A 55,289-nucleotide genomic window follows, 5' to 3' on the forward strand; every position below is an offset into this window, starting at 1 on the left:
GGTTATTTACTGCTTCAAGCAAATGTGTGTTTTCTGACTAAGAATATGCCTATCTTTATGTAAAGTATGAACATAGATGTATGTAACCATGTATATAACAAACATAAATGAATATAACCAAGTGGATTCAAGCACTTAAGGCAACTTTAGCATTTTGTGTAAGTTTATGGCAACTTTGGAAGTACCATTGATCCTCTTTGCACTCCTTTTGAAGAAGTGCTTTTGAGAAGCAATCTGTTCATTTTGCGTGTCTACTTGAGGGTCATTTGACACATGCCCTGCGAACACTTGGGCATCCACGTGGACAGCTCCGTGCAGCGGACATTTAAAATAAAATTRGAAGAAATCAAACTGCATTTGCCTGCAGGAATGAGCATGGTGAGTTCCAGCACTGTAATACACCAAAGAAAAAGTTGGGGCACCAAGGGAGGCATAGCCTGGTCAGTCAATTTAACGTGAGCATTGAGGGTAATTCCTSGGACTGAAAAAAAAACACACATACATAACCTTTTTCCTATAAAGTAATTTTCCTATAAAGTAATTTATATGTTTCGGTACAAATGATTGAGCATTTAATATGTACTCATAATGAAAAGAAAAAAACGGAATTTACGCACACCACGAACACGCCAGACACTCGCACACCCGCGAGTTTCGTGGGGTTTATGTCTTTAARTCAGCACATGTTCTTAAGGCGACTTGAAAAAACAACCTCCCCACAAGAACTAAACGGCAGACTGCCGAGCTCCTGACCCGTTCCCAAGCCTTCAATGCCGTTTCTAAGCTAAAACCCCGACACCAGCAGCCGTGGGTTCCGCCATCACGCCCCTCCCGCCGCCGCGCCGCGCGCACTGCGCCTGCGCCCCGCCATCGCGCCCCTCCCCCTGCCCCGCCGCACTACGAAGAGCGCATGCGCACCACGCGCGTCCGTCGCCCTGGCAACCGCCGCGGCGCTTGCGCAGTGCGGCCCGCCCCTCCCCACGAAGCTTCGTGAAGTTTCCGGAAGGCTCCSCTCGGCTCTTTCCGCCATCCCCCTYTCCTCCCCCCKCCACCTCCGCCGGCTTCCGCCGCTTCCGCCCGCCGCGCCGCCCGGGCCGGGGGAGCCGCCGTCACCGCCGCCATCGCCGCCATGTCCCTGCTCTGCTACAACCGCGGCTGCGGCCAGCGCTTCGACCCCGACACCAACACGGAGGGTGAGAGCGCGCGGGCGCCGCAGCCCTCCGCCACCCCGGTTTGGGGTAGCGGTGAGGGAGGGCCCGGGGGAAGCGTGCAGGGCCCGCGGGGGCGGGCGGCCGGGCAGCGGCCCCGGGCCTGAGGGCGCCGGGCAGCCGCGGAGCGAAGCGCGGGGGCGCCGGGCGCTGCTGCGGCCCGAGTGCGGCACTGCCGCATCCCGCCGGGCGCCCTGCCAGCCCCGCGAGGGCACCGCGCGCCGCCGACACCGCAGCRCAGGGGGTGACCCTAACAATAATAATAATAATCACAGATTTTACTTCTTGTAGGCTTGTTTTGGCCCAAGTGCTGTGTCAGAGCACTCTGAGGAAAAGCCCACCACAAAAAAACAGCTCTTTACCTTGTTCGGATGTAGTCTAAAGGTGTAAACTGGAGGCCTTGAAAAGAGAGTTTTGCAGGAGAGCACCTCAGAGTGCTCCTGTGGGTACGGYGTGTATCGCAGTTGCACTATCACCACCTGCTTGTATATTTATAATATGTACGCACAGCGGATAATTAAATGTGTCTTATGATGCACGTGTGTCTGCTTGTGAATTGCTGTAAGCTCYAGGAGTTCTTCCCCCATGAGTGCTGGAAACAAAGTACATGGTGAGAAATATCTTTGATGCACTGTCATTTTAGGTTGCAAAGTTCYACAGAGGCTGCCAAAGGGTCATCTAAGTTCTCAACAGGATTGCCCTTGACTGGTTTGTAAAGTATCTGTGTTGGCTGAATTTCTAGAATGGCCTCTTTGTGTCAACTTATTTTTAGTGATCCACGAGATTAGTTATAGACTAATGTGCTCTAGCATGTGCTCACTGTCAGATTAAGAACCACTGCATAAAACCTTTGTTTTGTTTTCCTGAGCTAAGTGTTCTCGAGAGAGGAATGATGCTTTGGGCAAGGCTCACAGAGCTAAGTAACAGCCAGAGCAGAYAAGGATTTGGAAAGCTTCCATTTGGTGACTTCTCTCACCTCCAGCTCCCCAACATGCACACAATTCCCAAAAGCCAAAGTAGATATATCTATTTAATAATAATAAAAACTTCATGATCTGTTCTTGCTAACACATGTATTCATCCTTAGTATATTATAAAAACAATAGTRGACCTTATCAGGTTGTCATGATCCTATTGCTTGCTAATTGAGTGGTGGTTTGATGAGGAAAACAGCTTCTTTATCTGAAGTTTGTGTAGGTGAATGGCTAAAATGCTAGTTGGAATGACTGTGTTCTAGATTAAGCTTAAGAAAATTAATTCTAGCTTCCCTGATTTTCTCCAAGGTCAATGGGATGTAAAGTTAAAGGTTTATTTCTGCTTCTGAACTCCATTCTGAGTAGACAAAAATATTTCATATGTTGCGAGGGTTAACGTYACTACATATGTTAGTCACCAAAATGCTTGTTTCTTTTATAAAAATTTCTGTATTGATGTAGTATTACAGTCTCAGTCCCTAAACTGTTTTGGAAGTGATGACTGATATAAAAGGCCATTAATGTCCTCTTCAGGATCAGATGGCTAAACTAAGGTCTGCATCAGTTTTCTGAATAAACCATTGTTTCAAGGATTAAAAAAAGAGCAAGTTGTTAACTGACATTGTGAAGGATTGAATGCTTCTGAAAGAGGGGCAGAAAAACAGCCAGAGGGAAGGCAGTTTAGCTTTGGCTAACCTTATGAATATTTTTAATCTGTTAAATGCTAGCCATATCAATGGTGGTGTAAAGTATTACATGCACATATTTTTGTATGTTTTAACATACAAAACAGTCATTTTACTAGTTGAAAAGCTGATGTGCACATGCAGACTAAGAGTACATCTAATACATGTGTTGCCTAGATTTTGTTTGCGCTGCATGATGTAGYATTCCTTGTATTTAGGCAGTTGTCCTGCTTCATCTTTTAGAGATTAACAGGAATACGTTGCAAATCCCTCATTTCATTTTAGGTGACCTGTACCATTTTGTACTCTTATATTTAACCAAAAGAGTAGCAAGGTACTTAGGTGAATAAACAAAGACGTTGCAGTAAGATAATGACTGGAGAGCAGTGTGTGCATGGCAAGACTGGGACTGGTTTAGGAACATTAAGGAAAAAAAAAGTGCTGTCATCTTCAGGAATGATGTGATCATGAGAGGAAATCATTTTCTTTGCGTGACCTTGTGGTTGTCCTSGTTAAGTATATTAATGGTAATGGAGAAGAGACTTGGATGTCTTAACASTTAATGTCAACCAAAGGATGGAAGCTGAACTCGGACAAATCAGAAGTAGAATGTGCTTTGAACAACAGTTCAAAGAGTGACTACCAGTCTGTGCCAAATTCCCTTTCTTTCCACTAGTTTGAGGTGGTGCATTTTTATGGAGGTAGAYTTCACTCAGATACAAGTAGTTGGGCTCTAAGAAGAAAAAATRGGTGGTTTATCTTAATGTCCCCGAATTAATTGACTTCAAAATGATTTCATGGATATGGTACTTACAGCGTATCTTTTATTTGAACCCACATACTGCTGAGGAGCAAGAAATAGTAATATAAGACTTCTGAATCAGTTTTATTGCATTGTTTTACTGCATGGACTTATGGTGACATACTTTCATACTTCTGGAAGAGAATAGCCTCTATTTTTAGTTTTGTTTGACTTATCAGGTAAGTCCTGGACTCTATACAAATAACTTTCATAGCATTTGTGAAGTTTACTAACGTTAGCCTTTCATCCTGAAGCCAATGGAATGGCTAAAAGTTAAGGATATACATACAAGTCCGGATGTGGGGCTGATGTCCTAAAATAGGAACCATTTGAGTTGCAGATGGGAACTGTCATCTTAGAGTAACGTATTTTTCAGAGCATATTAGTATGTTAGACTTAGGCCCAAAATACTTAGGCAAAGGAGAAGATATCAATCAAATTCTTCTTAAAAAATGCATATTTATAAAAAATAAAAATTGGAAGTGATTTGTGTTTGCCTATGGATAGGGCAATTTATCAAAAATTAACAACTTTATTAATAGAGGCATTATTTCCCTCTTGCTATGTAAAATATAAGGGTTTTTTAGGCCTTCTRTTTTCTAGGGACTACTTATAAAATGGGTTGCTTTTTGTGTCCACTTTAGCTCCTTTTACCTCAAAAATGTAGTACATGTAGTACATATTAAAGAGATATTATATAATTAGAAAAATTAGTACACTTGGCAAAATACATATATTCAATGTTTAAAAAAAATAGGAGCAGTTGCTACAAAAATGCTGTCACACTGACAGAATGTGTCCTGTGAGGTGGAAATACAGTGTTTATAAAGAACCTAGGTATAAGTAATACTTATTAACGCTTGCATGTGGAAGATTGGCCTTTGGGTTGAATCTCCGTGACCTAGGATACTACCAACAGCCACTAAAGAACAAGCTAATTGTCATGGATAAATTAGTGAGCTTGAGATAGATCTTCCAGAGTGCTTGGAAAYGTGGTGCTTCTTCACAGAAAGTCTAGATCCATCCATACAGCTGTGAAAACAGATGTATTTGATACTGTAAACCAATATTTTATTTCCATCAGACAGCCATAGKGCTGCTTTTTCTTACTTCTGCTGAGTTACCAGTTAAGGACTGATGGTCGATGGAGACGAGGGATAGTCCATACAAAATGTATTCGGTGCAAACAGAGGAGGAGTTTGCGTTAGGTGCCTGCTTTGATGTCTGTGTTGTGTAATACAGAAGAAATACTCTTGGCTCTTCAGGATTTAATATTTRCAGGYAGAAAGCCTCTTGTATGAAGTTTGCAGTTTCTTTCCTAAGTATGTGCATTTGGGACAGTGGGGCAACGCCTAGCATACGTGAATTGCATGTGTGACATTTTTTGCTATGTTTGTGTTCAGATRAATAGTTTTAAGGATTCCTGGTTTGTGTAAATATTAATAATGGTCATTTTCTTATAGATTCATGTACATACCATCCAGGTGTACCAGTCTTTCATGATGCTCTGAAAGTAAGTATGAAAATAACTTTTTAAGACTTACCTTTCTTTCTGTTTGTTTACAGCAGTCATCTTGTGATATTTTTTCTCTTTCCTTTGAAATATGTCTATTGCATAGAATATAATGTCCAGTCTGTTGTATTTCAGCAACACCATAAAACTAAAAAACAGTGCATATTCAAAACTGCAAAAGAAATTAAAGCCTATAGTCATATTGTGCGGATGCTGCACGTGTCACTGTGAGTTGTTTCCTGTTAATTGACTTCAGGTGTCTCAACAGTTTAATTAGGTCCTCTAGTAGATCTCTGGAGGCATTGAGAGCTATCACACTCTTCAATTGTTCACTTGCATGGAATTTAGACCATCCAGTTGAGGGTTTATGTGGCTAGAACACTAGTGTCTAAGTTGCATTTAGTTGCTATTAAAAAAAAAAAAATTTAAAAAGTACTTTTTAATCTTATGAATGTAAATGTTAATTTAGGAATGCTTATCCATGCGCCAGACCCTGCTGTATAGGATCCTTTGACTGCATCTTCTGTAGTGAAATAAATATAGCTGGAACTGGTCTCCTGTGGGTAGGCTGGCAGACACAGCATGGCTCATATTTGTAATATTGAGCACTTTTCTACCTCAGGAWCAAGTGGCTACATCCAGGCTACTTATTGGGAATTTCTGAGAGAACTGCCTGGCTCAGACTGAAATAGTACGAGACATCATATTAGTAACTGGACTGTATGCTAACAGAAGACTGCAGTGCATGGCACTGAGCTGAGAGGCACACATCTTTTTCTGGTGTTGAGGAACTGCTTCTCCTGACAATGCAACACATCCCTTCCCTGTGATGTGTAATGTCATTAAGTGCATAGAGGCTGGTAGTTACACAGAGGGAAGCAGTGCTCAGTGAGCTAGTGCTTGTGGTGCAGGGTGTGACTCCAGAAGTGGCCCATGTGTCATCAGGCACTCTTGGGTCACCTATGGGTGCGCTTGCACTRTAGCAAATCACTTGCTACAAACTGTAGTGGTATTCCTAACATTAAATATACGTAAAGCTTCTGCCTAATTAAAAAGATAAAAATCTGAATGTACTTGAGAAGATTGTGCTTGTTCCTTCTTGGTTTTATATGAGCACTGTTTCTAAATCAAGCACCRCTTCTCCTCTGCCTAATCCTATTTTTAATTTTATTTTTAGCCTCATTAAAAACTTACTGTAGTCTTGTATGGGCAGCCTTCCTCCTGATATGAATTGCAGATGATCTAAGTGGACAGGGGCGAACCTTCCATCTGCTTGGAAATAGTGAATATATAGTTGAAATAATAACAATAATGGAAATAACAAATATTTTAAGGAYGTTTTAGAACTACCTACCTAAAACACAACGTTTTACTGAAACTCCTGATGTGGAAGAATGTATTGATTAGTCAAACTGTCAATTTTAATTCATTGAGTTCTAAGATTTGCTATTTACAGTGGCAAGATACTGTTCTGTAAATGTTGCTTTCTTTTACTTTTTTATAGTAAGTCTGTTTTCTGTCATATTAAGTGGTAATTTATCTTGTCATGGAATTATTGTCTCAAGTTTTTTACYGGGCTTTCAGATTAAGCTGGCAGTTGTCATACATTTCTGCCGGTTTTTAAAAATACAGAAGGTTGACGGCAATGTCCAAAGGAGAGAAGAGTATTATACTCTTGAAATTCTGTCTCTTGTAAAGGAATATAATTAGTCTTTTATAAGCTCTTGCTAAAATAGATGTTCATGCTTGTTTTGTTCTTTTTCTGAAATGGTTATAGGGTTGGTCATGTTGTAAGAGAAGAACAACAGACTTTTCTGACTTCTTGAGCATTGTGGTATGTATGCAGGAAATTACTATAATGTAAATTGTAATAATGAAAATTATAATTTTACATGTTTAAAATTTTCTTACTTCCATTAAAACTATCTGAGTCTCAGATTGACTCTCTCTATTTCTTACAATGTTGAAGTAAAGTCTCAGTTTTCAAGCTTTGAATTTTGTAATTAGTTCTATCAATCTCTTTAGACTCTTGTTAACAATGAAGGAAGGTGAATTATGATTTTTTTTCCTAACTAGATAGCAAAAGAACTATTGCTTATATTTAAAAGACTTTGTTTCCCTTGCTTAATTTTAGAAATGATACACTTAAAAAGAAAAACTGAAAATCAAGTGTTTGTGCAAGTGAAGATATTTCTTGTCTTAGTTGTAGGATTTCCTTTGCAGCCAACATTGCCACGCAAAATATACTGCATAATTATATAAACCCATGCTTTCTGTAATAGGGCTGTACAAAGGGTCTCCATAACAGTGAGAAGCCTCCTGAGCCTGTTAAGCCAGAAGTCAAAACTACCTCTGAGCGAAAGGAGCTGTCTGAACTGAAGCCCAAATTTCAGGAACACATAATTCAGGCACCAAAACCACTGGAAACAATTAAAAGACCAAGGTATAGTATACTAAGCAGTTTTGCCAAATCACTTGTCAGGTAGTCAAATAAAATTCACCTGATTGTTAAATTTCATGCAGATGCGTTTGAGCACTGGGCAGGGCAGTGTTAATAGCAGGTAATGATGCTCAACTAGGCTTTCTGTTGCAGATACAGTTAGAAATTCCCAAATCAACTTTAATCCAACTTGTGTTTGTTGTCAGAGATAGTATCTTGAGCTTCAAACTGAGATGTAAGGATTTTGATTAGGACAATTCAGTACAAGATCCCTCAGCATTGACCWTAACAGGAAAAAAAAGTTGCAGTTACATCGTGGATTAGAAGATCAATAGCAGTTGTTTTTTGCTTTAAACATTCTTATAGGTAATTTTAGAATGTTTATATTGGGATTTCAAAATCTCTCTCATTGTTTTTTGTGGGGAAAGTTAAGATTGTTGAAAAGAGACTGTCTATGAAATTTCTAATCTGTTTTTCTGTAAGCAGTAAGGATTAGCATTTAGGAATCTAGTATGTTTGTTATAAGGGAGGATGAAAAGGAAGAGYTCTGTAGCATGATTGAAAGTTACTGCTTTGTCATCATTTGTAAATATTTTTAATTAATTTAACATGAAAGTATTGGCTGTTTTTAGCCCAGATGAGCCAATGACAAATTTGCAGCTGAAAGTGTCTGCTTCCTTGAAACAAGCTTTAGACAAACTGAAACTGTCAGCAGAAAATGAGGAGAAAAAAGGTAAAGTTATGAAAAAATGAAGTATGTTTATGATATATCTTGTCAGACAAATAAATGTAAAGTAATCACTTTAAAAATATGAACATATTAGAAATACTATGTAATGATAATCCATGCTGAGATGAGAGCATGGTGTAGGGGCTTATAGTGTCAGAAGTGTGTTCTCACGTTATTTAAACTGTTTATTTTGTAAGATTTTCGTGAGTGAATATGGGAACATCTTTGTCTAAATGTAGTATTGAAGGAGTTTCCCAAGAAATGAAATCTGCTAGTCCGTTACTACAGACACCATGCACCATGTTTTTCACTTTTCTCTCATCCCATGGTTCAGTTGGACTTGTGCTCCAGAACTACTCTACTCCTTCTACAACTTTCTAATTTCAACCTAAATGTGTTTGTGGCCATTTTATGTATTTTCATGTATGTTTCTCTTCTGCATTTTTAGCCATCCCTCTATTCATGTTTTTTTCCCATTTTAAAAATAGTGCATAAGTTTAGAACCTAAAATTATATATGTAGAATAATGTGGCATTGTATTGATTATGATGTTTACGTAGCTTTTGTTTTTCTGTATCTTTTGGTCAAACTTTTGTACAAGGTGGAAAATGGAAAGCTCAGTAGCTTTTTCCATTTTCTAGCGTTTAGTTCATTTAACTTAAAAACAGAATATTTAGTAGATTCTACGCTTTAGTTGTTTTCTTTCTATAATATATATCTGTTTACAGAAGAGGATGGTGATGAAATCAAGATTGGAACGCCATGTAAAAATGCAGGCTGTTCAAAAGTAAGTGGTTCATTTCTACTCAACAGCTTAGCAGGTATGTTTAAGTGCACATTTTTTTGCCCCTTTTAGTGCACTATGAAATGACTCGAAGCTGACATAAAGTCTATCAGGCTGAACAAGTATACATTTGATAACACCTTGATAAAAATAAACATGGGTTGCTTTCTATTGTAGTGAATCTTAAGACTTCTTCCCCACCCCCCAGCCCTGGTGCCCATTGTAAAGTTATGGTTAGTGACTTTGTCAAAGCAAAGATATGGAAGTGGTTCAGCTTAAAATGTTAAGTATTGGTGTGAGATGGCCTGCTGGTAACGCTTTGGATCACTCTTCACAATCTACACCTGCTTCAGGAATTTCTGTGGACCTTCTCAGTTCATGTTTCCTACTTGAATAATCCACAAAGAAACTTTTTAACCCTTGCACCATGAAAAATTACTTTGTTACTCTCCCCCCCCCCCCCCCCCCCAACTTACGGCCTTCTCTCATACAGAATAAGACAGTAGGATTCAAATATATGGTTCACTTGAATCTGACAGTGGGATTGAAATATATGGTTCACTTGAGTCTGACTTTTTTTTTCTTTTTACTAAAATTCTGCTGCAATAGGAGTTTACAGAAGTTTCTCATTTCATAGAATCATAGAATGTCAAAGGTTGGAAGGGACCTCAGAGGTCATCGAGTCCAACCCCCCTGCTCACGCAGGGTCACCTAGAGCACGTGGCACAGGTGTTAGAAACAGCTGATACCATTGTGTGGCAAAAATATTTACCATTTGATTTATTTCCTTTTGCGAGTCTGTGTGCTCTCTTTTAGGAATGCTACTTGTAATGTGCTTACAGTAGATTTCCTGTCTTCTGTGAATATTTAGTGCATTTTAGACCTTTAGGGAGACCCATCATCTATTGAACCAATGCAAAGTATAATTTGTGATGAAGGATTGCCAAGGGACTCTCTGTAAATGGAGGCTGAATGACTTTTGGAAAACTGGAATTGGTCATCAGATGAACAGCTCAAAAACTTTATAATACTTTATTCACTATTCGTACTGTATTTTCTTTGTTTTAGTCATTTTACCAAATTAGTGATATACTTGAAATGTTTTCTCTCTTTTACAGACATTTGAAGGACCACAGAGCACAGAAGATGTATGTATATACCATTCTGGTGTACCTATATTCCATGAAGGGTTAGTATTTTAAGGTTAACTTTTTAAAACAAAACAAAAAAATCCTCCATTATCTGTAACTGCTTTCTTTGCAGATGTTGCATTGTATTTGTTGGGAGAGAATATACCAAATGAACAATAATACTGCATAAAAGAAAAACCTTAAGTAATCTGAAGTCATCATAGTAAACAGTGTCCCAGACCTGCACCCTAGACCTTATCGCTCTCTACGGCTTCCTGAAAGGAGGTAGAGAGGTGGGTGTCCAGAATAAGTACCAATAGGACGAGAGGAAATGGCCTCAAGTTGTGCCAGGGGAGGTTCAGGCTGGATATTAGGAAAAATTTCTACACAGAAAGAATGGTGAAACATTGGAACAGGCTGCCTAGGGAAGTGGTGGAGTCACTGTCCTGGCAGTGTTCAGGAAACGTGTAGAAAAGGCACTTAGGGATATGATTTAGCAGCCGTGGTGTTGAGGCGCTTACACTTGGACTCTTGCCTTGAAGGTCTTTTCCAACCATTATGATTCTAAATATTGTTTGGTAATTGCTTTCTTTTCAAACTCTGAAGGATGAAGTACTGGAGCTGTTGTAAAAGAAAAACATCCGACTTCAATACATTTTTAGCTCAAGAAGGCTGTTCAAGAGGAACGCATGTGTGGACTAAAAAGGACACGGTAAGTGTTATTAGTGTTGCATTCTGTAGCTAGAATTCTGAGAAGTAGTTGTGGCTTTGAATAATTACCATAATAAAACTGTTGTGGTTCATGCTTCTGGAGTTTCTACTTTTACTTTTTTACTTTCTACCACCCACTGGATGCTGTGGTCTTGAACAGAAAGTTAATCCAACAAGAAAGATTTTGCTTTCATTCTATCGCAGTGTCCCTTTTTCTTACCATTGCCTCTGTCATGAACATCATTTTTACCAGCTCTAACTTTTGTCAAGAGCCAGAAGCTGAATGTTGATTTAAAAAAAAAAAATGTGGACTTTTGTACACTTATCTGAACACAAGATTTTGGACTATATTAGCTCTGTTTACTGATTTATTAAAGTGGACCTTTCCTGTTTAATGTTGTGAAAGTTCTCATAAATGCAGTTTTAATATTTTTCATAYCCTTTTGCTTACTTAGGGAAAGAAAGTAGTTCCATGCAGGCATGACTGGCACCAAACTGGAGGGGAAGTGACTATTTCAATATATGCTAAAAACTCTATTCCTGATCTTAGTTTTGTAGAAGCGAATAGCACAATGGTAAGTAACTACCTTAGGCTTTTTCCTTGTTTTGCTAATTTTGTTGTTAAAATACAGCAGTTTGACGTAATGAAAACCTATTTTTTGCCTTCTTTATAAAGTATAGTTGAAATAGTATAAAGTTATTTTTATAAACATTTTTTCTTGACATTTTTGTTCTATTTATGTATAGCACTTTTTTCTATTATGTATATGCATCTATAAATGGATGTACTTGCAATGCATTTATAAAAACTGCAAGATAATATATACAAAAAAAGCTTTTAAAACCTTAAATTTACATCATTACATATATAAATATAGTTTCATCATTGTATGTGAAGTAAGTGAATATCGTTCATTATGGAATGCAGTACGGTATTCAGAGGTACTAATGTTACTAATGTTTTAAAACTACGAGTTTTAAAATGACACTTGCAGAATGTGGTACAGCCTCAGGAAATATTTATGACTACTGTAGATTATGATGTATAAAATCTTGTATATTGTCAGAATTTATTACTATGAATCTTAACTCATCGTGTAAGAGGCAGTTTGATTGCTTTGCTCAATTAGGATCCAAGTCCTGTTGTGATATATTTTACTTAAACATACTTGAGTTTACTTAAACATACTTGAGCCTGATAAATTCTGCTTCCTCTCTTAAGGTAAATATTCACATCGTATTTGAAGGAGAAAAGGAATTTCATCGCAGTGTGAAATTATGGGGAGTAAGTATAAGCATCACTTTTCCATTAAAAAAAAAAAAAAAAACAACCCGAACACATTGGCTCCTCTCTTTCTAAACCCATTTTTCTCATTACCCTTCTTATTGAAAGGGGTTCAGTTGCACATCATTCAGTATTAAACTTAAATCTGAATTTAGAGCCCTGAGGGACTAGGCCTGACATGGTAGTTTATCTTATTTTGAGCAGGAGGTTGAACAACCTACTGAAGTCCTCAGTGACCAGACTTACCCTAAGATTCTATCCAAAATATGGTAGTGGCGTTGCAAAAAAAGTCTTTATCATCTAAATGCATTCTTATGTATGTGTTAAACTTGCGTGTATATTGTATGTACCCTGGCATATCTTCATAGTCTGGAAATGGGAGAGGCCTGAATGTTAGACAGTTTCAGATAGAAGAAGGAACTTGATTGAATAATTAAATATCTCTCCAATGGAATAATATATAAAATCCTCAGGTGTAGAATGGAAAGGTCCATACCAAGTCCTGTTCTAAACTTTTGAACTAAGTACATGAAGTTTAATATGTCAAGTACCCTCCTTAGCTTTGTCTTAAACATCTGACAGTTGTGTTCTTAAACTGAGGTGTGAAATGTGTTTGCTCTGTTTTAGGTAATTGATGTAAAGAGGAGTTATGTGAACATGACTGCTACAAAGATTGAGCTTACTATGAGAAAAGCAGAGCCCCTATTATGGGCAAGTCTTGAATTACCAGGATCAAACGCACAACAGCAAACAGAGGATTCAGATCAATAATGAATCCCAGAGACGAGTTATTTCCTATCATGAGGTGGTGACTTGCTACTGTAATCGAGTATTTAACTTTTATACACTTTTTTTTAATGCTAGATCTTGTCCTTCAGTCTTCAAAGAAAGTTGCTGCACGGTAAATGAGGTGTAAACTTGAAGAGCAATAGGTGTCTTTGCTCTTGCTCCCAGAAGTGTATTTATTCTAATTGGAGTGTTTCAATGGAAAGCTGGAGCTGTTGCCATTCTCTTATATCCTTGCCTGCTGTGCACCAACTTTCCAAACAGATGCACTCTGTAATTTTTCAAGTGTTTTGCTTAGACTCGATCTGCTGGGGTAGCACATGCTAAATTCAGTTCTATTCATTATGCAACTTCTAATATTAAGGGTATAAAATCTGAGTTTATGAAGCAATTAACATGAAATTCCGCATTTAGAATAAAAAGGCTACTTAAAGCTAAATACAAAAGAACATTTGTAGGATCTTCCACTTTTGTCTTCTGAAACTAATGTGTTGTTACCTCTTGGCTCTGCAGTGATGGAATAAAGGGTATTTTGCAAAGGGTATAAGTACTTGCTGACTTATTTGCTGTCTTTTGTATGTGAGAGCAGGAAATGAATGAAAAATAAAATATTTTTTTGCTCCAGTGCCTGTCCCTGGCATTAGTTCGTGAAAAGTTAAATGTAAACGGGAATGGACAGAGAACTGGCTGAATTATCCTATCAAAAATCAGAGTATTGTAATTGCCAGGCTGCTGTCTGTAATTATTTGGCAGAGTTAATAGAATGTGTATTAAGTCCTGCTCCACAACATTCAAAATTATGAATCTTTTTCAAAGTAGGTGGATGTTTGTAGTAGCAGAAGACAGTGCACATGGTGGATACCTGAGAAGGATTTTGTATTACTCTACATAGCTCCTGTTGCTAATTATCTTAATGAACTAAATTTACCTATGTGATGAGCCTAAAGAGAAATAATAAGCTTTAAAATATGTCTCAAATCATAATTATCCCCTTCAATTATCATAATTACACTTTTCAATTAAAGTGATTTAAAAATACATTTTTATTTTCATTTTCCAGTGGTAAATATTTAAGGTGCAACTTTGTCTAAGCAGCAGCTTATGTAGTAATACTAATTTCTCATTCTGCTTAAAACTGCTTTCTCATTTTGGGTTAGAAATGAAAGAAAAACAAATGCTTTCTTGTGGAAGTCATGCAAAATAGACCATTTATTGTGCCAAAACTTGTAAAGGAAAATTTGCATTCATGTGAGGTTGCATTCTGATGCTCAGTTTGCCTGCCTTGGCAGACCTTAGGGCAAAGCAATTAGTAACCTTTGCAGGAAGAACACTCTGAAGTAAAGAATTTCTAAAAATCTTACTTTTTTTGCAGTAGATGTAATTCAATTTGAATATCAAGTTCTGTCTTTAGCAGTACTTTAAAATCCTACTTTATGCTCAGAATAGTAGAAAATACATTACCAAAGAGCTTCTGTTCCCTTCCTTCCCCACCTGTCCCCAAAGAGTCTAATACCAATGTGTATGAAATCTGTTTTGGTGATGCTTCACCTTTGTTTCAAGATCCTGTTTCCTCATTGATTTTGAGGAGGGAGTATGATTGCTGGCTCCCTTGGAGAAAGAAATCCAGCTTTAAGCAAGCTCTAAGTTCTGCCTAAAAGCTTTCTGTTAACTTTTAATAATTCCTTTTGAAGTATACTTGAAAATGTCAGGTGTTACTCAGTGGTGAGGTGCAAGCTTGCAAAAATGTGTACCTGAAAATGGTCCTCCAGAGGTTGTACAGATAGATGTCTGTTGTGTTCTGAGCAAACAAGCCAAGTTCCTTTAATACTGACAGTAGTTACTGAAGTGCATGACAAATTCCAGATGTTGCAACTAAAAGCAGGGCACGTGTATTTTTGTAAGCAGAACTCAACTTGGAGAGTAAAATGAGCACTGTATAAATGCCAGGATAAAATTCTTCTCGAGCAAGTTTTAAATGTATATCTATTTATTCATATGTGTGTATACGGACATGCATTTGTTAATGCCTTATGTTAATGTTTTTGGTGCTTTAGTTCCATCTTTTTCAGTATCATAGGCTGCAAATTTATATAATGTAAAATCCATTTTAAGGAACAACAAGAGGGGAAAAAAAAAAAAGGATTTCTGTTTTTAAGCAAGTCACAATGCTTAATCAAAGCCATCAGTCATATGATTCCTGAGCCTACTGACTATTAAATTTAGCAAAGTGTAGGTGAATGGAACTCCTGTTATTCAGGCTTTACAGTCCAGTATCTATTATACCATTTTAAATTGCATTCTGCAAGGAGCTGAGACACCTTAGCAGTGCAGTAGGTCACAGAAAGCTCCTGCAAACTTTGCCTTCAGATTTGCTGCCTTTTTTTCCTGGTTTTGTTAATTCGGTGAGTTGACAGTTCCTGCTCTTCTGTTGCTAATGCACTCAGCAGAGACCTATAGTTATTTCCAGAGTTCCCTAATGTCTTTTCTAATCAGTGACAATCAAACACAGCTTGAACAGGGCAAGAAGATACAGGTCTTGCAAACAATAGCTTAATTTTGCAAGACCTGTGGTGTTTGGGGAATAAAAGATGAACTTTCAGATGCTGTAAGTTACTGTAGGCCTTCTGTTTCATAATTTTAGCAGCTTTATGTAACCATATGTATGCACCCACCACAAAGTTGCAAAAGGTGTTTCACTTGAACCTAAATGCTTTGAGGAGATCCTTGCTGCTACTCTGAAGCTGTCTTTAAAAGTGTGTTTGCATCCTGTAGTGTGGAGCAAGGAGATCTTGAAATGGTTAGTGGTTAAGTGGCACTTACAGTTCTCTTTTTACTAATTTTTCTTAGTAAACATGGAGAGAAGCTGAAACCACTTGTGGCGCACCAAGTCCATGTAATGCTATTTGAAAGCAATATTTGAAAATGTAGATAAATGATGTTTTGATCATACAGGTCTTCACCTGTCTAATAGAAGTTAAACTAACTAACTGTATAAAGTGTGAACCAGGATGTAGTGGAGTACTTGCAGTTAAATGACCCTTTATTTCATGTCTTCAGAAGTTGTACTGTATTTAACAAGTTGATTACCTTGCTACAGCCTAGTTATATTTTTATATTTTAAGGGACTCTAAAAGCTGTACTGTGTTTAGGAATGCGTTTACATGTTACACATGTAGACAGCTGCTTATATGTCTCAGAATTTACCATTCAGCTACATGTGTAAAACTGTTTTCTATCATAGTCCCTTCTTAAAAGGAGAAATAGTTCATGGATTTCCAAATTTGTGGTTTTTTCACCCTTATGTTTGTGCACATTCTCCTACCGAGTGTTTATTATTTTCCTCAACAGAAGATTTCTGGGAAGTTATGATTTGTTTCTGAGGTTAATGCATGCAGGCTGTTTTGTTGCTCTGATTCTTATATTTTACATGGCACTGATGTAATTTTACAAAGAAAAAAAATCTTTCATCTACTGATCTGCTAATCACTTGCATTATCAAGTCACCATTTCGGTAGTTTAAGAACTAGTTTTGCTAGGAATTTTGCCTTGGGGGGAAAAAAGTCTATTCTATGTAATGATGCAGTTTTTGCTTGCATTCTTCAAATATGGCATGAGTGTTGGTGAATTACTGTACCATCACTGGTCCTTCCTTATTGCCTCTATTTTATTTCCATTCAGGAAAGATCTTTAAGGTAATGAGTTATGTGTCTGGAACACTGTTTCTAAGGCGGCAATTCTGCCGTTATAAGAGTTTTGAATTACAGTGGGGGAGGGAAATGTCTTTTGCATGGTTGTCTGCTTCTGCACATTCATAAAACTTACATGCGGGAAGTTTCTCTGATCTCTTGTCCTTATGCTCTATTTTTTTTCCTAAATATATTCAATAAAATTGTTATTACATGCTCCTGGTTTCTCATGTTTATTTTTGGCTTTGAAGCAGGGAGATCTTTGCTATGAATTTGCAACACAGTTGTCGAGAAGGAAAAAAAAATCAAGATTCCAGCGGGCACTGCTCACAGGTCAGCCTGTATTTAAGGGACACTGCTGTATTTTGATACAGCGAAGGTTGTTTGCTTTCACCACCTTTTTGTTTCTTTATATTTGTTCTAAAACAACAGCCCGATCAGAAGAGGTATTAAGTTTTACCATGGCTACTGGGGTGGGAATTTGCTCATGAAAACTGTTCTGCCCAAGTTTCTTGAGGTTGGAATGGGATAAAGTAGGTGGTATAATTAATAGATGATATAATCAAATTCACAGTTATTTTGTCAAGTGATTGATAGTCCTTCACTAACACCTTCACTTTCACCGTATTTGTCAACAACATAAAAGGCCCGGGGGAGGTTGAGTAGTAAAAGTAAGGGGGACAGGTAGTGCTTCAGGTAGGCACAGTAAAATCCATACCCTGATGATACAATCAGCATGAAAAGACTGCAGATGACAATGAAAGGATTAATATATGTAAATATGTGTTAATGATGTCTGGTTGTGCTGCGTTATGCCAATTAGAGTGGTTTGAAAATGGAAGAAGAGGCAAAAGTAATTTGTTTCATCCATCCCCCAGGGGTCAGTCCTTGTCTCAGTCCTGTTCAATTTATTCATCAGTGACCTGGATGAAGGGCCAGAGTGCTCCCTCAGCAAGTTTGCTGATGATACCAAACTGGGAGGAAGAGCTGATACCCTAAAAGGCTGCGCTGCCATCCAGAGGGACCTGGGCAGACTAGACATCAGGGTGGTGAGAAACCTCATGAAGTTCAACGAAGGGCAAGTGCAGGGTCCTGCACTTGGGGAGGAATAACCCCAGGCACCAGTACAGATTAGGGGTTGACCTGCTGGAGAGCAGCCCCACAGAGAGGGACCTGGGCAGTGTGGTGCACGACGAGTTGACTGTAAGGCAGCAGTGTGCCCTGGTGGCCACAAAGGCAAATGGGATCCTGGGTCGCATTAAGAAAAGCATCTCCAGCAGGTCAAGAGAAGCGATCGTCCCCCTCTCCACAGCCCTGGTAAGGCCACATCTGGAGTACTGTGTCCAGTTCTGGGCTCCCCAGTACAAGAGGGATGTGGAGCTGCTGGAGAGAGTCCAGCGCAGGGCTACGAGGATGATCAGGGGCCTGGAGCATCTGCCCCGTGAGGAAAGGCTGAGAGAGCTGGGCCTGTTCAGCCTGGAGAAGAGAAGGCTGAGGGGGGACCTGATCAGTGTCCATAAATACCTCAAGGGAGGCAGTGAGGAGGAGGGGGCGGCCTCTTTTCAGTGGTGGCCACTGATAGGACTAGAAGAAATGGCCACAAACTGAAGCACCAGAAGTTCCACAGAAACTTAAGAAAACACTTCTTGACAGTGAGGGTGATAGAGCCATGGAACAGGCTGCCCAGGGAGGCTGTGAAATCTCCTTCTCTGGAGATCTTCAAAACCCACCTGGATGCAGCCCCGTGCCACATGTTCTAGGTGACCCTGCCTATGCAGAAGGTTAGACTGGATCTCTAGAGGTCCTTTCCAACCTTAAGGATTCTATGATTTGATTTTTCAATGTTATATATATATATATATATATATACACACACATCTTTGTTGATAATACACTGTTGTCTTTGATAGTTCTTTCAAACATTAAAAATATCGGTCCATCCTCCAAGTAGTCCTTAAGTGAAGTTTCTTCCTGGCAGGTGACACTCGGGGAAACTTTTGTGCCTTACTAAATGCAGCACCAAGCAGCAAGGCTCTTTTTATCTTGTTTGACGGTACCAGCAGTTTTCTAACGACCACRTGGCCATTGCCTCCTTCGTTTTACTTTTGTATCGACATATGGTATAACCAGATTTTTACACAGATAGTAGTGCCAAGCAGCTGCTATGTAGGATGAAGTATTTATTCTAGCAGCGTGATGCAGAGGCAAAGAAGCCTTACCCAGTAAGGAATTGAAAGCTGTGTCCAGGCTCAGCGTAAGGGTGTGGAGGTGGTACTGGAGACCCTAGGAACCAGAAGCAGCGCACCAGGGATCAGCTAAATAAATACAGGCTTAGGAGCTAGGCCAACAACAGAAGAAATATTCTGTATGTATCATGCAGTATGGTGCTTAAGACAACAAAGAATAAGTTAGGAAGTATTTGAAGAAACTGGACTTTGAAGAAGTGGCAGTTCTTGTGAGGAAGAAGAAGCCAATGGCATCACGCTTGTTCTTTGTGTTACTTTGTTTATCTAGTTGTGACTAATGGATTGGGCAGCTAACATAGCAGTTCTACTACCCATAAACTTTATTTCCAGGATTCTTTCTGCCCCAAGCAAGGCACTTGATGTCAGTGTTCTGCTCCTTCCTATGACCACGGGTGATATACCCCTGCACTTTTGACTACTGTGTTTCTGCAGAGCTAGGAATGAAGGTATTTTTTCTGTCTGAGCTATTGCCTGAAACTGATATGTGTTATAGAAAATGAAGGAGGTGCTAAAGCCCCCAGGCTTGGGTTGAAAGGGAATGGAGGCAGGGTTTGGGAGGAGGAACATACTCAAGAACGAAAAACCTGTGGGAGGTGTTCCAAAACACCAGCAGGGAAGAGTGATCTCAACAAGGGCTAAATCTTTCAAAGCCTTCCTTTGGTGTCCCCTGCTGGCGCTGCTGTTTATCGGTTACATAAGCCTGTGTTGTCACAACAGTTGCTGCATCCAACCCCCTGCGGCCTAACGTTTCACTCTAAAGCTGCCGCCATGTTTGGAGGTAACAGTCGTGGCAGGATCAGCAAGACATCAGCAGCAGCTGGAGCTGCCAGATCAGCAGCAAGTCCATGACACCCTCTYGTGAAATGCTGCGTTCAATATCGTCTCTCCTGTTGTTTCCCTTTATAGAAGGGCCGAGCACGTGTTTGTGCTTCTGCCTGAATCAGGCCCTGTTGTGGATCTGCTGCTCCCCTCTGGAGAAAGTGGGAGGATTCTGCAGGTTGTCCTGAAGAACCACGCGAATCTCCTTAGAACTGGGTGAAAGGGGTTTAAAGGACATGGATTGTGTAGGAGACACTCTGTTTTGCAGTCAGTGCTCCCTTGACTCTATGGATTAAAACTGGCAGAAGCAAGAAACAACCCATGTCATTGACAACTCCTAAAACCATTTTGTCCGTCTAAGTTCCACCTACTGACTCCAATTTATATATGTGACTGATGTCCCTTCTCAGCTCCACTCGGAGCTGAAGTTTCTTATTCCATAGGTTCACAGTTAAATCACAGGGTTCCTTTGGTTTGGCTGAAAAGAGAGCACTTTAGCAGAAGCAAGCAAAAGTAAAATGTAATTTCTGCATTTCATTTAATTAGCATTGTCTTTCCTGCTTTGCTGTACTGCAGTCCATAAGGTTTCCCCACATTCAACTTTTTTAATGGCTCTCCTAACTGTCTCTCTAAATTGAGAAGAGAAGGCTGAGAATGGATCTGATTAACATGTATAAGTTCATGAAGGGAGAATGTAGGGAAGAAGGGGCCAAGCTCTTCTCAGTGGTAGCCAGTGATARGACAAGGGGAAATGGGTACAAGTTGAAACACAGAAGTTCCGTCTCCAGATGAGGAAGAACTTCTTTACTGTTAGGGTGACAGAGCAGTGGAACAGGCTGCCCAGGGAGGTTGTGGAGTCTCCTTCTCTGGAGGTCTTCAAAACCCGCCTGGATGCCACCCTGTGCCCCGTGCTCGGGGTGTGCCTGCTTGAGCAGGAAGGTTGGACTAGATGATCTCTAGAGGTCCCTTTCAACCTTGAACATTCTGTGATTCTGTGACTGTATAACATTAAAATCTCAGGAGCAAAGATAGGGGAATTTAAGAGAGAGAAATTGCAGGATGTGCTGAGTATATATACCTACTGGGAAGAAAGAGCACAACCCCGGCTACTTTTAGTATCATGCTGCCTGGAGTACCCAGCTCTGCCTCCTTGTGGGTTTCTATCATCATGGGATCTTCCGGGAGGTAGAAAATCTCCTCAGTGACTTTCAGATCACATCCACATGTTCCAGAATCTAGTCCTGCTGTTGTTTTTGTTCTAGGAATAAATTGGGGTCACTATATAGCTCTTCTTGCAGACACAGTATATCACCTTCCATCCTCTCAGTGGCACCACTGCAGGATAAATTGTTCCTACTCCAAGCAATTTTGTTTTATTAAAGTATTTGCTTAAAAAAAAAAAAAAAAAAAAATCTACCAAGAGGGCTAAAAGGCACCGTTTTCCTCTTCCCTTATGAGTCCTCTATGAGTCCTCTGTTCTACTTGAAGGTGTCTCTTCTTAACCCCATTAACCCTTCACAAGGGGTACAGGCTTCACAAGGGCCTGTAGCAATGAGGTCCCTGATGTGACTGCATAGTGTGTAGGAGGCCCTAGGTACAAGCAGAGCATGGATGGGTACAGGAGCAGTGTTAGTTCCTGCAGGCAGAGAAGGAGTTAATGGTAACACTGAGGCACACAATAAATATTTTTTTCGTTATTAACAAAATCCTACTTTTAGCTAGATCAGCTGAAGTGACTTAAAAGTTTGACCTTGACAAGTCGCTTCAGCTGAATCAAAAAAAAAAAAAAATGGATAAGTCAAAATACTCTGCTTTAATGCCTGACCCATACAGCTTTTGAGAGAATTTGTGAAACTTCTTCAGTGGTAGTTATCAGAAATTACAAGTTTATGGTGTACTTGCACTTCAGTCCTTAGGACACCAGGACAAGTAAATTCTAATTTGATTGCTGCTTTTCAAGCAAATATTGATGCATAACTCAACCTTGTGCTGAGGTGCTAAATTACAGGGTGTTAAAGTTAAAGAGAGAAGCACTGGCATCTTTTCATCCTCATAGGTTTTTGGTTTCATTTTCAAAGGTACTAAATTAGCTTAAGCTTTTGTTAAGCCTAAGATCTGCAGGTCATTTTGGGGAGAATTTGCTTTTTATTTATGTGATGACAACATGCAGAAGTATTTAAAATTATTACAGTTTTTGGTGCAAAGGAATGAGTGTTGGGATTTATTTATCTTATCACTCAGTCACATGTAATGCAGATAACATAATAGAAGGGGGTATATTCCTAATGTTTATTATTTCCACTTTCTGACTATCACAAAATTGAACAGTTGTTTAAACTTCATTTTCCAAAGGCAAGACAACGTTATTTCAAGAGTAAGGGAATCTTAAATAATAAATAAATATATTGGCATTGTTCCCTGGACACTGGTTTTCTAAGAGACAATTAGCAAACTAAATGTCAAGTTTCATCACAGTTTAATTTGCCAGATTGATTTGTAGTTCTGGTCCAGCTTTCAATGTTGCCCTGTGTTTTCCTTCCAGCTACACGATTCACAAATTTCTTCATCCAGGTTGAGTGAATGAACCCAAGCATGGGTATTGTGTAAGCAGAGTTCATAAAGGAAAGAGTAGCAGATCTAGTGTTTTCTGTTTGTAAGGAGAGCCTGAAAAATCCCTGAGCTCTTTGAAATTACAGGCAGATAGAGATACACAAATAATCTTGGGGTGAAAGAGAGCTGTAAGCTGCTTTTTTTGCCCATCCATAGAAAAAGAGAGAGTTCTGACTAAAGTATGGGAGGGAATTTCAGTTCTGAACAAATAATCACCAAATGTTTGTGACTTTACGAAAATCAATCAGTATAAGCCATTTATAAGTGCCATGATTTGTTTTTTATAAGGGTTTTGGTACTACTCTTCCGCTGTAGGTTGTAGTAGAGAGGAAGGAAAATGTATTTACGCTATTTCCCAKCCTTTTCAGATGTAGCAGATCATGATGAATCATAGTTTATGGTTTCTAATTTCCACAGCTATGCAGCTGTTTGTGTTTCAGAGAGGCTCATTAGCGATGATGCCAATGAAAGCCTGTTCTCTCGGTAGCATTTTTGCTGCAAACCAAGTCCTAAAGGACTGAACTATAGTAATTTCTGTTTTCCTTGGCTGAACTAGAGGCTTGCTTTGAGATGGGAATGATTCAGCCCGTAGCCTAGAAAAAGTTACATCCACTGTTCTGTTTCTCTGATTTTGCCCTTTTTTGTACCACATGTTTTCTACTTCCCGTAAACAAACAAAGAAAAAATATTTTCACTATGGCCTACTGGAATTCATAGCTGTAAAAAAATGCAGTATATTTTACATAAGATATGAAATTGGTTATTAGTAGCTGCCACAAATTGGAATGAGATGTAATAAAATTTTATACTGGTTTATTAGTTGTAAAGCAGGTGGATGGGTTGTACACTTTAAAGTCAACTAAAGCAAGAATCCTTTTTTTATAAATTAGAGCTTTTAATGCATTCACAGCTCTAACACAAACATACTTCAGCTCTTATTACAAGGCAGAACTACTGCACAAACTCAAGCCTGAGGCAATCAAAAAAAAACATGTTTCAAATTACACCTCTTTTCCCACAGCTGCCACTAGTATCACCCCATGCAGTTACACTGTCCTTGAGCTCCCACAGCTGCAAGGCGACATCTCTGTGTGAAACATCTGCAAGGGAACAAGAGCTGCCCCTGCTGTGGGACGAGTGAAAGTTTCAGAAGGAGCATGAAGGTCAGCTCCGTTTTCTCCTGCTCCAGGATTTCTGAATGCAAATAAAGGACGGAGGTGCCCAGGGATGTTCGCTAGGGTGGACGCTCAGTGTTTCTCCATAAAATGCAGAGAAATCAGGTTTCTGCACAAAAACAGCTGTGTTCTCTGATGATCAGGCATGGCTAGTAGCCCTGTGGCTGCCTTCAGTGGGAGGACCTCTACATACATGTGTATATATATATATATATGATATATGCATATGTTTATGTATTTATATATATATATATTTGTGGGTGTGAGCTAAGAAAACAAAGCAAATTAGGATAATGATCCCTCATGAGCCCTACAAAAGGGCTCTAACATGAAGAAATGCCTTCAGTGTCTTACATTACAGAAGTCATCATTAGAAAAATGTATTTGCTGAGCACTAACATTTTTCTTGGAAATATTTGCTCTTGATCACTGCTACAGACAAGATTTATAGATACCTATGCAAATAACCAGTTTTGTAATTGTACATCTAAAAAAAAAACCAGGACTTCAAAATCAGCAGATCCTTCAGAAAAAAATTCATTGTGATTTGTTTTTTTTTCTCATCCCAATTTTTCTTTCATCTAATGCTTTTCTTAAAGCTACAGTTTTGCCAGTATCAGAGAAGCAATAATTTCCTTCTCGGGAGGTTTTTGATATGCAAAGCTCTCACTCAGTCTAGCAGAACATTCGCATGCATTCAGAAGGCTGGAAACTGAGAAATGGTGGCTGTTAGAGGAGAATGTGTTGCTGTAGTAGGACCACTGCAGTGAACTTCGGACTTTGCTGTTTGCCTGAGCGTTTTTTTTTTTTTTTTTGTCTGAGCCTTGACTTTGCTTTTTCTTGAGCTTTTCAAGAGCAGTATCCTATGCCACCTCTTTCAGTGTCCCTGCTGCTGCCTGCACAGTGAAGGCTGCAATGGAAATCTGCCTCTTTACTTCTTCCCAGGCTCCACGCTGGTCTGCTTTGCTTTCAATATCAAACAGGGCATCGTAGATTCCTGGGAAGGACTCGCCAGCATACTTGTTGTGGCTGCTTGGAGCAAAGATGACATGTCTGTGGGGAAAGGGAAAAATGAAGGTATAATCATGAACAGAGTGCAAGTTCATTGCAGGGAACTGGAAAGCTGTGTGCCAGGCAGAGCAGCTAGGGATCATATGAGGATCACTATCCACTAAATATGCAGGAATTCCAGGGGGACCTTACTTTAAAAAGACCTCATAAACTAACCCTGAGGACAAAATCTATAGGAAAGAGGATGGATTTAAAGCACACAGCCTTCTCCTTCAAGAGGCACTGCATTTGGCTATTTGAGTCCATGTTAAGCTTTTGCAGAGGAGAGCTCAAAGCATGAGCCAAACAAATGTGGTAGTCGGAGAACAGGGAGCAAATTCAGCAATGGCTGCAGTGGAACAGGAGCCTCAGAAAATAACTAAACAATTGGAATGATGTGAGGCAGCAATGCAAAGGCAACGTGAAAAGGGAAGAATTAAGGAATGATACTTGAGAAGAGAATGAATTCTGCAGACCTCCTAGATAAGAAGTGACTATACTGGCACTAAAATGGACAAAAAAGTGGTTTATTTATTTTATTTTTTAATGAAGTTATAAACACTTGAAGCCCTACTATTAAATTGTTTTCACGTATATAAAGTAATAAAACACATTTGTAGAAGATGGTCCCCAAATAAAAATAAATACTAAAATTAAATTAATAAATGCAAGTCAGAAAAAAACATCCTCTGACTAGCTCTAAACGAAACCCAACACCCAAGGAGATTCTTCTTCTGCTTTTATAAAACAAACATTTCTCTTCTCCACAAGGCTCAAAGACAGTTTATTCTAGGAAGGATGATTCTGAGCTCTACCTGCCTAAGGGGCTTCTGGTTTGGCGTGAAAGCTGTTAGTCAGTGAGTCAGCTCTATCTAGTCATTAGGAAAAGGGTGGCACTGCGAGTAAAATGAGGTGTCACATACCTGACACTGAAAACTACCTTCTGCCTGACATTACTGATAAATGCATGGGACTTCTAGGAAGTGCACCAGTGTGATGCACCAAACATTATCTTTCTCCATGACAACATGTTTGGAGGGAGAAAATGTAAAGGGAAAAAACAGCCAAGGACTTCAGCTAAGAGGAACATCAATAGAAGCAGCCAAAGCTGGGACGGATGAGACTTGAACGGATGAATTGGATAAGCACAGCTTTAACAGGCCTTTACTTTTATCTATCCTGTGCTCAAAGGTCAAGCTCCTGATTCTCATTTCTTGGCTTCTTCATCTAACCCTCACTACAAAACTATTCTTACTTTCTTCTCCCTTTTACTGTACTCTTATTTCTTTCCAAGTAGTTGACTTGCCAATGAATCCTTACTTGGTATATGTTTGAAAGAACCAATTATAACAGAAGTGGCACTATATTCGTSGCACTATTACTTGGCATTACAAGGATGATGCAGGTGAAGAGTCCACSTCAGAGGTTAAAAAGAACCTGCTCACTGGGTTATGCTTTAAACACAATCTATCAATATAAAAGGGCTCTTAAAGATCTTTCACACAGCCTTTGAGCTGAACAGTCAGTCAGGGTGGGATGGACTTACCAAAACATAGTGCCTCAGGCGGTTGGTTATGTAAGTTGTTGCCTCACCTGTAAAATTTCCTGCCCAGTAAGCCAAGAGGATCAATAAAAGCTCTTTCTATAAGCATCAGCTGATCATTCATGATTCGTACTGCAATCACACTGCAGAAATTGGAGACAGAGAAATTCACAGAGTGAAGAAATATGACTTTTAATTCAAACACTTTTGTTTGGACAGAAAAATGGCAAAGATGCTCTGCATTTTGCAACAAGAGAATATTCAAACTGAAATATTCAATACATTCTATACTAATGCACTAGGATTCTGTGTAAAGTTTTGCAAAACTACAGGACTTTGTGAGATGTGAAATGCTTTATGATAGCAACAGAAACCTATTTAGTTTTAAATGGCATCCGGAAGATAATAAGCAGACACGAAGAGTGGGATTTAGGTAAAGATAAAGATATCTGGATTCAGTATACCYTGGAAATCAGATGTCTAAGCTTCCTCTCTATTAAGTGGAGCTTTTGCAGCTGACTGGCCAGTATGGATGGGATTCAGTTGCCTAGACATAACTGCCTGGTACTGTAGTAGATGTCCTTAAGCACGTGGGTCACTGCACCCAAAGGGCATGGAAATCCCATAGGGCCCATAGGTTTACAGGCCCCTGTGGATGTCTTGGGCATTCTGGAGCATTATCCAGTTTCTTTAAGGATGAACTAAGTTACACACCAGGCTCCTAACTGGGCTGTCTAGACCCAATGGTATCACCTACAGCACCAAGTATAGCTTTTTAAATATAAACTTAAACTTAAATTTCAATATTAACATTAACTTTCCCTTCAAGAATGTCCTTGGACATGGAAAGGAAAAACTATGGATGGAACCATGGATTTGTATTTTTCCTTCAAACTTACTCATTTGTGTCAGTTTGTTCAAGTCTCCTATGAAACTCTGCAGCAGCTTTTGAGAAATTCACCACAGCAGAAAAAAGTGAATCTAGAAAAGAAAAGATATTTTACTGCATTTCAGAGTACTTTGCTGAGTCCCATATATCCCTCATATGTGTTTGGGGGGACATAAGTACTTTTGTTAATGTTGCTATAATTCTGTTAATTTTGTTGTCTTTCCCAGAATTCATTAGTTTCTCTGCTGCAGACTTCTGGAAAGCTGCGCTATTAGCAATAATGAACAAAGACCTTGTACAGCTCTGCCAACAGCAAACTAGAATACTCTGTAGAGCTTTCTCAGGTATACACCTGGCCTCTACTCGACAAGGAAGAGGCAGGCTGGAATTGCAAGTGGAAGACAATGCCGTTTCATTTCTTAATGAAGTGATGCACTGCAGCATTTAGTTAAAGAAGTCTGACTTAGACCTAAATTTCCAACTCTTTCTCTGGTTTGTTCAAGGATTTTCCTTTTGGAATATCAAACATTTTCTTCCCATATCACACCAAATGTATATGATATGCATACTGAATAGTATTAACAGACATAAAAGAAATAAAGAAATGATGGTCACATATACATATACAGAAAATGATGGTTTTCTGTATAAGGGTGTGTTTGAAACAGACCTGGGCTAAAGTATCAATATCTACAACCAAGTTTTGTAGAACAGGGAAAAGGTGGATAATATGTAGAGAGGAATTTCTGACCTTAATAAAAGCACAGGTCTGTTACAGAGAAGGTAGTTTTACAACTTCTACATTTTGCCCATAAGTTTCAGAAAACTTCAGATAAACTAGTATTCCCTCTTTTTGGTCCTATGGAAACATGGCACACATGAGGAGATAGGGTTATCTCCTACGTCTAGTTGCCTATGGGTAACCATGACCTACAAATGTTTAGAAATGCAATGAACATTTTCAAAAAATCTCTTAGGATCTCAGTCCCCAAGATCCCCATTGAAAGCTGTTCTACACTTTCATTTACTCTTCTGATTTCCAGCAAAGCTATTGATTCATTATCAGCTTATTTGTTCTTGTATTAGCATGTTTAATTTACAAAACTTCAGGCACAGATTTTACCCCTGCAACCTTTTTATAGACTGTGACATTAGAGATGAAGGTCGCCTGGTGAGAGTGAGATTTTTACACTTGTTTGCAACTGTGCATTTCCACAGAGCAATAGATAGAAGTTTGCTAGAGGACAGAGTTCTGCCCTTGTTGATATCGTGGACATGCTGTGGTAACAGATTATGTTTCAGAAACAGGAGAAGGGGATTTAAGAGAAAAAAAAGGGCATCTGAAAATATATAAGGGATTTTGTGCACATGTTTGCTAGCTCTTCAGTGCTGTCAGCTTTGGTTATTTTAGAAAATATTATTAACACAACATTTGTTTTTTCTTTTTTTTTTTTTTTTTTCCTTTAAACCTTAGTTCCAGATAACATATGAGTAAATGAACACATTTTTTTTGAAAAAAAGATTTCCAGCCTTCAGTGCTGCAGAGGAGCAACTGACATGTGAATCCAAATGCAAACAAAAGAAAAAGCTTTGTCTATTATGATTATTATTTTCAAAGACAGTTGTGTGACTTATTCAGACTTAATGTACAGTTTTCTGTTGATCAGTATTGGCCACAGGCAATCCCATGAAATTGCTGGGTGAACTTCAAAATACTATTGCAAAAGTACCCATACATTGTAATGCATTCTATGCAACAGAATAAAATGGAAAAAAAAAGAAAAAATTTTAATTAAGAATGAATTTAAAGATGAGATGATTAGATAGCAGAGACATAAGAATAATAAAATACTGGAGAAGGTGCCTTATAATAAATTGTTCAAAGTGCAATATCTATAAAGTTATTGAGGAGTGGGTTTAGCGTTACTTTTGGAACAAAAATCCACCTCCCTCCCACAAAAGATAATTCTAAACTCTAGCTTAAATAGGAACAAAGACAAATGTATTTGCTGGAAGGTAAAGATGGACAAATCTGTATTTTAAATGACAATAAAACCCAATGAAAATATCAGCAGAATAATTTAATTTGTATATATATTTTGTTTTATTTATATCTTTATGTAGTGTCTCTGTATGTTGTCAGGCTCAAAAATACTGCTGTGGGTACTACTCACCAAATGATACTTCATAAGTTTTCAGCTGTTGTTCATGTTTTTTGGCCAATTTATAAATTCTGTTACTATATCCTTTCAAGGCTTCTCCATAATCTCGACAGTCAAAAGGAATGATGTGGGAATCTGCAAGTTCATAAACCAGTTTTCCTCGTAGCTGGGCAATTGTCAGCTGTTTCCTGAAGGTGGGATCATAAAACTTTTCCACTAATTCAAAGGTCTCATACACCGTGTGATAAACAGGATAATTGCTGAATTTGTCTGTTCTCTGAAAAAGAACAAGTAATTTTATCACTGTATTTTTGTATTTATATATTGGCCACATAAAGACTATGATGTTTAGCACCGCTTCCAAATGAAAGAAAAAGTTGCATGCTACAGAGCACAATTTTCTGTCCTTAGCTTTAATGTGTTCATCTTATAAAAGGAAAAAAACCTTAATGTATGGACTGTCACACAAGGTAAAGCGAGCAGTTATTCCTTCTCTTCATCTGCACTGACCTGCCTTTCGCTCCACTGTATGCAGATCCTTTCCACCAAAAACAAAGAGAGTCTGGGGGTGTGGATAGCAGAGAGCTTTAATCATAGGCCCCTTGCATATAATGAAGTTTTCCTTTTTTCCTGAACAGAATCAAGGCAACTATCTTTGTATGGGTGCTACTAATGGAACAGTGAAATAAATTCTACGTCCCCATACAGACTCTATAAAACAGACTATAAAAAGACTATAGAATGTATGCATCACTACATGTTTATTCTCCAAGGTTTTAGGATTTGTTTTTGCTAAATTAAAAGATGGTACTGATATATGAAAGTCAAAGGTTCTTTGCTTTTTTTTTTTGATTTCAGCATTAAACTAATTATGAATAGCTGCTTTTAAAAGACAATTGCTTACCATTATAAATCTTCTTCGAGCAGTTTAGATCACTTACCCTATTCTTGGTGTAACGAACTCTGCCTGATGCAATTCCCAGTCGCTGAAAGTAGGCTTCAAAATCACTGCCTGATCCTAGTTTGTTTATTCTACTTGTAGGGAAGAATACACATCTTTGTAAGAATACTTATTTTATAATAGGGTAGTAATTTAATCAAAATTCAGATTCTGAAGGGCATAACTGGACACTAGTTAGATCAGAGACCAGAAAAGAGGCAATTCTAATTTTTCTAATCAACATACTAAATTAGCAAGATAGATCTTTGTCTCTACCAGGTAGCAACCCTGTTATGACACTGATCACATTAGGGAAAAAAAAACACATGATGTGGGGCTCTGCAATCACTAGAGCTGCAGAATTGCTTCAGCTAAATCTCTGCAATCTTAAAATATTAATAATCTATTTCCAAACTAATAAGCTTTGGAAAGCAATGTATGTAAAGACAGTTGTGTTTATATCCTTAACGTATTTCCAAAGTACATTCAAAGCCTGGTAAATAATTCCTGTTGCAGTGTACACGACTACCATTCAATACTTACAAGTCAATATTGCCATCTACTGGGTAGATGCGGCAAGACAGATGAAAAGAAAACAGGAAAGAAAGGGTGAATATTCTAAATTCTTTCCCTGCCCTTCACTTCTACAACACCTTTCCAAACCTTTTATTTTTCTATGAATAAAGGGCCTTTAAAGAGTATGAGGTTTCATTTTGCAGTGGACATAGATGTCACCAGTATAAGTTTAAAGATATAATGATGTAAGATTTTATTTTATTTTAAGCGACACTCACCCTGCACTAAAAGGCTTTGTACTACTTTTGTTAACATTATCTCTTCAAGAATTCTGGAGAACAGCATGAGATGACACAATGTAAATAGAAGGGAAAAAYAGATTAACAGCTTACCTGGGAAAACTATTATTTTCAGTTGCAGGGTCTTTCTCAAGCCAGCTTTTGTAAAGAGACTTACTTTCATAACCCTCATCAGGGCTTGAAATCTATAGAGGAAAAGATTATAATCTCTAATACCCCTAATGCCATTCAGCTTAAAAGGATAGTCTTACAGCTATCTATCTGCATTGTTCTTAATCTGAAAGCTTGCTGCATGGAAGTCAGTAGTTGTGCACGATTTATTTACCTTCGTTATCTGCTCTTATGGATATAGCTGTGAAAACCCTCTCATTGGCACTAAGAAACATCCACAGACAGGACAGTAGCTGGAACCCATCAGTTTCTGGGGGAAATCAGAAGAATCCTGGAGATTTCTAAGATTTTTTTTCACATTTTAGAACTATGTATGTAATTATGCATATGCTTAAATAGTGCTATGGAGCTGCTTCAGCAACCAGGCTTTTCCAGGTGTGTTCTTGGAGAGGAAAGAAGCTCTAACGGGAGGTTTACCCTGTGCTACACTAATATTTTCTCAACAGGCTGGGCCTGAAATGTGACAGCTTTCCTCTATAGGAAGGCTATAGGAAGAACTGTGCTAGAAGGAARGGTCAAAAACAGTCATTAACTATTCTACAGCAGCGCCAAGGTGAGTCAAAGAAGACTGAAGTGCTATTGTGCAAGACAYCATGTGCACAAATGCAGTGCCCATCTTATCCTTAAAAATATGGGAAGCTGCATAACCATTTTGAAAAATATAAATATAACCAACATCCTGATGGGAAAACTATGAAAGAGTACAAAATTAGCTGACCATAGCTGCTAGGAAATCTGTGGCAGTGCCACAAACCAATCAAATATTCTGATCTCCAGGTACACTTATCAATCTTAAATAGTTATAGTTGAAGCCAGGGATGGTCTTTTAAATATATAATTGGTTGTGATGGATAGAGGATTGACATTTTTATTTTCAAATAAGAAAAACTTTTCTTACAAATACAAACCATAAATGCATGACCAAAGCAAACGGTTCTGCTGTACTATGAAATCTTAAATTCTGTGTTGAAAAATACACAGACTTTCATCTGAAAATCCTAGGGGTTCTGGCCTCTGAGATTGTGGCAGCAGCTAGCAGAAAAATAACAACTTTGGGAAGTAATTACTTGGCTGTTGTCATTTCCAGGGCATTTTGGTCAAGTTCTAGGGCTAAATTGAAAATGGCACTTTCATAAAAGCAAGCTGAACTCTGACATATGGGAACAGGAGTACTCCATGCTCTGGCAGAGATGTTATTATGATAGCTTGGGTTATGTAAAAAAATGTTGGTCAGCTTTTTCATACAACACTGAGAGCCTAGTAAAACATAGTATTTGCACTGATATAGATCTGAATCTAGATCTAAGAWGTAAGCTCACTACCAGCTCAAGAGGCTGTGCAGAGTTTTGTAAATATAAAAACAAGTTAAAAAGTGACAAACAGAAAATGGGAATCGGAGTTGGACTAGTGTAATAGCTGGCTGGTGTGTTCCAATTTTCTAAAGCCTAGTAGTAGAGCATAGCCAGAAAAGACTGTCAAGAACTAAATATCCCATCTGCATCTTGAGGGTCACATTTTAAGTGTAGAATTCCCTAGAATGCAGCACTTCACACTTAGCTTGCAGGGTTAGGTGAAAAGTAGCTCACTCAAAACAAAGAAATTAAAAAGAGATTTTGTGGTGGATATGCTAGGTTAGACTCTTTGATGTGAASAGAAATCACTTTCCTTCAGACATACATAATTTTCACCCACATCTATACTAATGTTCTTCTACATACTGGGTTTTCTGAGTGAAATTCATTCCTGTGCAAACATAAAATGCAAAGTATAGAGAATATTTCAGTTCCTTTTGTATTATACTGCGACTTTCCAAGCTGCGCAGGACTTCTGGCTGCTCAAGAATCTGACTACTAAAATATCTGAAGACTTAAAGGGTCAAGGACTTGCTTTGTACATCTAGTTCCCGTAGCTAGGTATCCCTAGCTTATCTCACAMATTCTATTAAAACAAAACTGTTCTTGAGTATAACTTTCTAGAGACAGGTTTCACAGTCWGATTCCCGGGGGTTTCTGGTAACACATCAAGACTGGTCAATTAAAGATGAATTAAAACTGCAGTATCTAYCTAAGAAACTGTTATAGAAGTTGGTGTGTGAATTTATTTTTCATACAGGTGAAAGTTGGTCCCAAATTTAAAAGTAAAAATAAAAATTATAACAAAGATAGGAAGGTSCTGCGCTAAAAAAATGTGGAAAGGATGATCTCAAATTTAGTTAGAGACAGTGAAAAAATATGAATAAGGAGAAAAAAACTGCAAATGAGATCCATAAGTTCATCCCCTTAATAGCAACTCAATGAAGTACATGCATGTATATATGGTGTACTTCTTTGAAACTCTTAGCAAGGAAATAGTATGGAATTATGGAGTAGTTGTCAGACTTTCTATTGTTTATATTACATTTCTGATGGTAAAAACTTAAAAGACACGGAACAGTAGCATTAAGAAAACAAACAAACAAATAAAAAAAAAAACCACAGTCTCTCAGGGATTTCATATGTGGCTTTAACAGAATTTTCTATCCCAAATCAGTATTGGTTGAATGTGAGTTCGAGATCAAAGATCAAGGATTAAGGTAGTGTTTTCAGTCTAGAGCATTATTAATCTGCTTATCTTTTGCAGATATATGGATCCCAAGCAACTTGCTATGGACAGTTAAGCAAACCTACGTACCTGGCCTGTTGTAAGACCCATGCAATCTTTTGTTATCACAGTTTCCCAAGGTCTCAGTAAAACTGGAGAAGATTTAGAAGGAACAAATAGACTGGGAAAAAAAAAAAAAGGAGCAAACCAATGTGGAAAGAAATACTTTCTGTTCTGCACTTGAAACAGAAATGTAAATCACAATTTATTTGAATTTTCTTATACCTTTTGACAAATAATCTAGTTTGAGTATTTTATTATCTTGTCTTTATTCCAGCTAGGTCAGATATACCTTTGAGCCTTTCAGAGAGTACTGAAGATCTATGAGCCTGAATTGTATACAGTTGAGGGGAAATTTGGTCATTGATTTTGATGCGATCAGATTTCTTCTAGCCCAGCTGTAAGATATGATAGCAAATAAACCTGCATTCTACATTATCAGAAAGTCACAAACAATAGATATCTATGATTTTGTACCTCTTTTGTCAGATTATACACCAGTTTGTAGAGAAGGGGAGTGCAGTCAACTCTTAATGTGTAGTTGCCTGAAAATGAAACACAGACAGGGAAATCATCCCCTTACATACCAGCTGGGATAAGGAGCATTATCTTCTTAATTGATTAATCCCTGTAGTTCTTTCTTACACAAACCTATCTTTGACTCTAAGGTAAAAACTCTAGATCTTACATCAGAATAAATACAGAAATAGACCATTCATTTGGTCATGTCATGTAAGATACAGCCTCTAAATGACAGTGATGCACTGGATATAGTACCATTGCAATAACATAATTGAGCCTTCCCATAGTTTTAAAATGCCTTCCCAATTATCCTTCATTTTCTATAAACCTTTTTCATTCACATGTTCCCCAAAGCTTGTGTTAAACAGAAAGCAGTATTAACATTCTAGAGAAAGAAGTTGTTAAAAATAAAGTGAGTGCATTCGGGAACTGCGCAGGAAGGACATGCTCCTTACAACAATTTTTAGAAGTCTCTAAAGCAGCTACTTATTTTCTAGTAAAGATAATAGATATTTTTAATAAAAATAATAAAATGCCTTTCTGAATGCATTCACTGACTGAAACTGGAAGACAGATCATCTTCTGAGTAAGAGGCTTGCAAGACACTTGACGCTGTATTTTAGAACTAAATCTCACCTAGACAGGAGACAACGTAGATGGAGAGTAATATTTTCATTCGTTTTCTTGTAAACCTCCCATATACCACCAGGTCTGGCTTCTACACTTCTCCCTCCTCAAGTGTCCTCATTGCCTGAGCGCTGTGTAAAGTTTCTCATGCCCAAGTTAGCAGAAAGGGCTCCATCCAAAAGAAATTATCACCATTTTGGAGGCTGTAGGAGCATGTAAAGGGTCTTCTCTTTCCATTCCCACCTAACAGCATCTGGGAAAGCACATCTCTCCTCACATACAGACTAAAACAAGGGGAGATGAGAAGGCTTTGCTGTAATAAACTGCAAGCTATAAGATAGCGCTGTTAATAGATTTTGATATGGCTGTTTAACAGGTCATCCTTTGCACAACACATGCTCATAAAGGGACTAGATGGACAATTACCACCCCTATAACAACAGAAGAAATACTAGGTGACAAGAAACACTGTAGAGAATGTGTGATAATAAATGAAATAAATATCAGAGTATATGAGTGCCATAGGCTCTGCCAGGGCTTTAAATCTTTAGAGTTAGGTGAAAAATGGCTAAGAAATTTTAGAAAGTACTTGGAGGGTGGTGCTCTTTTTTCTTAGTATGTATTTCTTTTGCAGTGGTTTTGCTTGCATGTTTTCTTTAATGCATAAAGTAAGAGAAGTGTTTGAATAATCAAGATTTGGAAGCAAATTGTTAATGCATCAGTGTGTTGGCTCCAAATCAGCTAAAAATTATGTGTTACAACCCATGCTGAGAATAACAGGCAGTTGTAAAGCTATTGCTTCATCCATGAGATCTCCTAGGCATGAAATTCTGCTCTACTTTTTACACAACAYGTAGGCTGAATAACTGAAAGAACAGTTCTCCTCTCCCTATACCCCAATATAAATTCAGGATTTATAAATTGTTTGCTTTTTGATTCCTGCAAATATCTTTGTGACAGATAGAATTTTCAGATGATAGAAACAAAAGGATTTTTTAGATATGCCTATCAATATACAATATATTTTCACACAGCAAGCCCAAATAAGAGGGGTTTAACATGGGGAGAGCAATGCCCTAAACAACAGATGTCATGATGAAGGATGTTTCATGGAACTTCACTGACTATAATTTCAGTGCATATAATGGCAAATGAAGCCCTTTTGTAACAATATCCAGTATAATTTTAGAGGGATATTGTCCTCTTAATTCTGAATTAGGTTTTAGTGCTAATCCCAGCTTCCAAGATCCAATCTCTAAGAAGCCTGCATGATGGATTCTGTGCAGAATCTAAAGGGAGTAATGAGCATAATAAAGGTGGATCACCTTTTGAGTGCTTATTTTCTAGGAAAGCCTTGCTATAACCCATAATTAACTCTTTTCACAGCCAAAGCAAAGCACTAGTGACAACAGTGGCACAAAGCATCAAAATAGATTCCCATCTCCACAAAATTTAAGCCCTAGACTTTGGCACAAATTGTCTTTGGACCATAATAAAATGATAGCTCTCCAAAGTATTACCACTCCACAGTTAAATGCAGCACAAGGAACATCACCTTACACATATTAAAACTGCAATTGTATATGAAAGCTAATGGAGTTAYGAGAAGGTTTTAAATTCAAGTTTCACCATTCATTAGCCTATAACCTTTTGGAGATCTTCTGGACTCAGTGACCTTGGATTGGAGCTTACAGAGGGTGCCATTTGCAAAAAGAAAGCAATATAAAAATCTAAATGGATCTCTCTCAGTGCTTAATTCTGTACTTGTTACATTATTCTCAATTTCACATGATCTATCTTAGGTTTGCCAGTTCTGGATGCAATAAATGATACAGAGTGAAATATTAAATTGACAATTGGGAAGTAAAATGAGTTTAAAAATAAAATACACACCTTCTATAGAAGAATCTGTGTTAATGTATGCAACTGCTCGCTCCTGGAGGATTCTGGCATTTTCCTGAGGTTGTAGAAGTATAATTGTTACTGTTCATTGTTGACATTTAGCCAAGGGCATGTTAAGTACATTCTTTTTTTTTACAAGATTGTGTTTAAGAGCCCAATCGGGATAAGTAGTGCTATGTATCTTACTAATTATATTAATGTCTGAGGATAGGTCAACTGTCTTGACATATGAAATACACTGCTGCTTTCTGGGACTTCTTAGCTTATCTCGCAAACCATCTATAAAATGCAGATGCTTTCTCCTGTATCATGCAGGAGCAAGAAGTAACAGAATTACTAAACAGTGTTAGCACAGTTTATGGTTATGTACTTGTTTAAATTGTGTGCTTCCTTTGCTTAGAAACTATGGTACATTATCAAGCTGAACGTCAACTGCTTTTTCAACTCGAAACCTGTAACTGTGAGCTGATCCAAAATTCCTCTGTGCTTTTAATCCCTAGTGATTTGTATGAGCGCCAACAACTGAATTCATTTCTGTCACTGAAACCAAATTAATTTCAAAAAGGGGTGAGTCAAAACACTGATATTTACTATTTGATTGACTATTTTGAGACAACAAAAGCACTGCTTTCATTCTCAATATATACACATACACATTTTTTTTTTTCTGGTAATAATTGTAATATTTACCATTTACCATAACTATGGTAATTATRTTTGAAATTGATATTCTAATTAGTAAGTCTTGACTTTATGATAGATATTCTAATTAGTTTAGGAAATTCTATTTTGATTCATTTAATTTATAAGCCAATTAATCATTTCCAAGTTATTTGAACAACAAATTGCATTGGTAATTGATAACTCCGTAATACAATTAGTGTCTTTAAAACCAATTGTGGAGGAAATACTACAAAAAATATAGAGGCAGGGAGAAAGCTTGTGCATGCATATAYGCCTTACCTATGTGCAAAATCTTATTAGCAAAATAAATCATTTCATTTACAAGGAATGAAGATTGTTTACATGAAAAAGGATGTTGGCATAGTGGTAGATTTTKCTTTTTGCACATCAGAATTTGAACACAATGGGTTAATTTTCCTCATGATTTACAAGATGACACATCTGGCAGCTGCAGAAAACATGGATATAATCTGTGAGGAACGTCTCTAGAGAAACTGAATCTAATTTAGGTGTCAAAGAGGACAAATGTACACTGCCAAAATAAAGCAAGAAAACAATAACATAAGAACACTAAGGTGTAAATATGCATTGTGCTTATGGCTTTCTAAAATAGTACAACTGCCATGGCATGAAATAATGGATTACGAGATATTAAATTATTCAGCCAAAAACATTATAGAACACAGGTAGCAATATGAGAACAAAATAAACATAAAAGACCTCCTAATTTATTCATGACTAGCTGAAAGGAAATTGATAATTATAAGCATTATTGTTTTATATTCCTCAGAGTTTAAACAATTGTTCTTTTCTTATTGACAGCATATAAATATGTGTAAATATATGAATAGAGAAAGAATGCAAAAATAAAAGTTGTATGCACAGCATACTCTTGGTACCTGTGGAGTTTAACTGGGAAATTTCAATTCCAACATTTTATCTTAAAATCAATTAGAGAGAAATGTTTAATTTTTTTTTTTTTTTTTTGATCTAACATCCACTAAACCAAAGACGATAGGCCCTTTCATTTGCCAAAGAGGATTCATTTCCATGCAAAAGATGTTGTGTGCTCTTGGATCACAGATGCTGAAATTCAGCTTACAGAAATGGAAGAATTTCTCAGTTCTTCCATTAGAAGAATTAGTAGTAGTAGAATATATCAATTTAGACAGTGCTATCATTTTGTTGAATGGAYAGTCTTGCACACTGGTGTACTACATTGTGCTAGCTTTGAATTACAGTAGATTTTGAAATCATAGAAAAGCTTGTCTACTCATGTTGTGARTAGTTAGATGGACAATTTGCATAAATATGTAGAGGGGACTCATTCCTYCCTGAAGAGGAGTTTGTTTTGCTCAATTTTTACCTCAAATTAGGTGCAGTCTAGGAATAGACACCACTTGACACTGTGTCTGCCTGCAACAGACTTCCAAGTTATATTAGGCTTTCTTTGTACTAATCTTTATTTACCTCAGCCCATTCTGTGGAACCCAGCAATCCAAATTCTTCTGCATCCCAACTAGCAAAAATAATAGTTCGCTTTGGTCTCCAACCTGTAAACACATAGTTATACTTGAAGATTAAACTTAAATTTAGGAAATCTAATCACAACATTTAATTAAATAGCACTTTTAAAATAGCACTTAACTGATATAACAATAAAAAGATTTCCCTCTAAATTCCTTAACTGAAAGTATTTCTGTAGAGGCTTCTCCTGTTAACGCAACATTTTCATTCCATACAACTAAAAGGATGGTATCACACTGATGAAATACATGAGAGAATAACTTCAACCAAGATTCCATGTTGATTATGCATCTCTTCACTGAATTTGCATAGTTCATAATGACAAATACAACTTTCTATAGAGATGAAAATCTAAATTAACAGAGCTGCTTAGGGAAACACTCTCTAAGTGTTTCTCTTAGGGAAAGCTCTCTAAGCTGCTGTTCTCCATACTCATYGTTTAAACTGTTAAAATAAGATACCTTCCATCTTCATTTTACCRAAACTCCGAACAATCTCTTGAAGAACAGCAGCCCCAGTAGTTGGATCTATTCCACCAAATACCCAGGAATCTCTGTGACCTCCTAAAATAATATACCTGTCTGAAAAAAAACATAGAATATAAATTCTTAATTCAAAATGCATTTAGGCTACCTGTGTTTCCTTACATTCCAAGCCTACTTGTGTCAAAAGAAAAACAAGATTTATTTTTAAGGTAATTTGCAATCATTTTATTACTTTAATGAAATGTATAGATGAAGACAAGAAACATTTTACACATATTTTTGCAGTTAAAATTTTCTCCTACATGACTTGCTACTCAGAATCATCACAATGTTTTAGTCTCAAATTATTACTAGATTTCAGTATTTTGCATTCTGTTAAGCTTTGCAAGGGCAAAATGTATGAATCATGTAAGGGGAATCCTATAACAAAATATCAGGGGTTATATAAAACTGACAGCTGTCATTCTAACATTTCCAGTCAAATGTATTTTTAAGAATGCCAGCACCGATAGGAGGGAARGACAAGGTACTAACGATTTCTCAGATACCACAACTATCTGATTATCTCAAAAACTTATAGTTTCTTACAATATGAGAACAATTTCACAAAGTGCAAAATAAAGAAGAAATTAAAATTCCCAAGCATCTGCTGCTCACCTGGTTCCATAGCTCCTCTGAGGATGCCAATGACATTGTAAATTCGTGTTATTTGATTGTTTGTTTGAACATGCATTCTGACTTTCCTGAAATAAAAGCAGTGTGAAGTAACCATCCTCTCTGACAACGAAATCTCAATGTAAGAGCTTGCAACCAGCAAGTTAGTGCTCCTGCTCTTTGTGTGCGCTACCTTGATCTAACCCGACATTTTATCAATATCCCAATTTTTATTTCAGATTAAACTTTTCATATGAAGATACTTCAATAACTAATCCGTAAAGTTTCAATTATTTAAAATATTTATTGATTTTGTTTTTATGGGAGCCAATACTAGCAAATGAGAGGAGGAAACTGGCAGGCATAAACAGTAATTAAAAATACATGTGAATGTGATCAAATTTGATAATATTGGAGAAACATATTTTTATAAAGAATATACTGTGGGTTTACAGATCAATTAAATGTAATGAGATAATTATTAGAGAGGGATGGTCATTATAGTTGTTCATCCATGAATAAATTCAAATTGTCTCCTTAGGAGAGCAGATCAAAATGATCACACTCTGTCAAGCAAACAAAAAAAAAGAAATGGTGTAAAAAGAATTCACTTGAAAATAATGCAGTATTCAAATTTTCTTCAATTTGTAGAATTTTTAGAAAAAAATAAATAATTATGTTTTTAATTGTGTCTGGCAAAATCTCAAGAATTTCACATTTGAAGTTAACTTTTCAGCAAAGAATCTATATAGCTGTCAAAATCAAAGCCTACTTGAGGACAGCTATTGGATCTTTGCCCAGAAAATAACTGACACCAGTGCATCAAGCTTACAAATACAAATGTGCACGTTTTTCATGTACAAGTGACTCTTTACCTAAACTCAAAAGGATGGTTTTGATATGGAGTTGCTCTAATAGAGAAGTATATGTAGGATCAGCCTAAAATATTTACAAAATTGTGTCACTATCAACTAGGAAGATGTCAAAAAGTGCATTATAAAATACTTCCCATGTACATGTTCTTTCGATGGATCATAGTGTTTCTTTTCTCATTGCTTAGTTTTATTGCTCTTCAAGATGTTCAAAACACTGGCTTAATTATATCAAACGTGGTCTTTTATTTGTTTTCACACTTTATTCCTTTTCAATTGCTATTAAAATGCAGCAAGAAAGAATAAAGATAAATGGGGTTTTCATATAATTATATGTTCAGATTCATTCTTTTTTTTTTTTTTTTTTCATGAGGTGGAGCAGTTATAATGATACATCATTATTACAAATGGCCCATTGTTGTACTCCTCAGGGAACAATTTTTCATGTCAAGTGAATATTTTTGTATTACATATTCCTATAGGAAGAGATCTACAGCTTTATGTAGCACAGCTTATAATTTATAAATGAGGAGTTTTGATGCTCCCTGACAACCAGCCAGGTCCCTGAGAGCTCATGATTATTGCTACATGTTTCAGTCTGTTAGTGCTGGGGAACTGGCCAGTTTTATTTCTCCAACAGAACTGAGAAAATGTAAACATCAAAAACATTATTGCTAATCCAATTGGTCAAAGTCCAGTTACTCCCAAACAAATCAACAGCTTTGAGTCCTTTGGCTGTGTTAGCATTCAGGACTTTCATCCATGGGGCCTATCAAGTTTCTTTTCAAACACTTCTCAGATCTAAGTTCACACAAGTCCTAGGAGACTTCCAGTGGTCAAGGCAAAAATATAGGGAAAAACTAGTGAAGAGTCAGTGATTCCCCCTTCGACTACAAGCTGGTTGTTCTATTGTTGCCTCAATCACCAGAAGCAGGAAGGAAAGAAAAAGTGAGGAAGGGGGACTATGTTCATTGAACAGTAATAAAAAAATGTCCACTTTCTGCCTTCTAGCTATTTTTAAAAGCATCACCGAGACACTGTCTGAATCTTAAAGTAAGGATTGAGAAGAAAATAACAGAGCTTGATCTAAACCCCCTGAGTACAGACCTYGTAGAAAAGTTGTGTGCAAATCCTGGCCCTATATTATAAGACACATTGAGACTTCCCTTCCAGCTGCTGTCTGGAGCTGCAGGTCCTCCCATTGCACTGTTAAGTGAAAATTGAGACAAATATGATTGACCAAGAGGCTAAAGCCAGAAATTCCTTTAATGATTACTGTATCTAAAACAAYGTGGGCATACAATTGTTTTTTAAGACACACATCATGCCAGTAACTGATTGCTTTGAAATTGCTATACTTATATATACTTAAAAGAATTATATATAATTTATTAAAATGCAAAGGCCTGTAAACCAATGTAAGTGTTTAGCATTTTGAATGTTCTGGGTTTGATAGAGAGTTAAAGCAGAAAGGTAATGAAAGGGATTTTTATTTTTCTACCTTCTTGCTACAATTCAGTAGATATTAAATTGTTCTTTAAAAATAGAATGTAGATAAACTTGTTTTTCCACAGGAGGCCTGCAGGCAGTTGCTGTGTTTTCATGTTTTCTGGAGCACATGCTACTACAAAAGAGCAATAAATGCATAGATTTTACATGCCTAGTATAAAARGATTTTGCTTCATATTTGTGAATACTAAATCCTGTTAAAACGCACTGAGGGACACTCACCGTAATAATACTTCTGCATCATGATATCCAATGGGATGAACTGGGATCTTGGGAATCCCTACTCCCTCTTTAATTTTATACCGGAAAGTGTACTCTGAGAAAACAGAACAAAAATTCAAGTTTTAGGGTTCTTCCACCAAACTGCACTTACTTCTGGACAGTGCTGCTACATAGAAGTCACAGGCACACATTGATTCTTCAGTTCTTAAATCACTTTAACGTTGTTTCCATGAAAACAAGAGGTTTCAACTCTTTTTCTATTTGGAATTTAGGCTCAGCAAGGAAATACWCCTGTTGGCAAAACTATTACTCCTCTTTGATATTAGACTATAACCTGGTTTAAACTGATCTTCCTGACAAATATAGAAATTTAAGAATTGTAAATATTGAATCATTTCGTAGTGTGTTGCACTACCAATCCATGTACTATTTTCCAATGAACTGAAAGGCTAGGACCATAAAAAACTTCACTAAAATGTACTTTATCTGAGGATCTCAAAGGAACCACTTGAAATGACATGCAGATAGAATCTGATGTGCACTAGGGAAACGAACTACTGACAAAAAACATTGTAAGTAGCTTTTATATTTCATTGTACTGGAACAAAATTCTACTGACACAATAACTTGCAGCTTCAGTTTAGAAAGTACATGTTGACCCAGTGTACAGATTTTTCACTCACCTTTTGCCGGATAACCTGGTGTTAGAGGGTCCCCCGCTCCATTCAAGTTTAATACATTCCCACGCTGGGCTCCTCCACCTGGCAGATTCCAGCCTGCTGGATAAGCCTCTACTCCTGGGGCACAGTAGTCAGCAGGGTCTGAATAAAGTATGATTCCTTGGGCTCCTGCTAATACGGCATTTTTAACCTGTGAAATTAGTTTTTTCTTTTTAAATGAAATGTCAAATAATCTTTTTTTTTTTAATGCAGTCATAATTTTGAATGTTGTAACATATGTCCAGGTCAGGAAATCACCTTTACAGAAGAGTAATGATCATGGACTGAGCAGAAGAGCACACCTCAATGGAACACGGTATGCTCAGGTGTGCTCATTACTTCTATCACACCTTTTTCACAGCTCAAGGCTATGAGATAAAGCAAAAGGCATAAAACTGAGGCACAAGAACTGACCATTATCCCTGTTATCACACTGTTGTCAGTTCTGTTGGAGTCCTTGCCTAAAGTCAGACAAGTAGTTACTTAAACTCAGTGCTTCAGATTCCTTGTCAAATATTTAAGTCTTCAAAATACTACAACCCTGTGGAGGAAAAGTAGTAACAGCCCTGGCTGTAAAACCTATTCAKTTCCCCAATCTAATCTTTCACAAGAAGTGCCTAAGTTTGTAATCATCTCATTCTTGGGAGTTTAATACATTCAGTTTTATTTTTTGGAAGTTATTCTTAGCACACGGTCACTCTGGATGGATTGCAGCCTTCCTTCTGCTCAGTGTTCCACCTGGATTGCAGCCTTCCTTCTGTTCAGGGTTCCACCTTCCAGTCCTGCTGGCTCTGCTGTGAGCAGTGACAGAAACAGAGACACATGGAGGAAAAAATAAAGCACAACTCTTACTTTATTTCCTCTGAAAATCTTCCCATATCTGGCAATGACAATCTTTCCTGTGCAATTAATTCCCATTTCACGCTCTAGCTTAAAAAAATCTTCAGTACGGCCATAGTTCACATACACCAGGTCTGCCTGAATAGGAAAAAAAAAGCAGTTTCGTGACAACTAGTCATTCCATAAACAAAATGCYTATTTTCACAGATACACCATTTCATTTATTATGTATGATATGACTGTTCTTTACATTTCTGCAGACAARATCAGGCCTGAAAAATAATAACAAAGATTTCCATAATATTCTTTGGGAAATCTTGGTTCAAAATTTAAATCTTCCTTTATTTTCCTGCACTAACCACAGTCCTATTCACTGAGGTTGAAAATTAAAATAGCATAACAGAGGAAATAACAATCAAATATAAATAAAARCTTATTAACTGCAAGAGTGACAGAGCCCTGGAACAGGCTGTCCAGACCGGTTGTGGAGCCTCCTTCTCTGGAGATCTTCCAAACCCGCTCTGTGCCACGTGCTCTGCGTGTACTTCCTGGAGCATGGGGGGGTTGGACTAGATGATCTCTAGAGATCCATCCCAACCTTAATTGTTCTGTGATTCTGTATTTTGTGAAACTTAAAAAAAGGAACATATGTAAGGAATATCATTATTCCTTACATAATGAGTATAGACAAACATCCCCTATTACATTATTTTTACCCATCTAGGCAATGTAATGCTGCCCTTTAAGATAAATTTTGTAGTCTTTCAAGACATAAATCTAATTTAAAGTATCTTCCTAACTGATTTATATTTTGTAATTTTTCCTTAAGATTTATGTAGTACCTCACAATGTAACAGGGAGTAACCTGAGATGTATCCAATACTTTCCATAAAGATAGAAGTCTTTAAACCTTGTCGTTCAAATTTGAGAATGTCTGTTTTAGTAGGAGACTTCAGAACTTCATGCAATATGGAGAGTAGCTGTACTTTTGTTCTAATTGTTAATTAACCATTTTACTAACGGATAATTAAAACTACTACAAGAAATATTTTGAGAAGTTGGAGTCCCATAAAGTGCTTCTCAAAATATGACTTCAGCTAATAATACTCTTTTATATTTTCTTTTTCTTACCTCTGGCATTCCTTGTGCTGAAAAAGCATTATATGGTGGCAGAATACCTGTAATATTTTCATATCCTTGTGGAGGTGGTTCAAAAAAAGATGTATTGAAAATCTATCAATTAAAAACAGAAATGTTCAGTCAAATCTTTTGCACAAGTTCATCTTTTGCAGATGATATGCTGRTTTACAGAAGTCCTTAGCAAATAAATAAATAAAACATGCATAAATTCAAACAAAAATTAGTTAGAGATACATAGCTTATTTTTTTTTTAACATAGTGCATATAAGAATACAGAGATATAGATCACTGGTCACCAGAGGCTCATGGATAAATGACTGAATCTGAGGAAAGAAGTAACTGAAAAATGCCAAGAACTAGTGATGGTGAAAAAAGATCTAGTTCACCACAGGCATTTTGGGGGGTAGTCCCACCTGTATCATTACTCATCTCTTTACTTCTTTGGTAGATACTCTTTAGCAGATACTTTCCAGGTAAATGTGCTGCCTTTCATCACTATCCATAATATTCATGTTGTTTCAAGATTTATCTCTATGCTTTGTCATCCTGTGAGATCCAGATGAGAGACTGTTAGGAGAGGAAGTTTCTGTAAGAATCTCCTCATTACATTACCTCTAAAGTTAGGTTATCCCTGTGCCCATATTTCCCAGTTTATACCCATTTCCTACCATACTCTGTTCTTCTGTCATACCTAACTCTATCCCTCACTCTGGCTCCTTGTTAGATTTTACTTCTAGGTCCTTATTTTCGTGTGTATACAGAATGGAGACTGTGATTGCTGCTGGAAAGCAAGTCCACRGAGAGGGATCTGGGAGTCCTGGTTGACACCCAGTTACCCATGAGCCAGCAGTGCCATCGTGGCCAAGAAGGCCAGTGGGATCCTGGCTGCATCAGGAGGATGTTGCCAGCAGGTGGAGGGAGGGGATCCTGCCCCTCTACTCAGCTCTGGTGAGGCCGCACCTGGAGTATTGGGTGTCGTTCTGGGCTCTGCCGGACCACAGGAATGTGGAGCTCCTAGAGAGGRTCCAGCAGAGGGCAACAAAGCTGATTAAGGGACTGGGAGGGATCTCTTGTATGAAGAAAGACTTAAGTAAGCTGGGCCTATTTAGCCTGAAGAAGAGAAGGTTGAGAAGAGATCTGATCAATATGTATAAATATCTGAAGGGAGAATGTAAAAAGGATGAGGCCAAACTCTTCTCAGCGGTGGCCAGTGACAGGCCAAGGGGTAATGGGTACAAGCTGAAACACAAGAAGTTCCATCTCCATGTGAGGAAGAACTTCTTCACTGTGAGGATSACAGCCTTGGAAGAGRCTGCCCAGGGAGGTTGTAGAGACTCCTTCTCTGGAGATCTTCCAAACCCACCTGAATGCCACCCTGTGCCCTGTGCTCTGGGTGTCCCTACTGGAGTAGGCGGGTTGGACAAGATGATCTCTAAAGGTCCCTTCCAAACTTAACTATGCTGAGATTCTGTGATTACAGACTGACTGTTCACTATTACTTCCAACACCAGGCTTAGGAGATGCCAGAAGAAACTAAGAGGATCAAATTTGGAACAAATGAAAGAAAGCAGTACCTCCTGCAATGAGTAGTAATTGTACAGGTGTTCACGCAGAGACTGGACAAGTATTTGGAAGAGACCCTAATGCATCTCTGGACCGCCCCTTCCTAGGGGGTCCTTCCCATTAGGGGGACTTAAGAGGGTTCTTAAGAAGACTAATTGCATTAGTCTAAGAGAACCCCTGAGTTGAATATAGATTGACACTGGAAGAATACGTCTTGCATATGTTTCCTTGTTCTTAGACTTCCTGCACATTCACTTAAGGCTGTTGATGGAAACAGGATGCTGGTGTAGATATATCCTTAATCTGAACCAGTATGGCGATTCTAACACATTGCTTCTAAGCAATGTGTTCTTATTGCTTCTAAGTCACTCTGCCTGTGTGTCCAAAATACCCTTTCTCAATCTCAGTTTTCTTCTCTTGTCTGAGGGATTGAGATTTCAGTCACTTTGTTCTGTTCTGCTGAACATCTTGGAAAACTGTTTCTTAATTTGAGTCCCCTTTACACGAGGTTTTTCAACAGATGTTTTTATGATGGGACATGGGGGTAGGAAGGCAGAAGAAGTCACTGTCACTTTAAAGAAATCTTACATAAATGTAGTTTAATCATTAAAAATATCACCTCATTCCCTTGATCATCAATTATTGAGATGTAGTTTGGCTGCATTTCATTTGGGTAGGAAAGAAGGACATCATAATGAACTAGTTCTGTTGAATCCAATCCAAATTCCTTCCACTGGCCTTGAATTTGTTTGGCAAGAAAAAGATTCTGTTCTGTTCCCGCGAGGTGAGGAAACTTTGTAAAGGAACTAGAATAAAACAAAAAGTCACTAGTAAGCAATAAGCTCAGAGAAACTGAATGGCCAAGTTGGATCAGTGCRTCTAAAGCTTATCTTCAAGGCACGCGCACAGAAAATAAGTTGTTACGGTTACAAAGTCTGAGCTGTATAACAAGGTTGTTTATCAGGGACAGTCAGGATAAGCACAAAGGGTAGTCAGAGCAGAGGATTTTTCCTGAGGCCCTAAGATAAGTCAGACCAGCTTTTCTCTCTGCATAACAGAATTAGCCACATCTATATACAGGCAACAAAAAACAGTGTCAAAAACATTCGACAGAAGAATGTGAATAGTATGCAAGGAGCACAAAAGGTACAGAAAAGCTACACGTTGAGAAAGGAACTCTCCAAATAATACTGATATCATGATGATGGATTTGTATATTGTTGGCATAAAACATATTAAATAAGTTTAACTTGAAAATCATTATGTCAAATGATCTGAATGCATTTATTCCTTTTCTTTTTTAATCAAAATCCTGAATAATATAAGCTTTATTAACAATATTTACATCCAGATCAGATGCAGTATCTAACAGTGTTAGAAGGTCAAAAACAACTTCAGGCACCTCTGGGCAACCCTACACAAATCTGTTYGCAGTTTGCAGTTTGTTTGGCTCACTGAAAAATTGACTCATGGTGAATGATGKGTGTCATGTACCACCTTTTGGATTCCCAATGGGCCACTTGCTTTTGCCAGCTGCCAGCTCCCTGTCAGATATCATTAATTGCCACTAGTAAATAGTATTAATTAGGACCAAGGAAAGGATTCCTTCTTATTCTTTGTGCATTTGGAAACTTTTTGAGGACTGAGTGGAAACCAATCAATGSACAATCCCCCACATTTTTCTTTCTAAAGATGATCACAATACAAGCCAGTCAGTTATGAAAGACTTCCCTCAAACACCACAGGTTCTCACATATGCTCTTTTCAGGCAAAAACTACCTGGCTCCTGGGTTTGAATACATCTGCACTCACGAGGTTGACCCTAACCTTCTGCTTCCTGCTGTTGACTGTCCCTCTCCTTCTTGAACTGTACTGGAGGACAGAGGTCTGGAAGCAACTTTCACCTCATCAAAACAGTACTGAGCACTTAGACTTYCTTGTACTTAGACTTTCTATCAGTAGCTTATCTTCCCAGTTCAACAGAACAAATTCATATTTCCTCTGAGCTTTGACARTAGCATACCGGTAGATCCATCCCCATAATCCTTTCAATTTCTTCTGGGTTTTAGTTTCAGCTTCTTTGGGCCATCTTGATTTACTGCCAAGCGCCTCCASAGTGCTTTTATATTCCTCCTTTGCTGCTTGTCCTCCTCTTGCATTTTAAGAACACTATAATTCCTCAAGTACTGTAGTTTAAATGCTAAAGATATGCCAGCAGGAAAAATATACTAAAGCAAGTGAAGATTTCTGAACTAACAACTTGTGGATCAATCTCCTCTATACCCACCACATACAAAAGACAACAGAGGTGAAGACTGAACTGTAAAGAAAGTAAGGTACAGGCAGGACTGATCTTAAGTGGTCAGAGGTGGTTCTGTAAATGAATTAAGGGATAACATCGGGGGCTAAAGGCCTCAGGAAAAATCCTCTTGCCTATAGAAAATTTCTAAATAAAAAATACAGCAAAATGAAGTCACACTTCATGGATTTAACAGTAAAAAAAGCTCATTAAAAATGATGTTCCAGTTACTGCATTGAGGATCACTACAAACCCTGAATTTTCAAAATTTAAATTAAAAATAATTACASTGGGTATGGATATAGAAACAAGCAACAAATGTACCCCAAACAAACTGCGCTCTGACATGTAGTAACATCCAATAAATAAACTCAGTTGATGCATTTTAGAACCTCCAATCCCAAACCAACTGAATATTATTGAAATGRAACAATATATCAAATTTTACTCCTGTTTTTCACTTCCAAATGGTTTTGCAGAGCTACGATTAACACTAAGGTTAAGCTCTCTGCATTTTCTGATACTTAAGAGTTTGTTTTCTTCACTTAATGGAACTGTATCCAGTACTTTTTAAAATAAAGAATATAGGTCAAAACTATGCAGTTCATTTTTTTATGCCTTAAAAAAGGCTGTGGATAGCAAATAACATATTTTTTATGCAGCTGCTGCTTTTTATTTGAACTTAGAAAATAAACGAGTAGGAAGTATTTGGTCCATCATCAAAGCAAGCCAACAAATCAGATAAAATTAATACCTTAGAGCCAAGAAACTTTAGCATAATCACAGAGCTATTTTATGCTGTGCATTACCTAGGCTCTGTCTCAAACATAAACTTTAGGAAGTCTCCCACTGACAGCAACAAATGCAAGATAAGATAATGCTGATACACTTAAAGAGCTAATTGATGCTAGGAATGAAAGCTTTTGGTTTAGAATAAATGTACAGAAATATAAATTGGCAGTAATCCTTTGATGTTTATGATGCAGCTGTAGTCTTGCATGCTAGATACCAACTAACTAGAGGTTATTTTTGTTGACTTTTTGTTTGTAGATATTTGTTTTGCTGTGTAAGACACAGCACAAGAGGACTGTGTAAACATGCACAAGAGGAATTGTTTTCATTTCCAGTAAAACACACAGCAAAAGTAAGAGAGTATTTCTGTGTCCATAGCATTTTAGACATTTTGAAAGAATCATACAGATGGACTCAGATGGAAACAAGCATATTTCATAACAATTTACAACATGTGAGGCTTAACCAAATCCATACACATTGGACAAGGACCTGTGGCTTCTGAAAGCAAAAACAGGGTATCAAGGAGTCTCAAGCATCCTCTTGCAAAGACATTATCCAGTCTGGCTCCACTCAAGGAATTATCACTTGTAAGTACACACGCAACTCAGCGACATGCAGACGTTATACTTCTGCAAACTGCACTCAAAGACTCATGAAGATGGTTAGACTACTTCAGATCAAGACTACGGAAATTCTTCATAAGAAAAAAGAAATGATAAGCACTGGCAACAAGCCATGAATAATATTGAAAATGTTTTATTTTTAGAAATAATTATTATTAAATTAAGTTGCAAATAGAAGAGTTTTACCTCTGGAAGGTTTTTAATACTTTATAGTTTATAATTTATAATTAAATACTTTAACTCCTATTTGTATATCACAAAAGAGGAAAAAATGAAAATAGTTATAGAAATTTATGGKTTTTTTTGCATTCTCTAGGTCTCAAATTTTTTCCATATAGCTTGAAGGAAGCATTAGATAACAACACAACTAGTCTTTGCATAAAGAATGCAAAGAAGGAAGTGCCGTGAGTCCTTCCACTTTCCCCTAACAAGTAATTTAGAAGTGCCCTAACAGCACTAATTTCAAAGACTGCGTTTTGTTTCTGATGCTACCACTTTCTGACTGTTGTAACTGATAAAATTATTTGAAAAGCAAGGCACATGGGGCTTACCGAAGGAATTGCTTGATGTTTTCTGCTTTCATTTCAGCTATAAGTTTCTGTCTCACATTTTGATAGAAACCTGCTGGGTTGGTTCCTTTCTCAGTCGATTTTGTAAACCATCCTGAAACACATTTGAAAATCATCCTATTTAACAAGATACCCAGTCGTAACACATTTAAACCTGCAAGCAACTTAAATTACTGAACAGTCTCATTAAACCCAAGGGGTTGAACAGGGCTTAGAGTACCCTCTGTCAAACGCAGAAGTGAAACAGAAAAATAAAATGTATTTATTTCATTATTTAATTAAATAATTATGTGTAAAAATTATGTGCTCACAATTTAAAAAGTATATCCTAAAGCTCTATATTTTATACTCATTTTTTAAAGCAAATTCATCTCTCATTAATCTCTAAAGTACATCTCACCCAGTGACTTCTTGACTATTCACAAGGAGAGGGTTAGACTCCTCATAATCATAATGAAACTCTGATTTAATTTATAAATCTATTTAAAAATATGTGGATGATTGTATTCAAAGTGAAGGCAAAAGATTCAGCCATATGGCTGAATGGCTATTGTAATAATTGTTAATGTGAGGAATGGGCACTGAGTCTGTTAAAAATGATAAAGACATAAACAATCTGGGTTGCTAGACAATTTTGAAAAGCTAAAGATATTTCAGATGCCAAAAATATGCAGAGAGAATGATGTCAAATATATTACTTTAACTTTAAAAATTAATAAACAAATATTTTTTTTTTATTTTAACTAGAAAACCTCCAAATGGAAGATTTGTCACAAAAAAAGCCAATATAACATACATAGCAAATTAGATTTAAATGTAATTATAGCAACACTTTGAACATAATAAAGTGATATCTAGATCAGATCAAAGGTCCGTCTTGTCAGTATCCTCTTCTGGGTAGTGGCCAAAAGATGCTGTTCAGGGAAATGTTTAAGAATAGAACAAGCACATAAGGATGTTTCTTGGTCCAAGTCAGTCTTGAGAAATTTGCAGTTCAGGAATCTTCTAAATCCAGTTAATGCTTTTTATATTTAATAGTTTTCATGGATCTTTATTTCATATTCTAGTCTTTATTATGTGCTACTATGCAAGTTAAAAATAAAACAGGCAAATGCTGAAATACTTAAAATCAAATGCTGCAATGGACCGCAGAAGTGGATCTGATATTCATTTAACATGTAGCAAATACAATGGTAACTTCAGCAACCCTGCTCTGGGCTGTTAGTCAGAACTCCTCCTCCTCTTCATTCTGACCTTAATTTCTAAGGCAGTTACTGAATAGGAGCATTTAAATGGGGTTGCAGTACAAATCAGGAAATGTAAGTGAAAAAAAAAAATCCTGGAGCTTTCACAGTCATAGAAGTGTCAAATTCTTCTATTAATCTCTCCTCTTTTAATGCTGGAAGATGACCGTTCATCAGGCCTCATCTTAGGCTGAAGAATGCAATTGCATTCCTCTCATGCCCGCAAACACCCAAATTTGTATAGAGAGAACAATCTCTTAGAAAAACAGTGGGGCCAGTGAGTATTTTACAAAGCCCAAGCAAAGCAGTACAAGCTCCCTGATGTGTTCATGTTCACAAGAGGAGCTGCACATAAAGATCTGCAGAGGGCAAAGATGTTGGGCTGAGTCCCGGTGGCTCCGCACTCACCTGCAAGGAAGCCCAGCAAGAAACAGCCCAGCAGCCCGGGGCAGCTCAGCCACATGCAGACCGTGATCCTGCTCCCAGCCATACGACCCGTGGTTGCCAGCAGCTCTACAGGCAGTGAGGAGTGCAGGAAAGCGGCCGCCTTCCTCCTCCTCTTCCTCCTCCCACCCTCAGCCCCTGGCTTCTGGGATCCTCAGCACTCATCCTGCCAAACCCACTTGGATGCTGATACTATGATTCTCTGAGTACAATAAAAAACTTCCATTTCTTCAGTCTTGCCCCGTGAGACAGTTTGCACATGGCTGTATGTTTATCTCTGCAATAAATATGCCTCTAAACTGCAGCAAGCAACATATAAATACTATTTTTAAAGGTTAATTTTTGTTAATTATCAGGACTTTCTGCTTTTGAAAATTCCTGTTTTAAGCTTAATTTCAACTAGCATTTATCCTAGTGGAAGATGCCAAAAGATGAAATGGAGGGAGAGAAAAGTTCTTWATTTCTTTACTGAAGAAGCACGGAATTGCTCTTCTTTGCACTAGCGGTTAGATTAATGCCTGGCAAGTGATGAATACTAGGGTAGCTCAAAACACTGCCTAGATCAACCAGCTTCTAGATATCACCCATTTTGAAACCTGAAAAAGCAGTAAAATTATTTTCTATTTTCCTTCTTTACATAGTATGGATTACAAGATTCTCAGGACCTAGTTTTGGAGGTAGAATTCAGACAAAATGCTGTCTCGGGAGTACTTCACGAGTATGGACACAATCCCAAACAACATGTATAAACCTACCTGGCCCTGCACGTCATTGCTGGTGGGTTTCTACGTTGGCACATTGAAGCTAAGTCTGATCTTTCTGGAAAAAAAGACCCGCCCATCTGAGACTAATAACTGGCCAAAGGAAGGAAAGCTTTTCTGGGAGCCTGGCCATGCTCTGATTCTCACCACACAGTCCTTAAAGGAGTCCAAGGGAAAGAGATCATGAGAAAGAAATGACAGTGCTCCACGTACCAAACATTTCTCAGACATACGAGATGATTGAATCAAAAATATTCAGAAACAGCTGAAAAGACTGGTGTATGTCCCAGTCTTTTCCCTAGGGCTTTTCAAAGAAGCTAGATATTATGAAAGTCTCACACCACTTGGGTATTCTGGTCCAGTCACAGATGCTATCTTAAGCATATGGGTGGATGTCTATGTCCAATGATAAACACGTCCAGTTTTGTGATCTTGTTTTTCTGTCATTTCCCAACTGCTCATAAGCCATCACAAATTCTGAACAGCAAGGACTTTTCACACCAACATTTCACTTGACATATACAAACCAGATGGAGTTCCACCTACAGAAATTATAAAGAATGAGCATATTGCTGTATTATTAGCACTTATATAGCACCACAGGTGCAAGCTTGGCATACAATAGGCAGAAAAATGACAGGAGCTTTTGGAGAGTGCTATCTAAATTAGACCTCATATGATGATAATATCAGAGGAGGGAGAGAATAAAAATAGCAACAATAAGAAAATATGAAGTGTATTTATTTCTATGCCTATGTCTTTTAAAGGGGGACCTGCATCAACAATTCTGAGGTTGAACCCAATACTGAGGCTAGACTTGGAATCTCTTGTTTAAAACAGCAATGACCAAAAGCCTTCTACTGTTTGTGTCACAGTCCTAATTCCATTAATAATTAGTTGTGCTATGTTATTACACTCCATGGATTAGGCAAGTTTACACACTTGCAGTGTATGATAAGCTATATGGTAATCTATTCTGTTCCAGTAAATGTGAGTATAACACACAGCATAGATCTATGCCTTGAATCAGCTTCCTGTGGAGACCAGGGTAAGGAGTGACCTTGCTACAGAAGAATTTTTGTGTCCCTCCTGGATCATAATTATTTTATATGTATTTGAAATTGCCTGCTGATACCTTGCAAGAATATTGCTGATCTATCTTACTGATTTCCGGGGAAGACGAGAAAAACATTCTATAAAGTCTAAATCAATTCCATTCATCCACAGGAGATAGAAGTTTTGCCCTGATAATAGATTGTGCATATGCTGCTGACTTCCTCTTTAGAAGGGGGAACAGGCCCCCCAACTCAAGGCTTGGGAGGCTACCTCTACTCTATAGAACACTCACAGTAAGAAGGGAGATAGGGAGAAGCATATTACATCCAGATTCTTCCTAAGAATCATTGAAGGTTAAAGACCATCTGGTCTTTTATTTGAAAATTAAAATTGCCCAAGAACTCCTTGGTGAATGAGCTGTGTATCTAGATACTAGA

The 55,289-nt window shown here is 37.7% G+C and overlaps 2 protein-coding genes across 2 annotated transcripts; one reads left to right on the top strand and one right to left on the bottom strand.

Moving 5' to 3' along the window:
- The first annotated feature begins 1,116 nt into the window (after nt 1-1,116).
- On the top strand, nt 1,117-16,635 carry CHORDC1 (cysteine and histidine rich domain containing 1). The gene is made up of 11 exons (XM_026042455.1): nt 1,117-1,193; nt 5,134-5,183; nt 6,961-7,017; nt 7,466-7,626; nt 8,256-8,356; nt 9,082-9,140; nt 10,256-10,326; nt 10,874-10,979; nt 11,434-11,553; nt 12,201-12,263; nt 12,891-16,635. Exons 1-11 carry the CDS (start codon nt 1,130-1,132, stop codon nt 13,032-13,034), a joined length of 996 nt encoding a protein of 331 aa, XP_025898240.1. The 5' UTR covers nt 1,117-1,129; the 3' UTR covers nt 13,035-16,635.
- A 7,813-nt stretch (nt 16,636-24,448) lies between these two features.
- On the bottom strand, nt 24,449-53,111 carry NAALAD2 (N-acetylated alpha-linked acidic dipeptidase 2). The gene is made up of 19 exons (XM_026042456.1): nt 53,000-53,111; nt 51,330-51,441; nt 47,681-47,867; nt 45,490-45,591; nt 44,371-44,496; nt 43,483-43,669; nt 42,800-42,893; nt 42,176-42,274; nt 40,200-40,285; nt 39,519-39,638; nt 39,001-39,083; nt 36,838-36,901; nt 34,273-34,340; nt 31,078-31,169; nt 30,171-30,261; nt 29,242-29,506; nt 27,078-27,159; nt 26,229-26,321; nt 24,449-24,638 (listed from the first exon to the last, which is right to left on the bottom strand). Exons 1-19 carry the CDS (start codon nt 53,079-53,081, stop codon nt 24,449-24,451), a joined length of 2,223 nt encoding a protein of 740 aa, XP_025898241.1. The 5' UTR covers nt 53,082-53,111.
- Nucleotides 53,112-55,289: the final 2,178 nt, after the last annotated feature.

The sequence above is a fragment of the Nothoprocta perdicaria genome, unplaced genomic scaffold (assembly GCF_003342845.1).
Source record: "Nothoprocta perdicaria isolate Ctin4 unplaced genomic scaffold, notPer1 scaffold_302, whole genome shotgun sequence".
In the NCBI taxonomy this organism is placed as follows: Eukaryota; Metazoa; Chordata; class Aves; order Tinamiformes; family Tinamidae; genus Nothoprocta; species Nothoprocta perdicaria.

Excerpts from the sequence above, each read along its gene's own strand:
- CHORDC1 (XM_026042455.1), top strand. The coding sequence starts at position 1,130 with ATGTCCCTGCTCTGCTACAACCGCGGCTGCGGCCAGCGCTTCGACCCC. Across the intron at positions 10,980-11,433 it reads TGTGGACTAAAAAGGACACG|GGAAAGAAAGTAGTTCCATG; the intron begins GTAAGTGTTATT and ends TTGCTTACTTAG. Across the intron at positions 12,264-12,890 it reads GCAGTGTGAAATTATGGGGA|GTAATTGATGTAAAGAGGAG; the intron begins GTAAGTATAAGC and ends GCTCTGTTTTAG.